At 46.3% G+C, this 72,089-nt stretch overlaps 1 protein-coding gene across 1 annotated transcript; it reads left to right on the plus strand.

The window, feature by feature from the left end:
• The first annotated feature begins 27,323 nt into the window (after positions 1 to 27,323).
• On the plus strand, positions 27,324 to 45,516 carry LOC126995387 (uncharacterized). The gene is made up of 16 exons (XM_050855266.1): positions 27,324 to 27,399; positions 27,769 to 27,963; positions 29,311 to 29,423; positions 30,770 to 30,895; positions 31,787 to 31,945; positions 32,973 to 33,153; positions 34,734 to 34,814; positions 35,776 to 35,861; positions 37,590 to 37,760; positions 38,663 to 38,842; positions 39,070 to 39,277; positions 40,058 to 40,246; positions 41,334 to 41,486; positions 42,912 to 43,079; positions 43,947 to 44,164; positions 44,618 to 45,516. Exons 1-16 carry the CDS (start codon positions 27,324 to 27,326, stop codon positions 45,059 to 45,061), a joined length of 2,748 nt encoding a protein of 915 aa, XP_050711223.1. The 3' UTR covers positions 45,062 to 45,516.
• The last annotated feature ends 26,573 nt before the right edge of the window (positions 45,517 to 72,089 follow it).

Below are 72,089 nucleotides of genomic sequence, written 5' to 3' on the forward strand. Positions count from 1 at the left end.
GCTGCAAATATATAAGGCCGTTCCATTACTGAGATGATAAAATTACAAATAAAGTAAACAAACGTTCTATCAAGACCAGAATGAGAAAAGTCTTGTGAAGAAAACCCACGAAACATACCTTTTCATCAAATTTACCGTCAGCATTACCCGCAGACTCGGCGAACCCACGTTGATCGAATTCCAAGGCGCAAAGAAGTTCTCCAGAGTCAAATATAAACGGCAGAAAACTCGCGAGCATTCTTCGTCCCCCAAGTCGTCCTGACCGTCGGACAATGGAGCGGCGCCCTAATATCGACAGAGGGGCTGACTTATCTCTTCAGGGGAGCCTCAGGAGGGGCGCTGCCAGGCTTAAGGGCTTGGAGTTTGCCACCTTAACACGTTTTGGGGGGTAAAGGGACCAATTTTCACCCTTTTAGAGGCAGCATTCTCTCTCTCCCCGACGCGACACCCCCCTCTCACGACCTCTGTCTCTTGGTTCTCCCTATAATCATGTATGGGGAGAAAACAAAAGCAGTTTTATCCACGCTGAAGGGTATTTTTACTTCTTTTATCTCTTTCCACCCCAATTTAGGTAGCAGCACCCTCTCTCTTCCTCGCCTCCCCTATATCGACTACCTTTTTTTTATTTCACTAACGTTGGGCTTCACTGACATGGTTATAGCGATGGTTTATTGGCGCCTAAGGTTTCTGCGCGGCTGCTGTATCTATCCGTCTCTTTTTCTCTTTTTTTTTCACTTTTCCACCGTTTTCGTTTTTGATCTCTGTCCAAGCCCGTGCTTTATTCGCTGTCATTTTCTTCTTCGGCTCTTCACTCTTCCTTTTCGTTTTCGCTCTGCAAGTTATCACGGTGTTTCTCCTCCACTTCACTTCTACTTTATCTTCTTTTCCTTCTTCTCGCTCTCCTTTCATTCCCTACGATATTTCACTTCCTCCTCCTCCTCCTCCTTCTCCTTTTTCTGTCAGTCCTCCTCCTAAGCCTCGTTTCCTCGGTCCATCGTATTTTACTTCTTTTAAACGAATGATTTTATTTTTCGCCCTGCCCAATATTCGGTTTTATAAATGCTTTTTCCTCGCTCTCGCTCCTCAATGATTTTTTTTACCTCCAGAGCTTAAACGCTTAACTTTCAAATACATGTATCACACACACACACACACACACACACACACACACACACACACACACACACACACACACACGTAATAAATAAGTGAATGGATAAATACATAAACAGATGAACAAATACACGCAGTAAATAAACATATGGATAAATAAATACACACACACACATACACACACACACACACACACACACACACACACACACACACACACACACACACACACACACACACACACACACACACACACACACACACACACACACACACACACACACACACACACACACACACACACACACACACACACACACACACACACACACACACACACACACACACACACACACACACACACACACACACACACACACACACACACACACACACACACACACACACACACACACACACACACACACACACACACACACACACACACACACACACACACACACACACACACACACACACACACACACACACACACACACACACACAGTAGCGACCACCGTACATCACTGTCACTCTGAATGCAGACCGGATAGATAACTTTATTTCCAAACGAACGTGAGAGTAACAATTCACCTTTACACCTATTGCATCTCTCTCTCTCTCTCTCTCTCTCTCTCTCTCTCTCTCTCTCTCTCTCTCTCTCTCTTTTTCTTTCCTTCCTTCCTTCCTTTCTTCCTTCTTTCATTCTTTCTACCTTTTTTGTATTTCATTCCTTCTTTCCTTATTTCTTTCTCTTTCTTTGCTTCTTTCCTTCTCTTTCTTTCTTCTTCTCTCTCTCTCTCTCTCTCTCTCTCTCTCTCTCTCTCTCTCTCTCTCTCTCTCTCTCTCTCTCTCTCTCTCTCGCTGCCAAATCCCTCTTACCATGCAATCGTTTCCTTCCGCAATGAATACACTTTCGCTGCCTATCTGTCTGCCTATCTAACTGCTAACTGTGTGGGCGTGGCTCTCCCCCTCCCCCTCTCCCTCTCCCTCTCCCTCTCCCTCTCCCTCTCGCGCTCTCTCTCTGTTTCCGGCTCTCCTTCCTTCCTGCGGCCGAGGTATAGCGCCAGACAGGGAGGTTCTTGGCTGTCTCTGCTTCCTTGTCCCTCAGGAGCTCCTCCCAGCGCCGTGCCTGCTACAGAGGGCGCCAGGATAAGAGGACACAGCCGAAGAAAATGTGGGGATACTGTAACTTTTTATCTTTTTTCTCTTCCTGTCTGTCTATTTGTCCGTGTCTCTGTCTCTGTCTCTCTCTCTCTCTCTCTCTCTCTCTCTCTCTCTCTCTCTCTCTCTCTCTCGTGACCGGAGCAAAAACCGCCACTTTCGGCTTCTTGTTCTGTAGTCATTTTTATTTGTTTTGTTTTTTTCTCTGACCTTTTTGTTTCACCGGTGTATTTTTTTTTTTGCATTTTTTTCTCTGTTTTTTCAGTCCACCACATCGCTTTGCTCTTTTCTTTTTTATGCCCGTCTGTCTGTCTGTCTGTCTGTGTCTCTCTCTCTCTCTCTCTCTCTCTCTCTCTCTCTCTCTCTCTCTCTCTCTCTCTCTCTCTCTCTCTGATACATACACACACAAAATGAATAAATAAATGCTTAAATAAGTAAACAGACGAGCACACACACACACACACATACACACGGAAAATGGGACGAAAAACAAGTTAAATTCACCTACGTAGAATTACGGGACACACGGACCATTTCGTTGATTAAAGGTGATCCCCACACTGAATTTACCTGAGCTGACGGTACTGATTTAGCTTTTGTTGGACGTGTGCTCGGGACAGGTACGATCAAGATTGTTTTCAGGTGAGTTAATTGTATTGCATCACAGAGCCGGGCCATAGCCAGCTACGCGTGCCCCGCTCTCCTACAATACGGTGAGTCTAAATTAATTAGTCACATTGGCTGCCATTGTGCGAGTCGCTCACTCATTCCGCCAATAAATGCCGTATTTTCAATGTTACCTGATACACTTTTAAATAACTTGACACATGCGTCGCAAATACTTCGTTGTTTGGAATGTATGCTTGTAGAGAGAATTATTCGTTTTATTTGGTGTGTCGCTGCCAAACGCGACGCAAAGGTTTTATTTTCAATTGTGGTGTTTAAATAAGGGCGGTGAGGACAAAGATGCGCCATGATGTGTGGAGGTGATTCATGGAACTTCAGCAGTTAAATTTTATCACATTCGCTTCGCAGCTAACCAATGATTTAGGTATGCTAAACTTTTACCAGGTTTCTCTGACCGTCTGACCCCAGTGGCGAGGGAATCATCTTCACTGCTGCAACAATCAGTTCCTCATCACAGAGCCAGGAGCTAAATAATAATGAAAGTCATAGATATTGCTATATTGATGGTATCCTACCACAGGCCAGTAAAAGACAAACAATAAACCATGAATCTTAAACTCCAATGTTCGGAAGGATTTTGTGAAAGAGTGGAAAGCAAAAAAGTAAAGTATAAAACCACGGAAAAATAGTTGCGTCGAGCGCTGAAGCTCAACGCAAGGGGCTTTGAGTACTAAGAGCGCACCCTTCGTATGGAGCCCCAGCCTCGTCTACGACTCCCCCTCGCGGCCTCAGCGGGTAAGGTATTAAGGGGACGGAAGTCTCAGGTGACCGGGGTCCAGCGAGTCTGATAACGACCACTTCCCGAGAGGAGCGGCGGGTGAGCCATAAAGGTAATTGACAAAAAACGCTTACACCAGTTTTCGATATGAGTCGGGTTTTTTTCTCTCCGATGAAACGCGTTCAAAAATTTATTGCGGTTCTGGGAAGAAGTGAAATAGTTTAATCACTCTAAAGAAAATTAAAAAGAAGAGTTGACGTCGTTATCGTTTTAATCCACGGTTTGTCATTATATCAAAGGTTCTTCGGATAATTCTCATAATGCATCCAATTATGGCGATTAGAAGTTTGAAGACCCCGAAGGACAGGTTAATTGGTCTGTGCTTACGTCCGCGGATCACGTCGTCGCTTCCCTCGCACACGGGAGTGAGGCAGAGGCCCTCAGAGTGACCCTTCCACCCCCAGAGTGACTCCCTTATAGATGCTTGCTAATGCACGCGCTGTTTCCCCTTTAAAATCTTTAGCAATTCCGAGAGAGAGAGAGAGAGAGAGAGAGAGAGAGAGAGAGAGAGAGAGAGAGAGAGAGAGAGAGAGAGAGAGAGAGAGAGAGCAGTGACCAGTGACCAGTTCCAGAAGGTCCAGGGAAAGGCTAGGGACATAAGAAAAAAATATATAACGACTTCCAGTAGAGTGTGTGCGATTGGAGGTCAGAGGAGGTGACTTGTGGGAGAGAGAGGCGGGCGGGGAAGGTAGAAGGAGAGAGCACGAGGAGGAGGAGAAGAAGAAAGGGTAAAGAAAGGAAAAGGAAGGAGAAATGATGGAAGAAGGAAAGGAAGAATGAAGAGAGCCCAGTTGAGGTCAAGGAGTAGGAGAAGGACTGAAGGAGGAGGAGGAGGAGGAGGAGGAGGAGGAGGAGAAATGGGACGTTAAGGAAAAAGAAGGAGAAATGATGAAAGAATAAAAGGAAGAAGGGAAGGTGGTCAGTTGAGTCTGCTGGTAGGCGGGGAGAGAAGACCAGGAGAGGAAAAGGACAAGGAGGAAAAGGGGAAGGAAAAGAAAAGGAAAGATAAATGAGTAGAACAAGAAAAAGAAGGAAGGGAATGAAGGGAGGCCAGTTGAGTCTGCTGGTAGGTGATGGAAGGAAAACGGAAGAGGAGGAGGGCAAAGAGGCGTAGGAGAAGAAAAGTAGAATGAGGAAGAGAAGAGGGGAAAGGAAAAGGAAGGAGAAGTGATTAAATACAGAAAGGAAGAATGGAGGCCAGTTAAGTCTGCTGGTAGGGGAGGCGAGTAAAGCAGAAGAGGAGGAGGACAAGGAGGAGAAGAACAAGATTTGGAATGGAGGAGGAGGAGGAGGAGGAGGAGGAGGGAAAGGAGGAGGAGGAGGAAGAAAATGAGAAGAGGAGCCAAGAGTCCTTCATTACGAGCATTGATGACGGGAAGTCGGTCTGAGGGAAGGGAGAGATTCAATTCTCTCGAAAAATGTGAGGCTGTAGAGCGATAGGGGAGGGAGAGGAGGAGGGGAGAGGAGAGAGTGGGGAGAGAGAGGGGAGAGGGGGAGTCTTCTTTATGGGCAGGGAGGGAGGAGGGAGCTGGGAAAGAAGAAGGTGAGGGTGATCCTATCAGCTTGGGGAGAAAGGGGGAGGAAAAGTGATCATTTCGGGGGGAGGGAGGAGGAAGGGGAGAGAGACAGAGAGGAGGGAGGAGGGGGAGATGGCTGATGGCGAGAGGATACTATCTTTATGAGGGGAAAGAGGCAGTGGAGGGAATGAGCGTGGCTGCGAAGTGAGAGATTATGGAATGAGGGAGGAAGAGAGACAGGGAATGAGAGGATGGATGCTGAGCGTTAAAGAAAACAACTCGAATGACGCAGATACGAAAATATAAACAGATAAACAAAAAGACAGACGGACAAAAGAACTAAGGCGATACTAAAAAAAAAAACGAATGACAACTATATACAAACAGAAAACCAGACCGAAAAAGTGCAAGAGACAGACACGACACAAACACAAAATACGTCCTCAAAAAGAGACAAAACTGAAAGGTCACAAGGAAAAAGAGGATGACCACCGAGCCAATAAACTACAGGAAACTAAAAGAGCTGTAAGACAAGGCGCTGAGAGGCGAGGAAAGGGGGAGAGAGTAATAGAGAGAGGGAAAGTGAGGGAGAGAAGAAGGGAAAGAGAGAGGGAACTGAAAAAGGGGGCAAAGTAATGGGGACACAGGAGAGAGAGGGAGAAGGGTGAAGGGAGAGAATATGTAAAGGAAACGAATGGAAGAAAATGAGGAGGGAGAGTGAGTTATAGAAGAGGGTGGAGAAGGGAGATGGAAGCATTAGAGAGTTGGAAAAGGGAGAATTAAGAGAATGAGAACAATGGGAAGAGAAAACAAGAGGGAGAGTAAGGAAGGGAGGGAAGGAGAGAGGAGAAGAGGGCCAGACGAGCAAAGAAGGCAGGGCGGGCAGCAAGGGATCAGCGAACACTGCCTTGGAAATGAAACTCTCCTCGAAGGCGTATCTCTCGTATCTTTGGGCTCGCAACAAATCACCGGGGACTCGCCAGACCAGCTGAGCCCAAAGGAGAAGCGGATAGAGTACAAGAACATCACATTTAGAGCAACTTGTTACGTACTCTTTTTTTTTTTTTTTGCAAGGTCCACAATCATCAGTTACTGTCTGACATACTATAGAGGTAAAGGAAAGCGCAATGACCATTTATTTTCCTTTTTGGACACATGGAATTAAAAAAAAAAAGGATGAAAAAGCATAAATGATAAAACACCAGCGTAATTAATACAAAAGGATTAAAAGCGACGTGACAATCAAAGCTATCACGCAATATTTGAATTACATCACCACACTGTCGCTAGCATGCATTCTCCTGTCGCTTCTATGTAATTCTTTGCTAATAAAAAAATAGAGAAGCTTATTTCCAATGTGACGTCACACTTCGTAGGGGCTGTAAGACCTCACCACGTAGCCTCAAAATGTCAAATCACAAGAACCTCGATAAAACAAGAAACCCTGCATGTTCTGTGGCCAGGCGAGGTGGAAGGCAACATGAACGAGTGGCTGTTCTCTAAGTAGGCACAGCGGAGGAACAAGACAGACACGGCACCGACACGACAGGAAAAGAGGGGACGCAAAAGAGGCTCGGAGGCGCAAACGACGGACAACACGACAGGGAAAAAGAGGGAAACAGAGCGAGAGAGGAAGGGTGCGGGACATGCCTCAACGCCGGGGGGGATATGAAAGTGGGAAAGATAAAAGAAAATGGTATATCTAAACTGAATATGAAACACAGACCCAATATACGCACGGAAAAGCAGAGCACACAGGGGCGAGTGGGGTGAGAGAAAAAGGGAAAAGGAAGGAAAGGGGAAGCAGCTGAAAAAGAGGCAAGAAAGGAAAGGCGATAGAGGTTGGCGGAAAAAGGGAGATAGCAAATAAAACGTGACAAGAGAAGTAGAAAAACTGGAAGAGGGAAGGGAAAAGGAAGAAAAGGGAAAGCAGGTGGAGAAAAGACAGAGAAGGTAGGAAAGTAAATACCATACATACAGGTTGGCACGAGGAAATGCAATCAAAAAAAGAGAGATAGCAAATAAAACGTGACAAGCGAGGTAGAAAAACTGGAAGAGGGAAGGGAAAAGGAGGAAAAGGGAAAGCAGGTGGAGAAAAGACAGAGAAGGTAGGAAAGTAAATACCATACATACAGGTTGGAACGAGGAAATGCAATCAAAAAAAGAGAGATAGCAAATAAAACGTGACAAGCGAGGTAGAAAAATTGGAAGAGGGAAGGAAAAACTAGGAAGGAAAGGGAAAGCAGGTGGATAAGAGGCAGAGAAGGTAAGAAAGTATATACCATACATACAGGTTGGCGCGATGAAACACAATCGGAAAAATAGAAATAGCAAGGAAAATGTGACAAGCGAGGTAGAAAAATTGGAAGAGGGAATGAAAAAATAGGAAGGAAAGGGGAAGTAGTTGGAAAATAGGCAGAGAAGGTAAGAAAGACCATGAATACAAGTTGGCGCGAGGAAAAACAATTCGAAAAAGAGAGACAGCAAGGAAAACGTGACAAGTGAGGTCGGAAAAATTGGAAGAGGGGAAGAAAAATATAGGAAGGCTAAATGTGACAAGGAAGGAAAAAGATTATGGACAAGAACAGGAGAAACAAAAACAAAACCAATCCAAATAATGTTAAAAAAAAGAACACTTGACGAGAATAAGAGAAAGAAAAGACTAAAGACGAACTTAACACAAAAGAAGAGAGCAAAAAGAAAAAGTTAACGGAGGGGCAGAAGAAGGAAGGAGCAGGAGCGGGAGGAGCAGGAGCGGGAGGAGCAGGAGGAGGAGGAGGAGGAGATGGATTAAGAGGAAAGATGAAGTGAAGAGGAGGAAATTCAAGCATCGCCTAATCCTCTACCAAGCTTCGGTTTTAAGAAAAGATTTGTAATTAGGTAACTGCCACAACCAGATATTGAAAATTTGCCTCTCAGTTATGAGCTACTTTAAGCCTATGCAGGACAGACTACGCTAAAAATTGCAAGTTCCAAGAAAAACTCCTGATCCTTCTCCTCCCGCCCCACTCCTCCTCCTCCTCCTCCTCCTCTTCCTCCTTTTCTTCATTTGCAGCTAAGATACATGTTTTAAACGAAGGATATTTTAAATTCCTATGACAAGCAAAAGATGAACTCATTTTAGTGGTCAGGCTCAAACATGTTCATAATCTCTCTCTCTCTCTCTCTCTCGTGTGTGTGTGTGTGTGTGTGTGTGTGTGTGTTTTCCCTCCCTCTCCTCTCTTATCCTCCTCCTCCCTTCCTCTAACACTTATTCCTTGTTCCTTTTCTCCTTCCTTTCCTCCGATATTTTTTTCTCTACCTTCCCAACTTTATTCTCTGATCTTTCGTCCTCCCTCTCGTCCTTTTTCTCCTTCTTTCCTTCCTTTCCTTCCTCTTCTCACGTCCCAGTCTTTACCCGCTATAAGATCAAACTACGTAGAGAAGAAAAGAATAAGAAGAGAAGAGAAAAAGAGATGAAAAAGTTGGTCCTCTGGAGGGAAGAGCAGGTTGGTGTTCTCCTCCCTAGCCAATTCTCTCTTTTCCCTCTTACTGCCCCCATCTTCTTCCTAATTTCTTTTTAGAATCGAGTTTGGTGATATTGCCGCAGTTGAACACCTCCAATTCCGTCCCACATCTATTCCCTTTCGTTACGTGTTTGTTTTTTTCTTCTTTTCTTTCATGCTGCGGAAAACCAAAATAACTATTGCCCAGACAACGCAACGGGGCGACTGTTGGCGGCTATTATTTTAGGAGGTAAAAACAGAATATGGCAACACACACGGTATAAATCCATCACTGCAAATTCCAACTTAGGCCTCGCTCACATGCTTTGTTTGCAGCTGCTATGTAAGTCTTATTCCGCAGTTCTATAAAAATCATTCTCATATCTAACCAAGAAATTACCTTCCCCCTATCAGGTTAGCGGTAATGAATGCGACGCAATACCGTTTTTCCCTTGAAAGATTTATAGAACCTGACCTTACTTTCCATTTTTATTTCTTTTATTCCTTTGTTTTCTGTATACTGAAGCCTTATGTTTGTGAAAATGTTTGCGAAATGCGTCAGAAAGCATGACACACGTTTGCACCATTTTTCAATTTCCAGACGCTTAAATGTCCAACTGGAAAACTTTTGGTCCGGCGTCAAAATATCTGGGTCAACAACACTCGAATGGAACGTGAGATGTGCAGATCATTTCGCAGACCGATCTTTCCACCGCTGACATCAGGATAAACTCAATACTCTGCTTATAGAAAATAGAAAGATGATGATGATGATTATGATGATGATGATGATGTGTGTGTGTGTGTGTGTGTGTGTGTGTGTGTGTGTGTGTGTGTGTGTGTGTGTGTGTGTGTGTGTGTGTGTGTGTGTGTGTGTGTGTGTGTGTGTGTGTGTGTGTGTGTGTGTGTGTGTGTGTGTGTATTTGAAATAAACACCTGGTTTCATCAGCACACATTTTGATATAGCAGAAATAATGGTTTTAATTAATTAATTATTCTTATATATTCTGCGTTGCCGATTTTTCGATTCGTTTGGCGTCAAATACGTGCCGCGTTGATGACACCTCATTACGTGCACCTATTACCTCCGTGTTAATAGAATCCAGGCTACCAGCACTCCGGGAGGTGATATTTTGAATGTTAATGCTTTGTGTAATCAGTGGGGTGCAAAGCTGAATCCTATTAAAACGCATGGCTTTATAATTAGTAGAGCATGACACCTCTTCCTCTTAACTGATACCACTGTTGATAATAATTAGTCGACATATGGTTTCATTAATCAGAAATTGTTTGATAGATTTTTTTTTTTCAATTATAGGTCCCATGACACCTTCCGGCACATTAGGTAGGGCGTGTGGAGTGTTTTATTACTTTTTTTTTTTTTTTAGTTTCGGATTTTGACTATCACCTTACTGTAACAAAACAAAAGAATAAATACGAACAAAAGGAAATAAATAGAAAGTTAATGTTACAACTGTGTGTGTGTGTGTGTGTGTGTGTGTGTGTGTGTGTGTGTGTGTGTGTGTGTGTGTGTGTGTGTGTGTGTGTGTGTGTGTGTGTGTGTGTATGTGTGTGTTCACGATTTGCTATAGACCGACATCATGACCTTCTTCGCCACACTGTCAATACTTTTCATCATAACTCACAACGGAGGTTAGAACGTCTCAGCGTCCTTGATCTCCTCAGGCAACACTTTCACCAGATGACCCGCCACCGCATGGGATCGTTCTGACGTAACGGCGTATTCTCAAAACTCAAAAAAGCAAAGGAAATCCAACACGTTTTTCTCTCCTTGACGCAGCCTTTTTCAGAGCTTTTAAGGCGTTGTATTCACTCCAGGACGATGTTGCGCGATACTCACCATAACGACGCCGTGGAAGCGGAAAATGCCCAGGTTAACTGTTTCTTGTTTCCTTGACATGTTTTTTTTTTTTTTCTTGCGTGGCTATGATGTGCCCTCCGCCGCGACCCTTATCTCGGGCTATACGGCTCGAGGCTGCACCGGGGAAAGCCTCTTGGTCTTATGGAGGAGAAAGGGATACGAGAAAGGCGAGGAAAGAAGTGGAGATGGGAGGAAATAAGAGTAGGAGTGGAGAGGAGTCGAGAGGCGTATAAAAAAAAGAGAGAAGTAAAGAAGAGCAAAGGATAAGAGAAAGGCGAGGAGAGAAGAGGAGCCGAGAGGAAGGAAGAAAGGAGAGAAGGAGAGGAGAGAGATAAAAAAAGAGGACCTTACGACGTATAAAAATTAGAAAAATACAGAAGAGAAAGGGATAAAAGAAAGGAGAGGGGAGAAGAGGAGCCGAGAGGAAGAAAAGGAGAAGTAAGGATAGAAGAAAGGACCGGAAAGGGAGGCGTGAAAATAGGATTGGCTGGGAAAGGAAAACTGGAGAAACATGCGAGAAAGAGGAAGAAGAGGATTAACAGAACAAAGAAGACAGAAAAGAAAGGAGAAAAAGAGAAAAATCGAGAAGAGAAGAGGAGGGATAGGAGAGGACATAGGAAAGGAGATATCGGAGAAGAATGCAGAGGAAGAGGAGGAAGAGGAACAGAGAGAAATCACGAGGGAGAAAAGGCGAGAGAGGACGAAGAAAGACGAAACGAACATTAAAAGAAAAAGTAGGAAATTAAAAAAAGCAGACATTGAGAAAACGAGAGAAAGGACAGTAAAAAAGCGAGCAAGAAAAACGAGACAAAGGAAAAAAAAAAGATAAAAAAATAATAAAAAAGAAGAGGAAGCAAATAGAGAAAACTGGAGAAGAGAAACTACAAAAAAAAATCAAGAAAAAGAAGACAAAAAAATAAAGCTACGTAAAATGAGAAAGCAAATAAAAAAAGAACCAAAAAAAGAAAAAAAAAGTTATTGAGAGCAAAGTGAACTAGAAGAATAAAAAATTAAAAAATCCTGACCAAGTTAAAAGGACGAAATAAAAATCATAAAACGATCAAAGACTAAAAGATAAAACGGGAAAATAAAAAAAAGAAGAGACGGAGAGACAGACAGACAGCGAAAGAGACAGAGAGAGAAAGAGAAAGAGATCTGGGTATTTGTAGACGTTTCAAACTCTCACGTCAACTATTCCAAAGGCCGAAAAAGGAGCTCAATCGCGTTCTAATATGCGTTTATGTGGGTTCATGGTACAAAAGAAGGGTCAAACTACCAACAGGGCCATAAAACTACCTCCGGAAATGCCCCAAGCTCCTACGAAATGCTTGTCAAATGTGTGTGCTGTGAGACCAAAATGTTTAACAATATGGACAGTGTAGCGCGAAGAGAAAGGAGAGGAGAGAAGAGAAGAAAGGAAAGAAGAGGAGAGAAGAGGAGAAGTAAAGAAAGAAGAGAGGACCGTATGGCGTATAAAAACGATAAGAGTAGAGAAAAGGATAAGAGAAAGGAGAGTGGAGAAGAGGAGACGAGAGGAGACGAGAGGAGAGGAGACATATACGAAGGGGACAGACAGACAGGCGGGGATTATGACGGAAATGCTCAGAGAAGTGGAAGGTAGGAGAGTGCGGAGAGGCGAGCTTGAGGAAGGTTTTGCCTGAGGGGGAGATAATAATGTTACTTCGCCCCTGTGTTTATGTGTGTCCCCTTTCCCTTGTCCTTCCCATTCTCTCCTTCTTCCTCTCCGTCCCCTCCGTGTCCTTTCTCTGCACAATCACGGAGGGAAATCAATTTTTCTCTCGTTATTCTTCCATAACCCCTCCTTGCCTCCCCTCGTCCAGCCCAGCCAGCAGTCTTTCTTCCCTCCCTCCCTCTTTCTCTCTCTCTCCAGTTTTCCTTTTTCTCCCTCCAGCTCTCTCTCTCTCTCTCTCCACTAACATGTTTCTCAGTCCTTTGTCTCCCCTCTTACGAGTTCTCCCCATTAACTTTACGTCTTATGACTTTTACCGTATTCTTCCCTTCTCGCTCCCTCTCTCTTCCTCTCTCCTCCGACCCTTCCTCCCTTCATCCATCCGCACTTCCCCTCACTTACCCTCCTGTGGCTCCCCTCTCAACCCCTCTATTCAATTTGTTTGGACTCCTTCCCCCTCTGTCTATTGTTTCCATCCATCTCGATTCCATTATTCATTGTTTACATAAAGTTCCCGGCCAAAACTTTTTGTTATCTACTCCCTGGAGGAGATTGTTCCTTCCCGGTCACCGCCTTGCATTGGACCCTCGCCCTCACTTCCAGCCCCGGTCTTCGTTGCTGTCATCGTTCTCTTCCTCAGCCTTGTCCTCACTCTCGTCGCTTCCTTTCGCTTTCGCCTCTGTTCGTGAATTCACTTCTGCCATTTGTCCTCTTTCTGTTCCCCACCGCCGTCCTTGCTCTCAGTGTTGTCTTTACTCTCTTCATTCCTTTCCTTTCTCTTTTGCTTCGTTATTATCTTTACCAGGCGTTCTCCTTTCCATCTTCTTTGTCATCGTCGTCCTTAAACCCTCACCCTCGTAATCTCTTTTTTCCACCCTCGTTATCTTTCCTGTTTTCATTCCCTCTCTTTTGCCTTCGTGTTTATCCTTCACACTTCCATGGTTTTCGTCTGCTTTCTCTGCACCAGCATCGTCCTCAAACCTTCATCTTTGTGCTCATGCCTTTTCCACACCTCGTCCTCGCCATGTACTTTGTCTTCGTTCTTTGCCACATATCCGCGTTCTCGCTCTCATTCCAGGTTGAAGCTTGGTGTTCCTACCGGTTTCCGTCCTAATATTTCAGGCGCGGACGCGATTGGTCGTTTCGCTTGAATTTCGTGACTGAAAAGCGTTTTACTGAGTTCTGAAAGCCGCGCGAGGCACCGAATCAGTCCCTCGGGATCTCCACACACACACACAGAGCGCAGTCAGATATTTTCGCCGGTAAGAAGCAAATCAATAAGCATTAGTTATTGTCGAGGTGATTAGGCCTGAGCTAATCAGCCTCCATTCATTCTGTCGGATAATACGCCGGGCGACAGATTACAGGCGTATTTCTCCCAAATTATATGACTTTTTCTTTCTTTCGCTTTCCTTTGACGCGAAGGCTTAAAGGTGGATTTCGTGTCCTCACCTTCCACCGCTGGCGAGGCGTAACGGAACACTTCCCTCCCTCGTCCTCGCATCGCCGCCCTCCTCGCATTGTGAAGCGGTACTCTGCTAACTAACTCCCTACACAGCATCGCCCCTCAGCACTACTCTCAAGGGCGTCCTCCACGGCCCAGGTACCGGCCCGTCGCATTCCCCTCTCCATAAGTAGGTCTGTCCCTCTGTTTCTCTCTCCCTGCACACATCCTCTCCTCGCCCCTCCTGCTCCTCTCCGTCTCCTCTTTCTCCAACTATTGTATCATCACACAACAGGATATTACGAGCGGACAATGTATCCCCCCTTGCCTAAGCCTCCTCCCTCGAGCGGTGTATCATTATCCCGGGGCGTCGCGTGGAGGACCTGACCAAACGCGGCACAATAGAGGGTGAACATGACACGTCCCCGCCCGGCTCGGCTCACACCCACGGCGCAGGCTGCGTGAGGAGACGGCAAGAAGGGCGCGACCCGAACGGGGGAGAGGAAGGAAGAAGAAAAAGGAAGAAAAGAAGAGAAAGGAAACACAAGACTAAAAGGTATCAGGAAGTAAAGGATGGCTCTGTGAGAGAAAAATGAGACGAGAACAGAAGGAAATCAAAGACAAAAAGAACGGTAAACGAAAACAAAAATACGATTACAGAGAATGAAAGAAGTCGATGGTCACTGGTAACAGGCCTCTCAAAAACGAATATACTTAAAATAATACCACTCATTAAGAATAAAATGAATATTAGACTCCATGTGATGATTAAAAAAAAAAAAGCGTTCGGAGACTGCAGACCTCCATAATAACAAGAGCCCCACAGTGCCATTTCTGCTTACCAAAAAACACTCTCCCGGCCGCTTCGGGTACTCATTAAAAACTCTTACGCTCTGGACCTCACCAATTCCCAACCATTTCAGTTACCCACACGAAGTACTCATTGTCGGCTCCCCAGACACAGGCGGGTTGTTCCACACGGCTCCCTGAGTTATTGAATCATTCATGGAATCATTCAATTTCCAATCATCCATTCACCATCATTGTCAGTTTTCATCGAATGATTCCAAAATGTTATTGAATATTTTCTTGGGCGATGCTATATCTTTCCACCAAATTTCATGAATTGACCAGGTAGTTATCTGCGTAATCCTGCTAATAGACAAATAAACAAAGAAACAGCACCGAAATCGGAACCTCCTTGGTGAAGAAAATAATAGAAATACAGAACGTGATGACTGAATGTCGGACGAAAACGAAAAACATAAGAATAGAAGCCGGGCAGGTCGATATTCAGGTCCTCGCAAAGATCTAATTTGCAGATGCTAATAATATGGTGATCCATTTCCATTGTTGAATTTCTGAGTGGCTCACCCTCCCCTAGGAACCTTGCCAAACACACAAAGCAACACCTCGCACCACAACACTTCCAGCACAACACTTGGAACACTTATCACCCATACAACATGCGCGTGCACACTCATATTCATACATACACCCACACACACACACACACACACACACACACACACACACACACACACACACACACACACACACACACACACGAGCCAAACAAACGTACAAAGCCCATACACAGCAGTACATGATAAAACGTAATTCTCTATACACTTTACCGCAACCCGACACATGCGCAACACCACAATGTTTGCACACAATACATCATTTTTAACAACACAAACACGCAACATTTACCCACCATCAGTGAACCAACACCATGAAATATTCCTCACCGAACTACTTACATCACATCACCACCAATAAATTACCATCACAAATCAAAACACAACACAAAGTAATACACATCACCCAAAGTCACATCAATTTCAAAACGAACCCACAACACATTCTCACATCAGGCCACCACAAAACCACCACCGCAAAGGCCCATTTTAAATATCAACAAATACACGGCCGCACTGCAACACAATAGTCTGCTCACTTAACACCGTAATACACCAACAGATCCGAACGCCAGGCCTCGTCAAAACAAAAGGACTGCAATACACCGGTAAACAAGTTGGCCAAAACACAACACAACACAAAGCAACACAACACGGCACCAGAGACAGATTGAGCCAAACAGTAAGACATTATTTTCCCTCTCGCGGTTATCAGAACAAAGGTGACCAGGTGTTTCCCGGATATGATTTGTGGTACCGGCGGGCAGGACGCATTTTCGCCGATAATTTCCATGTACTCGAAAAGGACAACAACCTAAGCGACAGGTCCTCGGCGGAAAACCCGAGAGGAAACACAAGAAAACCCTAGCGGGAGTGTTTGACAAGGGATTTTTGAGCCACGCGGGGAAAACGTTATATAGAGGTAAAGGGAGACCACAGCAAAAAACAACACCATAACCAACAGAGATAATCGAGGTACGCACGAACACACAGCAAATCGGCCGAGAATATTTTAGGACAAGGACATTTTGATGCACACAGAAGAAACGTTATATAGATGTAAAGGAAGGCCGTAGCAAAAAACATCACCAACATAACCAACAGCTGCCCAACAGAGAAAACCGGAGAACCCACGAAGACAGAAAATCGGACGAGAATAATTTAATACCCTGACCGAGAAAATGCTACAAAGGACGTTAAACAAAGACCAAAGAGAAAAAAAAGAACAACCTAACCAGCAGCTGCCAGACAGAAAACCCGAAGAAAACACGAATACAAAGAAACCCGGACGAGAACGTTTTAACATCCTGACCGAGAATAGCTACAAAATAAATTAACCTGAGACCAAAGAGAGAAAAAGACCAACCTAACCAGCAGCTACCAGACAGAAAATCGAAAACGGAGAGGACCCGACAGAGAGCCCATAACTAAGATATTATGAGACTTTGACAGCGAAAGCGTTACAAAGGGAATCGAGCAAAGACCGTAGCAAAGACACACGCCAACGAGTCACAGGAGAGGGCGGGGTGTCGAAGGAGAGAGGGGGAGAGAGAGAAAGCCTGACAGGTTGGACACTTTCCTCTTGAACCTCTTGGCGCATCAGCCCGTGAGAGGAGCGACAGGAGGCGTTAACCGTGGTGCATAAAGTGCTTTGTATTATTAATGGAAATAAAGTTTGGTGCAAGACTAACTTGGAGGGAAATAAACGCTTGGAAGTGTCAATCCGATTTCAAAAGATTGTGCGAAGAAAGCCTGCAAGTGGAGGAGGAGAAGGAGGAGGAGGAGGAGGAGGAAGAAGAGGGAAATGAGAAAGAAAAGGATGAAGAAGAACAAGAAGCTGGAGAACAAGAAGAGAAGGAGGAAGAAGGACAAAAAGAACAAGAACTAGAACAAGAAGAGGAAGCTGATGAAGAAAATTATGAGGATGAAGATGATGGGGGACAGTGAAAACGTGGGGTAGAGATAAGAAGGGGAGTGAGTGAAAGATAAATATATAATAATGATAATGTAGGTTAGAGGGGGAGGAATGGGAGTAACAGGAAGGATGGCGGCAATGTTAGCGATACTTCTATACGTAGGCGACACAATGCATATCAAGCGCGTTAGTTGACAGGGGTAACTTCGCGGATAATTAACCAGCCCCGGTGTGCTTGGAATACATTGCCCGAAAAAGATCAACAGGGTCAGATGCGCCAGAACAAACAGTACAACCTCGAACATCACAACGCCAAGCATCACAACCCCAAACAGCCATACCAAGCAGCAACACCAACCTATATAATAAATGGAATTGATCTGGAGGAGGACGTGACATAAAAGTACAATCCGAGACTATAGAGAAAGATTAACAATGTACCAGAATAAACACCACAACGTCATACACCACCCCACACAGCCATACCAAGCAAGTACATCAATCTAAATAATATATGTAATTGATCTGGTCTGACATTTAAGTACAATCCAAGGGTATAAGGAATGATGAACGGGGAGAGATATACCAGAGTAAACGCCACAACCTCAAATACCACAATCTCTAACGCCATCTCAGTCATACCAAGGAAATACAACAAGTTAAATAATGTTGGTAATTGATCGTGCCTGACAATTGAGTACAATCCAAGACAGTAAAGAAAATCAAAACACCACACGTCACTACAACCAAATCAGTAAAAGGAGAAAACTGAGTCTGAAGCATCGCCACGTTAGAGTTTTCCACATAAAAAGGTATAAAAACTGTAATGAAGGAAGTAACATTATCGCATTAGTGGAAGCCGCATCAGCACCACATTACTAAATAGAAAAATAATAACAGATAAGACCCCACCATCTGCTAAGCCCATCCCCACATGCACCCTTGCACCCAACCCCTTACCTACCCACTGGAGGATCAGAGGATGGAGGACCAGAGAAAAAACGTAATAGATAAAACTTGATCATTCACCCACCTCGTCACCCACTCCCCCGCCCACCCAGCCTCTTACCTACCCACTACCCCACCCCACCTACCCACTTACCTTACTTCCCACTACCCCATCTCACCTACCTCACCCACCGGCACCACCTACCCACTTGTCCACCCACCAGAGGATCAAGACACTTTCAAAAGGCGACAGAAACTTTATGGCGCCTGAAAATGTCCTTGATTGACTCGGGACCTTCGCTTTGACGACTTAATGGAAGCTGCGGGTATTGGTGTTTGCCATAATCCTCGACTTTTTATTTTGATTTTTTGGCAATTTAAGAGCGAGTCAAGGTCTTCCTCTCTCCGGGTAAGGAAAATTGAGCGGCGTACTTATCACATATCACCGAGGGAACGAGGAAGATAAGTTTTCTCTCTTCGGACCGACGTTGTGCCGCGCCTCGGACAGCACAGACTCCTTTGTCATGGCATGTACCCGTGGAGACGACGTGTGCGAGAGAGAGAGAGAGAGAGAGAGAGAGAGAGAGAGACCTCTCTCTCTCTCTCTCTCTCTCTCTCTCTCTTTCTCTCTCTCTCTCACGCGTCCAAATCTACATGCCTTTAATATATGGGGGGTTTTCACCAATACTCTGACAACACAAGCTGGCGGGAAGGTTGAGTTCGGGGACTTCGCGGCAAAGGACCTTCAGGAGACGACACTCGAGACTCGCTCCCCGCAACACTTGGAGCCCCACAGCCTTCACCACAGCGTTACCAGACCATCGAACTCAGGACACAGTATTTTCCGGCTTCTCTCTGAAAAATACATCAATAATTAACGATTTTAACGATAACTCTAAATGCATACCGTTATCTGTGTGAGTGAAACAGTTTTTGGTCGGAAATCGGCAAATACAATAGGCTGAGTGCGAGAGTCTTATAACGTGGCCTCACCAGCGTGTTTCCGGCCAGCAATGGTTGTCGCCGGGGAGTAGTTGTAATCTTGCCCATTCCCCCTTGTTCCTCCCCCTCTTCCCTCTCCCTACCCTGCTCCACGACCCTCACTCCTCACTCAAAGAATCAATAACACTAATTTCACGGTAGTGTTGCCAAATCCAGGTCCCTTGCCCCGTGTTTTCAACCGTTCGATGGCGGGGGAAGGCGCTGAGTGAGGCATCTGAGGCTAAGGCCGCGGCTCTGCCTAATAACGGTCAGCAAAGAGACAAGGACGAGAGTGCGGCCGATGCGCTGAGTCCTGATGCTGACCACGGGAGGGAGACAGCGAGAGAAAGCCATAAAAGAAAATAACGAGAAGACAAAGGCATAAAAACGAAGAAGAGAAGGAACAATCAGCCGACAGACTGAGCGTGAAAAATTACCACATTGCGGCCAACTCCCACTCAGGGGATGAAAGAGGAAGGAGAGAGGAAGGAGGGAGGGAAGATGGAGGAGGGAGGAGGGGAGAGCTTTTTAACAATATGATTGGTGAGAGATGGCCAAAAGAAAGAACCTCAAAAATCGTCATCAGACAAAGAAAGGAAAAGGACAAAAGGAAAGATAGAGGGGAGAGGAGGCAGAGGTCAGGAAGACAAGAGAAGGAGAGGAAGGAAGGGATGAAGAGCGAGACAGGGATGATGAGGGAGCAAAGGAGAGGAAGGCAGGAGAGCGGAAAGAAGGGAGGAGCAAGATAAGGAGCAGGGAAGAGCAGGGAAGGGAGGAAGGGAAGGAGGGAGAGGTGAACAAGAGAGTGTGATGCTAAACAGACCATTTTCTCAATCATTCCGCGTTGCCTGGACGAGAATATTTTTTCCCCAAGACAAGGGACGCCAGATGAATAAAAACGTCAGACAAGTAAAAATACAACACAACACAACACGCACAAAACAAAGCCCCACAAAACAAAAAACAGTCCCATCACAACACAACACAGCGTCCATCACCACCACCAACCCGCTCCCCACAAAACAAGAGAAAAAACTGCAAATAAAAAATAAGCAAGAAGGAAAAGACTCAAACGGAGGCAAGACGAAAATGAGTTTCTCTTCTGCTCAGCGTCTGCCAGTCTCATTTCAACGATTCTACGCGCAAATATTCAGAGCCGAGCATCCTAGTCTTCCTCCTCCATCTCCTCTTTCCCCGCTCCTCCTGCTCCGCCGCCTCGCTCGCCAGGCCGGGGCAGGGTAACGAGTGAGGTCAAGACTTACTCATCACCTCATTCAGAGTCGAGCGAAGGAGGCGCCCGGCTCACTCATCTCAAGGGGGACATGACACCGGTTTCTGTTCCTCCTTGCTGACTGCGCTGCGTGTATTCTGACCCGTTATCTAATTATTTCATGTTTTTTGTGTTTTAGTTATTTACCTCTTAACATATCAAATGGCGTCTCTAGCTCTTGATATATGTACAAACTTACTCCTATCAAGGTTTAAAGTGTGTATCCTTAAGTATCTGTGTTATTTATCTGTAAACATATCGAATAGCGTCTCTAGCTGTTGATATACGTAATAGCTTATCCCAATCAAGGTTTCAGGTATATATATAAAGACGATTGCATAGGATGGTTCTGGCAAATGAAGTTAAGAAGGTTCGACAGATGACAAGTACATCATGAGGTTGTTTTTAAGGCTCGACAGACGACAAGTACATCATGAGGTTGTTTTTAAGGCTCGACAGATGACAAGTACATCATGAGGTTGTTTTTAAGGCTCGACAGACGACAAGTACATCATGAGGTTGTTTTTAAGGCTCGACAGACGACAAGTACATCATGAGGTTGTTGTTTTTCCTAACGAGTTCATTCATTTATTCTTTTTAATAGTATACACTCTGCAACAGCCTCTTTCCTATGTTCCTTCTTTCTATGGCATAAATTCTTTCAAGAGGATACCAGCAAAAACATACCATTAGATCTAATTTTATCGCTGTTTTATGGCTTTTATCTCTGCTTCTTTTTAATGGCGTGGCGTGTTGCAGATTGTTTTTGGTTCTTTGTTTTCCAAGGTCTACATTTTATACTAAACCAGAGACGCAGCGCACCCCCATCTGTCATAGTAAGAGTAATCAAGTAAACAAAAAAAGAAGAGATTAAGAATTACATATCTAAATTTATTTCCCTTTTTTCACTATCTTATTTTATTCCCATTTTCGCCAACGTCAACAAATTAATTTCCTTTTCTCTCTCTTCTTTCTTCGTCCCGCGGTTTTCTTCCCGTCCTCTCATCTCCTTTTCATCGCTCCCCCCCCCCCCCCCCCCCCCTCCCGTCCTTTGCCTCTCTTGACCGTCCCTCTCATTTCCTCATCGTCATTTTTTTGCCTGTCTCCCCCTCATTTTTTTACGCTTCCTCTCAGATCTGGCAGCCCCCTGAATAGCTCCTCCTTCGTCTCCGGCTCTCTGCTCCCCGCCCCTGTTGTCGTGTCATTCCCCTCACTTTTACGCATTCTTATATTTTCTATTTTCAACTTCCCTCTCTTCCTTCTTCACGTTTCTTGTACTCCTTCGCCTCTTTCTCCAGCTCTTCCTTCTCCTCCTTCCTCTTTCTCCTCCTCCTCCTCCTCACGCTATTTATTTACCCGTTCTCTTCCTCTTCCGCTCCCGCTTCGCATATTCCTCTGCTTCCGTATTTTCACCGAGTCGCAACAGAATTATATCTTTTATTTGCTATAGCGCCATAAATATCTGATGAAACTGAGTTACATTTTGCCTTCCTACGGTCTTCGTATTCTTGGTGCCTTGAACATTTTACTTTTTTTTTATTATATAGGTCGTGCTCGATGGGAGAAAATATTTGTCGCATTCCATTATAAAAAAAAAAAGATTATTTGATTATTACCGTAAACTATTTTGGTTAAGTTTGATGAGATTATACAGTGAAAAAATTATCTCTTACGCATCTGGTATTCCATTCACCTCGTACAGTATTCAAGACAGACGCTGTGTTGAGTATATACAATGGTAGAGCAACACGGCTTCCATTCACACGGCCGTAAAACTCTCACACACTCACACTCACACACACACACACACACACACACACACACACACACACACGTACACGCTGAGAAGGCGTTGTTGAGCTTCCTGAGCAAGAGGAGACAAATAGGTTCCGAGCTGATTTTTTTTCGGGGTGCAAAGGCGTAATGCTCTTAAGAGATTACCAAGTGGCTGGGAGAGGGGGAGGAGTCTTCTGGGGGACGGGGGAAGATGGGGAGCCTGCACTATGGAAGGTGGGGGAGTAACAGGGGGTGAGGGGTGAGAGTAAGGGGTGGCATAAGGGAGAGTAACGGAGTGACGAGAGGCCTGGTGGGTGAGGGTGAGTGGCAGGTTAGGGGCGAAGAATGAGCTGAAGAAGGGAAGAGGTGGGACAGAGAGATCTAGAGAGGATGAGATGAGTCTGAGATGAAGAGAGGCACCTGGATAGAAGAGTTGGGTACAGGGGATAAAGAAGAGGGAAAAACGACTGTAAGTATAGTTTTGGTGTAGAGTTAAAATAGCCCTAAATTTCCTGGACTTACACTAATATAACAGGCCTAAACTTCCTTGTATTACAGAGTGAGGGCAGCGAGAGTGAAGGCTGATGTGTGCCAAACGAGGATAGAGGTATCAAGAAATCAAGGTGAGGTGGATGATCATTTGGATTTGCTGGATTGATAAAGAGCAAAGGTGTTAGGAGTGGGGGGCTGAGGTGTATTAGGGGAGAATTGCGAGGTCTTGTAGTTGGCAATGATTATGGTGCTGCGGATGAGGAAACTACGTAATGGATTTGTGGTTAGAAAGGGTCTGGGGGTCTAGTTGGCTGGTATGAAGATCAGGAGAGCGGAGGGTGAAGAAAGGAAGGGAGGATAGACGTAAAAGAAAGTGAGACGAAGAGAGAATAACAAATTTAATCGTTTGGGAAGTTAGAGACTTTAAAAGAAAGGAAAAAAGTAACTCCCTTGAATTACAGTATATTTAGGAAAATTTTCAATACGCAGTTCATTTCACAGCCAATGCTTCGACCACTTGACATGACTTGCCTTGCCTTGACTGTGCATTCTTCGAGCGCTGGAAGCACACACAAAGAAAGCCAGACGCAAACTCTCCTCGGAATCGAAAACTCGTCCCGTTCCGTCTGTCAACAATAAAGTTTCCAGCGAACGAGAAATTCAATACAAGCACGAGACCGTCCTGACCCTGTACTCGGCGACCCAAAAGTCTTAGGAAACTGCTCTTCCGATTCTACATCAAGGCGGTGAGGGAGGTTAGAGCTTGATGTGATTTACTGATTTACTGATCTATTGTCTTTTATTTGGCCTTACTTCTTGAAACCTTATTTAGTCGAAAGTAACGCATGCAAATCCTGCTCAACTAATCGTTTGCTACTATAGTCCAATAAACTAAATAGTCAGCATTTTAAATTCCATAATCAAAACTGGGAGGCTACGGTCTGAAAAAAAAATGCAGTTTATCGGAACACCATCATCTTGACATTACGGGTCGTATTAAGAGACATTTCGCCGCCCAAGAACACATATTTGACAAGGCTTTCGTAGGAGTTGTGGGCATTTCCAGGGGTAGTTTTATGACCCTGGTGGTAGTCTGACCCTTCTTCTGTACCATGAACCTAAAGAAACACTCATTAGAACCCGATTGATCCCCTCTTTGACCTTTAGAAATAGCTGATGTAATGTGGCAAAGCGTCTTGTAATACCAGACTACTTTTCCCATTTTCTGTAGACTACAATTTATTTATTTTAGATCTCACAACCTTTAGTTACAGAACGTTACTTGCTTTGCTAGCGAACAATATGTATTTCGCCTGGGAAGTAAACAGCACCATAAGTGTAATCAAAATATATTTCTTTGCAAGATAAAATTATTTCATCGGTGAGTTGATAATTGAAGATAAGTCTGCTGCCGCGGAAAGCATTGTTATTGTTATGAAAATATGATGCTCGTGGTGACAATACTAAGGCTGCTGTAAATACATGTATGTTTAAAGTTTACCGTTCAACATGCTAACGTCAATACAACACGCGCTGAATGTTTATAACACGAAAATATAGTGAGGGCAGCGCCGTGCCTCGCAAAGGACAGAACAGTTCACTCTACAATAGGGGTTCACAACCATTTCTTTGCCTCATTTTTTTTTTATTAATGTTCACACCCCATACGAAAGCAATATTACGGTTGTAGATGGAGAACCCTTATTTCTATTGTCAACCACAAATTGAACCACATACAATAATGAATGAATATATTGAACAAAAAAAGACTTTCACTTGGAAATAAAATGCATAAAGAAACTGACCAATGAAACTAATTCTTTTAGGAAAAAGCATTAAAATCAATCCACACAAGCCATGTCCTTGTCGCACCCCCTGATACTCCACCTCACACCCCTGGGGGCGCAGCCACCCCCGGGCGGGCATCCAGCCTGGGAACCCCCGCGCTATACAAACCCAAACACGCTGCTCTGGGAAGCCTTTTGTGGCGCGCGGCAAAAGTGTGTCGGGTGAATATTTTGCTATTTTGTAGCCGGGGTGAATATTTTATGTATAACACACATAACACACACACACACACACACACACACACACACACACACACACACTCACACACACCGCGCACACACAGAAATTTATACCTACCCTCTATATTGCTTTTAACGCAATACGCGAGGTGGAAAGCTCGGAAAAATGTCAAAGAGAAAACAATCAGGTATATTTTTTAAAAGAATCGCCGATCTGAAAGTTCATCAAATATTCGTCCGATGGCAAGACATTGTACAGACCTACACAAGGACCCCCCCTTGGGCCCCTTCGCCACACCAGTCCCGCCTCCCCCCTATTCGACAGGTTCCATATTTGCCTCAGGCCAGCGACGTCAGGTACAGAGACAAACGTGACCTTTTTGAGCTCGACACCGGCAGAGTTGGCTTGGCGAGGCTGCTACAGGGACGGTGACTCCTGGCTTAGGACGCTCGAGTGCTCCAGCTTCAGAAGGAGCAACATTTAATGGTCTGACATGATATAGGAAGACTTGTCAGATACCACTTTTTAGTCTGACGCGCCGTTACCCCTGACGTGTAACAGTGAGCATGGTCACCCTCCAGGGATACGTGGAGTGTCAAGAATGGTGCGTCCAGGGTTTTTTGGTGCAATAAGCAGTTCAGTGTCACCCAAGCTCACCCCTGCTTCGCTGCGGCACCTCTAATCATTGCAACATGTAACAGTGATATTTTATTACCAGCTTGATGACGACGTACTATTCTCGGTGTCTCAAGCTCCTTTAAACTTAGCTGTGCACACCTGACACTGTTTCTTATATCGTTAGCGTCTGACTGTTTACACACACACACACACACACACACACACACACACACACACACACACACACACACACACACACACGCACACGCACACGCACGCACACGCACACGCACACACACACACACACACACACACACAAACACACACACACACATTTGCATAGACAGGTAGATAGATAGGGATAGATAAATAAATAGATACAGATACGCAGATATAGATACATACATACATACATACATACATACACAGATATAATAATTTATCTATTTACTTATACATACATTCATTTGTATATCTACTTCTCCATTATTTTTCCTGCATCTGCTCTTAATGAGTCAATACTGTTTTGCTTTTAATATTATATGTAAATGTAGTGTATTGCTTATGCTAATTTAATCTATTGTTTAGTTATTTTAATTTTATGAGACGGGAGAGCGTGGATTTGGGTAAATATAGATTCCGAGTAAACAAGCAATTAAGGGTCAGACAGTCACAACGTTTTGATCCAGCAAAACGGCATTCAGCACTGCAAACACCATACATTTGACGAATGGAACCCGTGGAGGCGCTGTGGTGAGGGCTGGAGGAAGGTAAGGAAGCCGCTGAGGTGAATATAAAATGGAAAGAGGATTACATAATTATGGAGACGCCGGTGAGAGGGTCACAACGGAGAGCAAGAGAAAAAGGCAGCGCACCGAACTCCCGAAATCATAAATGAGAGAGGCTGGAGGGGGAGGGGTCTGTGTGCCGAGGTCGCGGGCGGCAGCGGGGCGAGCGCCGCTTTAGCTGCGAGGTGACGTGCAGCCAGGCCCGGCGAGCCCCATTGAACATTCCCTCGCCGCTCCTCGCTGTGTTGACGAGTAAACATTAACCTTCGGGATATGGCAAATTTTTATCCGTGCCGGTAATTACTGCTGCGCTGGCGGTGCATGTTTAATTAGCTCGAGTTTGGGTGCGCATTAAACTAGTGGAGCCTTGAAGCAGGAGTTGCCTCTGAATAATGCTCCAGCCGGCGGGAGGCGTGACCCAGTGCCCCGGCAGGCCGCAGCGAGGAGGCGCCACGCTTCTCCACCTCCACCTCACCACCGCCACTACCCCCACCACCAGCCCCCGACCCCTCCCCACCACCACGGCCGGCAATACCATCAAGCACCACCGCCACCACCACCACACATCACAGGCGAGGCCAAACCCCTCCCACCAACTCGCCTTTAGCCGTTCTTGCCCTCGATAGCTATCCCCCCCACTTTACCCCTCCGCCGCCCTGCCCCCCGGCCCCCCCCTCCTCGAGCACCAGGTGTTCAGCACGACCGTCAGACGCTACAAGTTCACGCTGAGCCACGCCAGGGGGAAAATTAGCTTCGGGGAACATGATTACAACATTAAGCACCTGTGCGGGTTCTTTTCTTAATTCCCGCACGTCCAGGCTGTCATTTATGCTCCTAAACACTGATTGCCTTAGAACGTTACGCCAGAATTAAAGATCGCAAAATGAACCTACGGCGAATACTTTCCACACTTCAGCGAAATTCAAGTTCCTGGGAAAGGTTCGATTTTCACTTTTTATCAAAATATGTTGCGAGGAGCAGAACCAAGAATCATAAAATCTGCACGCGACGGGAGCGGCGGAGAGCAGCGGCCCGCGGCCTCGAGCCTCGGCATTCGCACAAATGTCAAAATTATGTATTCCCAATGGAGCGAAAGAACAAAGTAACTCTGATTAATGATTGGGTGAGGGATGAGGCGGAGGAAAGGTGAGACATGAGGAGTGTGGATAGAGATGCTTGTCTGGGCCTCACTGGGCCTTGAGGCGCCGGAACAGAACCACGCAGCCACCTAACAGGAAGCATTACACACTGCGCCAACCAAGACCTTCTGTGCTGGCCCGGAGGCGAAGTGAGTGGCGGCGACTGTTCCTTCCCGGCGGCGACATGCGGTGCGGTTCACGACTCTTCCTCACCTCCCTGGCGCTGGCTCTCCTTGGTCACGCCACGTATTCCCAGAAAGGTGTGTTGACTCGACTTCATAACGAATCCGAAAACCTCATCCAACACAGCCTTCACTCAGCAATTCTATCTGTAACCTTCAACTCGTTTCCCTAGAGTTTCAAGATCTTGTTTTTACATATCTACAAGGCCCAAGGCGTTTAGCAGCGACGGTTTTGCGTATTTTAAAGCAGAAAGATGTGCGGGACGCGTGATGTTTTTGAATGATGAATGTGAGCAACGGAACACTCATTTTAGCTTTTATAGATTTCAATAGAGGTTTATAATGACGGTTTTACACTTATTTTACTATTACTTTTACTCTTTTCCAATACTTATACTTTTTTACAGGTTTCTAAGAGGTTTACGGTGACTGTTTTACATATTTAAGGGTCGGAGGATGTGCAGGTGAGGGTGATAACGCTGAACGGTGACGGGGAGCAGCGCGGCAACACCTGGGCGGAGTACGACGCGACGGTGGCGGTGACTGGGGACTACACGCTCTGCCTCCGCTTCAACATCATCGTCTTCCGCTTGCTGACGGCCGTGATCTACATCCTCGACCAGAAGGAGTATGACCTGTACCGTAAGTCTTCTTCCTCCCGCTCCGTTCCCTCGACTTCGTTTAATATTTCTTCTCTTTTCTTTTTTTTTCATTACTTTTTTTCTTCCTTCCCTCCCTCGGTGTTCCCATATCTGTCCCATTCTTTTTTTATTTTATTTCTCCGTGCATTTTTTTTCTTTTCCTTGCTCCCTCTCTCCCCTTACTTACTTTCTTTCCTCGTCTATATTTCTGTGGCTTTATCCTTTCTCTCAGTTAGCTCTTTTTACGTTCTTTCTTTCCATAATTCCGTGTTCAACTTTTCCTCCTCCTCCTCCTCCTCCTCCTCCTCCTCCTCCTCCTCCTCCTCCTACACCACCTTTCCACCCTCGCCAATTATCCTCTCTCCCTCTTTTATCTCACATTTACTTGCCTTTATTCTTTCTCCTTCATTTTCATCGCCCACGTTCTTCTCTGTTCTTAATTTTACGCTCCTGCCTTTCCTCCCTCCTCACCCCTCTTCCACCTCCATCTCCTCCTCCTCCTCCTCCTCCTCCTCCTCCTCCTCCTCCTCCATCAAGGTTCTATGGAGGAGAAAAGAAACTAGAGACTCTCTCTCTCTCTCTCTCTCTCTCTCTCTCTCTCTCTCTCTCTCTCTCTCTCTCTCTCTCTCTCTCTCTCTCTCTCTCTCTCTCGTACTCTGCTCCTCCCCCAACGCTCAGCAGCAAAACGTTATGATAAAGCACAATGGAGAGGAAAATATACGTGCTTGCGTGTCTGGCTCGTTTAATCCCTCTGTTTATTCCCGGTTGTTTGGTTTCATTGTTCCCCCCACGACGGCGCGTAATTCTTCCCTTCCCCACGACTCTTTCGCCCTCGTCATAAAGAGGCGGAGGAGGGATGGAGGCGACGGTGAGCGATGGTGATGAGGAGGGTGAGCAGGAAAGGGATAATGATGGGATGACGTAGGCTTAATACACCGATTTTGACCTCATGTATACCCTCCCTTTCTCTCTCCCTTTCTCTCGTTCTATTTTCCTGTCCACCTCCCTTTCTCTCTCCCTGTTTCTATTTACCTTTGTGGACTTCCATACATTGACCTCTTTACTTCATGTCTATCCGTCTATCTCTCTTCTGCCTTTCCCTCTCCCTCTCTAGCTTTTTATCTCTCTCCCCTTCCTCCTCACTTTCCTCTCTTTTTTACACTCTGTTACTGATTTTTTTTCCTCTCGTGCTTTCCCTCCTTTCCCCTCTTTTCTTTGCCCCTCTCCCTCCCATGCCTTTCTCTCTTTTCTTCCTCCTTTATCCCTTCTCCTGGCTCTTCCTTCTTCCCCCTCACATCCATACTTCCACGCATTCACACCTACTCTTTTCACGTTCTCTCCCCCACAGCGATCTCTCTGGATGTTTACTTCGAGAAGATCAGACCGAAGTACGGAGGCTACGGGAGGTTCTATGCGCTACCCAGCAACCTCGCCACTAACAAATGGTACTACTACTGCCAGGTAAGATCATCAAGTGCCTTTTAAATGTTGGTATAGAGCGTTGCAACAATTATTTTACATGTTCATCGTTTCCGCGTATGAACAATTTTTTTTTCTTGGAATTAAAAAAACGAGAATTTCCTGCTACCACACAACGCTGCTAAATTTATTCTTCGCTGTTTTCACTTAAGTTTCTTCCTGTGCTCTCGCCGCTTCCTTTCCTTCCTTTCCTGTTCCCGCTTTTCCCAGCTCTCCCTCCTACCTGTCTCTCCTCCTCTGCTTGCGTTCCTTTCTGCACTCCCTTTCCCTCGCCTAAAATTCCTTTTACTTGCTCCACACTTTCATGTGCTTCCATATTTTTTTTCCATTCTTGTTCCTTCCTTTATTCGGCCACCTTTCTCTGCCTTTATCTTAATGTCTCCATTTCTTCCGTCACTTCCTTCCACGTTTTCCCCCTCTTGTTTCCTCTGAGCTTTCATTCCTTCCCTCCCAGCCTCCTTCCACCCACCCAACTTTCATTCTTATTATTTTCCTTCCATATTCACTTACTCCTTCCTTCGCTCACGGGTTTTTCATATTATTTTCTTATTGCTATTCTCTCTCGTTTTCTTATTCGTTTATATTTGTTTTCTTATCATGTTCTCCTTGCCTCGTTCCCTTCCGCTCTTTCCGTCACACCCTTACTGATTCTTCCGCTTCCCTCCTCCCCTTCCTCTCTTTCCTTCACTCGCTAACTGATTTTTTTCTCTTCCCTCCTCACTAACCTTTACTCCCTTCCTGACTTTCCTCCCTTCCCTCCTCACTTTCCTCTCCTTCTTTTACTCTGTTACTGATCTTTTTTTTTCGTGCTATCCCTCCTTTCCTTCTGTCGTCCCTCTCCCGCCCCTGCGTTTTTCTCTCTTCTCCCTCTTTATCCCCTCTCCCGCTCCTACCTTCTCGCCTTTCTTTACGTTATCCCTCCTTTCCTTTCCTTCTCTCGCCCCTCTTTCACTCCTGCGTTTCTCCCTTTCCTTCCTTCTTTATCCCCTTTCCCATCCCTTATCTTCTCCCCTTTCCTTCTATTGTTCCTCCGTTCCTCTCCTTCCTTCGCCCCTCTTTCACCCTTTCCCCCTTTACCCCTTCTCCTACCTCTACCTTCTCCCCTCTCCTTTCGTTAACTCTTTCTCACTCTTACTCCCATCTCCCTTCACTTTCCTCTCCCTTTTCAGTCATCTTTCTTTCGTCCTATTCCTCCTCCTTCCTTCGCCCTTCTCCCACCCTTGAACTTCTCTCTTTCCTCTCTCCTTTATCCATTCTCCTATCTCTCCCTTCTCCCCTTTCCTTCCTTAACCCATTCTCACCTTACCCCATCACTTCCCATTCCAAAGGTACGTAACAGCACAGGTGGGGAAGGTCTCGTCTACCTGAATGGGGAGTTGATAGTACACGAGACCGTCACCTTCGAGACTGACGAGGCCGTGCGAGACACCATCATGGGTCAGGACGAGTTCATGGTAGGTGAGGAAGGAAAGGGAGAGAAGGAAACTAGAGGGGGGGGGGGACGGCTGAGGGAAAGGGAAGATAGAGATACGGGAGAAAGACGGACACAGAAGGGAGGTGAATAGGGAGCGGAGAGACAGAAGGGAAAGGGAAAAGATACAAACGTGAGAGAAAGTGAAAGGAAAGGAAGTGAAAGGGGAGAGGATAGATAGAAGCGGAAGGAAATAAATGTTCACGGGAGGGAAAATATGAAAACGGGAAGATACGAATGGTACTGAAAGAGGAAGGAAGAGAGGGAGAAACGATAAGGTAAGTTAAAGGGAGGAGAAAGGGAAGGGAAGGAGGGAAATAGAAAAGGGAAGAGGTGGCAACAGGAGAACAGAGAAGAAAGAGAGAGTGGCAAAAGAGAAGAGAAGAGAAGAGAAGAGAGAGAGAGGAGAGAGAGAGAGAGAGAGAGAGAGAGAGAGAGAGAGAGAGAGAGAGAGAGAGAGAGAGAGAGAGAGAGAGAGAGAGAGAGAGAGAGAGAGAGAGAGAGCAGTGAAAAAGAAAAGACTGAATCGGAAGGGAAGAGACAGAACCGGGAGTGTGAAAGGGAAAGAAAGAGAGGAGAAAGGGAAGTGAACGAACAGAAACAGGAGAGAGAGAGAGAGAGAGAGAGAGAGAGAGAGAGAGAGAGAGAGAGAGAGAGAGAGAGAGAGAGAGAGAGAGAGAGAGAGAGAGAGAGAGAGAGAGAGAGAGAGAGAGAGAGAGAGAGAGAGAGAACGAACACGGAAGGACACCGCAGGGATTATCCGCGTCAGCGTCACATAGGGAGCGAGAGGAAAAAAATGAAAGGGAAAAATGCTGCAAAACCTTCACTATATAGAATTCCTTCCCCGCCTGAGCCGAGACCTCATAACCCGCAGCCGCCCTACTCGATGAGCGGCCAGCTGAGTCAAGTCAACATGTGGCGCCGAATCCTGAGCCCCGAGGAGATCCTTTCGCTCTCCAGGTGTGAGATGGACCTGGAGGGGGACATCATCAGCTGGTCGGGGCCGTGGAAGCAGTTGAACGTCGAGGAAACGGTACTGCACTTTTTTTTTCTTCTACCATTATTATTAGTGCTGGTTGGGCTTTTCCTCTTGACCTACTTCACCTTTTTGTTCATATATTTTTTCCTCTTTCTTGTTCTTGTTCTTCTTCACTTTGTATTATTTTCCATCGTACACGGTCGCTAGTCTTCACAACCAAGCGCCATCCTCTTCCGTTAGTTACCTCCATTCCTCGCAAAGTTACAGTCTCGTGGCACTCCGCCAGGGAATATACAGAGATCTTATCAGCGGCGAGGAAAGGCACCTCTTCTTTTAAAACTTAACATCCCGGTGTAAGGCACAAATCCCGTACTGGCCAAGAGTGCTGAATTAACAACGGCACACCCTAAGGAGCTCCATACATCGCCTATACTTTGAGTTGCATGGGACAAACTGCAAAGCCCATGAGAGCGAGAGATTGAAACATGCACCCCTGACGCACGTGCAAGAAAGGCTGAGGACGTGGACAAGTCCCTTTCAGCACATGATGAGTGGCTAGAGATCAAACCTTTTCTTTCACAATAACGTAGACAGGTCAAAAGTTTAACAAAAATATATATAAAAATAGTGCCAACAACACAGTTCTCAAAAAACACACAAGGGGTCACTAAGAAATTAAAAATAATCAAACTAACTGTGATTGCATTTAACTCGCCACACATGACGCAGGTGAGAAAAGAAAACTTAAGTCTGATCGATAAAAAAAAAAAAAATAACTAAAGCAACTAGTGGAAAAATGTTAGCCAGCGAGCCAATGGTGACGCAGTTCCCGACATTCTCCACTTCAGTAACGGCACCACACGCACACGCACACACACACACACACACACACACACACACACATACACACACGTACACCCGCACTCACACAAACTACCCTCCTCCCCCCCTCAACACTCACACCGTATTTTAAGCACGCACCCTAAACCTTCACAAGCGCCCCCGATCACTCCAGGGTTCAATCGGTATACTTCCACCCCTTCGCCCGGCCTGAGTGAGTATGTTCTCGTCTTGCCCTCAGTACGTGCCGCTGAAGGAGCTCTGCGGATCGATGTCTCGGGGCCGCCAGACGGTGCTGCTGCCGCTACTCCGCTACCGCGACGCCGTTCAGCTGTGTAAGGGCTTGGGTGGCTACATCGACGCCCCCACAACCATGGAGGAGGTGATGCAGACTCTCGCTTACTTCCAGAACATGGTGGAAGGTGCGACGCTGGAGTATAGGAGTGAGAGGCAAAGGAAAGTCAAAGGTCGTGGAGGGAGGAGTGCGAGAGAGAGGAAAAGTTAAGGAGGGAGTGGGAAAGAGTGAGAGGAAGAGGAAAGCTGGAGGACGTAGAGGGTAAAGGAATACGAGAGGGATGGAAAGTAAAGGAGGGAGTGAGAGGGAGTGAGAGGAAAAGGAAAGCCAGAGGACGTAGAAGAACTAGCACGAGAGGAAGAGAGTGGGGGAAAGCAAAGGCAGTGGACGTGGTAAAAGAAGTACGAGAGTTTTAAAAAAGAAAAGGAGATGCTGGTGAAAGAAATGGTTGAGGATACAGAGGAAGAAGGAGTATGAGAAGGAATGTAGAGGCAATGGACATGGCAAAAGAAGAAGTACGGGGGTGTAATGAAAAGGAAATGCTGGTGAAAGAAAGAAAAGGGGCTGTAGTGAAATTGGAGACTGCAGGTGTAATGAGGATAGAGGGGAGTATAGAGTGAATGGAGGGGCCGAGGATGAGAAAAGAGAAGGAAATAGTATAGGGAGAATAGACGAAGTAGTCCAGAAGGGAAAAATTGGACGCGGAAGTAAGTGGAGACAAAATGGAGGGAAAGAAAGAGAAATAAAAAAGAGGTTATAAAGAAGAGGTACTGAGAACAAGGGAACAGAAAAAAGAGTACCGAAAGAGGGCAGTAAAGAAAAAGGGTGAGGGAAAGAGGGTGAAGGAGAAGGGTGTGTGTGTGTGTGGGGGGGGGGGGGGGGGGGGTAAGTAAGAAGGCAAAAGAAGTACAAGAAAAACACGAACGGTAAGGAGAGAAAAATGAGAAAATGAAAAACGAGACAAATAAGCGAAAATAAGAAATAAGAGGGGAAAGGGCTCGCGAGGGGAATGCGGAATGAACGCGCTGAGGAGAGGAAACAAAAAGACTGAAGGTGTGGATATGTTAGGTGGATGATGAGGCGTGTGGGTGACAGGTGGCAGGTGCGTGAAAAGATGAGGGCGAGTGGTGGACATATTAGGTGCATGAGGCTGCGGAAGGGACGTATGAGGGAATGAGGACGGCGTGAAGCGGGGACACAAGAGAAAGGGAATTTAACCTGGTACCAGCGACGGGCCAAATTTGTGGCTTTACCGTGTACCAGCGACGGGCCAAATTTTTGCCATGATATAAACCCCCCAAAACAGATGATGCATAAGCTGATCACAAATGCGTTGATATATATATAATTAAATGGTTTGCGTGAGTGATGATTTTTTCTCATTATTCTCGCTTAGAGGGGCCTTTAAGAAACATGATCCCCGCAGGTACCGGGTTAATGGCGGCTGTAAGGGAGGGGAACTCATTGTAGGTGACATGCACATTGAGGAAGAGTGTTTGTGGGGATTGAAAGGGAAATGGAAAGAAGGCAGACACGAACGAGAAAAAAAAGAGATGGAGAAATAATATCGACGTTCCACAGGTAGTTTTGTGACGGACTGTAGAAAAATGTGATATAATGAGGTTGTTTGAAGGGTTAAGAGAATTTATGATAGAGATTAAAGTGATATATGGGACTGATCTACCTGCATGCTGTGTATATTGACAGATAACAGGTGGACGGAGCCTGGTCAAGAGGGCGGCAACACAACGTCTGCCCCCGCCAAGGAAATCCTGCCCCTCTTCCAAGGTACACCCACCCCCTAACCTATTGCTCTTGCTCCCATTACCACAACGCCAGCAGGTAAATGTTTCCTCTACCACCAAGCACCGTCTCCTCTTCTACCTGCATTTCCGCCATTGTCCATCATTCCTGCCCCTCCCCAACCAGCTACTGCAACGCACAGCCAAGTATTTTTGCCTCCCCCCCAAAAAAATAAGGTACTCCCTTCCACCAACTTCCAAGTATTCCCTTCCCTCACAACCAGGTACTTCCACCTCCCACATACAATATGAATTCCAACACTCCATGATTAGGTCCTCCAACCCTCACTACCAGGCATTTCCTTCTCCCACAACCAGGGACTGCGAGCCCGCCCCCCACACAAAAACGTATTTCTACCCTCACACCCATCAACTCCACCCCGCCATCTGCTACTCCCGCCGCGTTCCCCCTCCCTCCCATTAACAAGACACAAAGCGTCATTTACCTGGTCTACTTTTGCAGTTCGGGACACATGTTCGCTCTACTTACCAATCTGAAAAAAAAGAAAAAAGTATTAGTACCTCTCCTGTCAAACTTGTCCTGTCAAAACAAGTTTATATTGACTGTCTTTGCACGTTAGGGGGGGGGGGTGGAGAGAGAGAGAGAGAGAGAGAGAGAGAGAGAGAGAGAGAGAGAGAGAAAAAAAAAATAGGCATAGAGTTATAAGAAATGGTGAGACATGAAGTAACCCTCATGGATTAGGCAACAGACATAAGTTAAGTATATTAAATGACGATTTAGAAAAAGAAATGGACCGGAGCAGCTACTTTCATGTGTAGAAGTAGTAACAGATGGACAATTAAAGCAAGAGAGGGCGAGCTCAAATATTATGGAAGTCAGGGCAGCCAGAGAAGAAGATGGAGAGATGAAATTGAAGCATAAAGTGGAGGTGGAGGACGATGGGAGAGGTCTTCGTCTTGCAGTGCACTCTTATACTGTGTTGCAGGGTGCGAGAGGCAGTGGGGCGGCGCGGACGACGAGGCAGTGGAGGACGTGTGGCACAACCCCTTCACGGACGTCAGCGTGGCCCCGGTAAGTGTCCTCGGCCGTGCCCTTCGCCGCCCGGCTAATGAGACGCGCACGGCGACTCGCTAATGTGTCACAATAGCCGAACTTTCCCCGGTTAATGTGTCACTACCTGGGACACAGTTAGGCACACCATTATACCTCTTCTTCTCTCCTTTTTTTAAGTAATGTTATGATAAAAAAAAGATGTTAAGAAGTTTAGGTACACTGCTCATATTCACTGTTTCAGAATTTCCTTCTTGAATGATGAAAAAGCTGTGAAAAATGAATGCACACTGCTGTTTAATCTATTTCAGTTCTTGTTCCAGTTTTCTGTGACAAAAACGCTGTTAAGATATTTATACACACTGCTCATATCTTCTCTTTCAGCCTTTTTACCTCTCTGGGATATAAATAATGTTATGAAATCGCACTGAAACATTTTTTTTTTCGTATGTAAATATTCTTTGTTACATTATCGTTCTTTTCTTCATGGTCAGCGTCTCTGAACTACCAATGTCCGTCTTCAAAGTTATATATTTGCATTTAAGTCATTTAATTTCGTTTCGTTTTCTTTAGTTTTGATTTTAGAATATACGTTCACTCGGCTGACGCTAAATCCATCCTTTAAGCTAACCTTCTACGTTCGTATATATATATTTTTTTCTCTTCACCCCTTTACACACTCCCGCTCGGTCTCTCATTTCCTCTCTTTTATCCTATTTCCATTTATCTCCCTCACTACCTCTTTCCTTTCCTCGCTCTCTTACGTTCTAACTGCCGGCTTGTATTTCCCCCGCCCTCTTTCCCTTCCTTCCTCCTTCCTCCTCTTCTCCACCCCTTTTAACCTTTCTCTCTCCTCCACTCCATTCACCTTCCTCTCTCTCTCTCTCTCTCTCTCTCTCTCTCTCTCTCTCTCTCTCTCTCTCTCTCTCTCTCTCTCTCTCTCTCTCTCTCTCTCTCTCTCTCTCTCTCTCTCTCTCTCTCTCTCTCTCTCTCTCTCTCTCTCTCATATTCATGCTCGGTATTTCTTTTTCCAGGAATATTTTTCTTACTCCTCAACTGCTTCTGCGTGGCATTTCTCCTTCTGACCCAACCTTTCCTCTCTCTTTCCTCCACTACTCCTTACTCTCCCTTCTCCCTCCTTTGATTCACCCATCACTGATCTATCTTTATATCCTACTTTTCCTCCTTACGTCGCATCCTTCCCTACGACCTTATTTTTCCCCCAGTCTCTTCCTCTCTCATTAGCTCATCAACGCTCTTCATTTCCACAGCTCTTCTTTCCCCTCTTTAACCCACATATTTCAAGGGGTTCCGCGTATACTCCTATTCATCTTGTAAGTCCCGTTTCTTACCTTATTATCTCTACCAGCTTCTCTCTCTCTCATTCAGAAGCACTTATTTCCGCCTCTCCGTGAATCCCTCTTCCCTCCTTTGATGTCAGTTGATGCCCCTTACTCTTTTCCTGTTCCTTTTTAGCCATTCGTTCCTTCTACGCCTGACCAACTTCTCTTTCTTCCTCTCCTTCCTCTTTCTTCAAATTTCTCCCATGACCATCTTCATATCTCCATCACCATCTTCCTTTCCTCTTACGCCTGACCAACTTCGCTTTCCTCCTCTCCTCTTTCTTCAACCTCTCTTGCTTAAAATCCCTCCCATGCATGGCCATCTGCATATCACTAACTTGCGGTTCCTCTCTGACTCTCCATCCCTCATTTGCCTGACCTCCTGTTCCCTTCGTCGACCCCCCAGAGTGGGCTAGCCTTCAGGAAGCACAACCCCGACGGTGATAAGTACCAGAACTGCCTCCTGCTCCGCGAAAAGGGCCTGTTAGATACCGACTGCAAGAAACACAGCTGCTCGGCCTGTCATACCACCGCTGGAGGCACGTGGACGCTGAGAGGCACGTGCGAGGAGGAGGAGGTAAGTATGTCCTTTGATGCTCCAGTAATGTTTGATGTGCAGTGAAAGACGAGAATGTTATTTTGGAATGTGAGATGGTGAGACGGAACGGAGGAAATAGAAAACCAAGAAAATGAGCGTTAGGATTCAAAATGTGGCTATACAAGGAGGAGTATTTACGCAACATGAGTACGGCGAAGGATATAAAAAGTGGCAGAGAAAATTGGGAGAATAAGTAAGGAAAGATGGGATGGGAGAGATGGTGCTCGGAAAGGGGAAATGATTGACGTGATAGGGATGGAGAGTTAAAATTCAACAATATAAAAATAAAAGGAGAAGACTAAGATTAATAATAAAAGCAACGAGATGAGAGAGAGGGAAGGTGAAGGGTATGCCAAGGCTGTGCAGCGGAGGACGGAGGAGCCCAATGACCGTTGCCAAGGATAGTTTATCGCTGCATTAGCATATCAAAACAGGTCTCTCCGTCTGGACAAGGGGAGTGGAAAAATGCTGAATCATTTATCTGTTTAATGCTGTTATGTTGCATCAGCAAAAGTTTGTTTCGACCTCAAAGCCTATTATTGAATACCGAGAAATACTAGTTTAATTATTTTCGTCACAGCCGCAGTTCGCTTCTTTTATCATATTAAAAACAAAACTTTTAACTTGATTATGAATAAAAAGCACTGAGTAAAAAAAAAAAATTCATGCTCTTTTAAAATTTGCATCATAAAAAAATATAAACTTTACGAAAACCTGGTTCTTGATTACGCAATAAAAGGTGAAATAATCTTTCTGAGAAGCAAATGTAGTGCGCCCAAAATTTGATTTAGAATTAATTATAAGCTTCAACTTTTTTTTATATATTCTACGTCGAAATATAAAACTGTTAATGAAAATTTATTTAATTTTTCCTCGACAAGCGCATGTACTACTTCGACTTGGTGGCGCTGCCCTTGTCGTTCCGCGGCTACGGGGAATACCGCGTGGAGAAGGTGAAAGCGACGTGGGCGTGGCTCAACGCGATGACCAACACCACCGTGGCCACGCTGCCGCCGCTCACACTAAACTACCCCGTCGGGAGGCTCCACTGGGATCTCAAGGCAAGTGAAAAGGACACACGAACACGCAAACGGCGCACGCGCGCATACGCACATACACGCACACACACACACGCGCACACACACACACACACACACACACACACGAGTAGAGAGCATCCATGAACTATCCTGGCTCCTGTGGGCCATCCCTTGTACCTTATCCTTTTTAACCTCTTCCGCCTCCCCGTGTGCAAGTAAGAGTGTAATGCAGCCCTGCACTGCCCCAGGAGCCCGTGTGTGGACAGGAGGGGGGCCAGCGCATGCTAACCCTCTCTGCCTGCGTCCCCGGGGAGTTCACGTGCGACGACGGCTCCTGCATCCCCTTCTCGAAGCGCTGCGACCTCAAGTTCGACTGCACCGACAAGACGGACGAGAGTTTCTGCGACATCGTCAACTTCCCCGATGACTACAGGTCCCGGCTACCGCCCCGCCCCGGTGAGTGCATGGCGAGGGGAAGCACCGCCAGGAATTCATGATTCTTATACAATCATTATTATACACTGATATACTTTTTTTCGACTTTAGGGTATGATTGGGGGTGCCGGACATCGAACCCGGGACCTTTCACATGCAAAGCGAATGGTCTCCCACTGATCTACGCATAATTAGTTTACACATAATCTAATTTATAAAACTGATACAAAAGTAAAATAATAATGGCGATGATTACAATTGCTGCCAATAATCATAACACTCCACGGTATCAACACAGCAACAACACAGACAGCAAAAGCAACACCTCTCCTCCCGAAATTGACCTCTCTTTTGGCCTCTCATTATTTTTGTCTTTGTGATAACTGCGATTAGCGGGCGTTTTTTTACACCTTTTTTTTGTTGTCCTTGAGCTGTTTTTCTAGCTGTAAAAAAAAAAGAGTACATGCTTTTCAACCTCCCTTCCCCCCCTGCCCTCCTACATCTCCGCCTTATCCATCGCTTCCTCTCTCCTACAGTATCACAACAGCACAACAACAACATTACACAGCCACGATAAATAACCATTCCGACACCCAACACATACACAAAAACATGCACCTCTCAGTCCCCTTCTCCATTTTCGTCCCACCACTTAGACTTCCTCCTACACTTCCTCGCTCCCTTTACTGCCTCCTAACAACAACACACCTACCATAAGAACCACAATAAACAACAGTACAATCACCCCATACGCATCCCCACCTATTCCCCCTATCCCCACTCCTTAATCTTCTCGACCAGCTAGCTACTTCTTTCCTCCCTTTGCAGCATCGGACGAGTCGCTGCCCATATCCGCCGCCGTCTCAATGGACACCCTCAACATCGACACCACCACCATGCTGCTCTCCGTCAGCTACAACCTCCGCATGACCTGGCTCGACAACAGGCTCACCTACAACAACCTCAAGCCGCTCACCCGCCTCAACACAGGTGCTCGCCTCACGTAAACACCTTCAATACGTGCATACACCTTCGGATACACTCAAACATACGACGACACACACCTTCATCTACATACATACATACATACATACATACATACATACATAAATCAATATATACATACATACAAGCATATTCATATTGATACGCGTATACATAAAAATACACATATGCAAAAGGATTTATATGTATATTCATACGTATCGTAGGTAAGAATCGATCGGTGGGTTTAAGTAATCGTGTGTGTGTGTGTGTGTGTGTGTGTGTGTGTGTGTGTGTGTGCGCGCGCGCGCCAGTGAGAGAGAGAGAGAGAGAGAGAGAGAGAGAGAGAGAGAGAGTGAACGTTATGTGTGTATGCAGATCTGGCTTCCATGTGCACGTGATGTTTATGTACGTGAGTAGCGTGCACAACATCCCTTAAATGGTGCACTGGGCGGTGGGCGTATCCGTGTCACCAGAGTGCATGTTGAGAATATGACTCACGCGCGTGCACATGTATTGCAGGAGTAAATGGAGCAGCGTGTATGTGTCCGTGTTCGTGCTGACAAGGCTATGTTCTAAGTGTGTCCCAGTTTTTTTTTTTTTCCTTTTTCTAAGTGTTATTTTGGTGTAGCTTAGTTCAACCATTATTTTTTCCCTTTACTTTTCCTCCACTTTCCTTTTCTTTTTCCATTTCCTCCTCCTTATTATCTTCTCCTGTCTTGTTTTTTTCTTTCCTATTTTTTTTTTGGGGGGGGGCTCATTTTGGGGTAGCTTAGTTGAAGTTTTATGTCGTTCACTTTCGCTAATCCTGTTGATCCTCTTTTTCTGCGTCTTTTTTTTTTGTCTATGGATCATTTGGGGTAGCTTAGTTCACCCGTTATTTCGTTCACTTTCCCTATTCCCCTTCATCCTCCTCTCCAGTGTCCTGTTGTTGTTTTTTCTATGTGTAGCTTAGTTGAACCAGTACTACAGTCGCTTTCTCTAATCCTCTGCAGTCTCCTCTCCAGTTTTCTTTATTTTCTGTATTTTTACCCCTTTTTTTAAGTGCCCGGATTTTTTTTTTTTTATGTCCGTGAATCCTACGTCCGTGCAGTGTCACAGGAGCAGGTGGAGCAGCTGTGGCGCCCCCAGGTGGGTTTCATCAACACCGACGACATCCAGCAAACGCATGTGGACGAGGACGCCGTGACCACCGTGTACAGGAAGGATACGCAATACACTCCCGACCTCGCCAGTCCGTATGAGGGTACGTGTACTCACTCACTCACTCATTCTCTTTCAACTTGTCACTCGTTCCTTGTTCACTCACTTTTCTGTTTTTTTCTCTTTTTGCTCCTACAGCCCGTTAGATACTAGCTTACTTATTTTCTTCCCTAGCTCCTTTAATTTACTCACTCGCTCACCCACTCTCTCGTTTTCACTCTGATTCATTCACTTGTTTATTTCCCTCCTCGTTCATTCATTCTTTCCTTCGCTAACTCTTTCACTCATCCGTTGTCCTCATCCATAACCCACTTCTTTTTCCTCTCATTCACTCACTTATTTCCTTTCTCCCCCCTTTCATTCTCTCCTTCACTCGCTCACTACTCCTCCATTCGTTCGTTTTCCCTTTCATTCATTCAGAAAATCATTTGTTTCCTCGCCTTTTCGTTTTATTTTTTCAAGAACTCAGATGTTCTTTATTCATGTATTCCAAGGCGCTGAGTCTGAGTCCTTGTTAATCACTCACGTACTCGCTCCATCTCTTATTCACTCACTCGGTCACTCATTGTATTTATTTGATGATTACTTTTTTTATCTCGCTTCTTCAATCATTCACTCACTCAATCACACCCGCACTCAATCACTCATTAATTCATCCATCCATTTACTTATTTAATCTCGTACATGCTTATTTACTTGCCTAATTAATATACTGCTCATTATCCATTAATTTACTCCTACTTGTGTCGTAATTATTGAGTGTCTAAACGTGAGTCAGGCAGTGCACAACTCTATCTGTCAATCTGTCTATGTGTCTGTTTGTTAGTCTGCGTCTGTATATTTGTGAGTGTGTGGGAGTATTAATATTTGTCTGCCTGAATCAATCTCTCTCTCTCTCTCTCTCTCAGCTAAAACACTCCCAACAGGGGTACCTCTGCATGACATCAAGGGAAGGAGTGAAAATATGCGAGACACGAAACTGCTTTTGCCTCACCGAAAAATAAGACTCAAAAAAGACTCTATGAACACGTGCACGAAAGGAGCAGAGAGACCCGCCATTCTTCTGCGTGTGCGTGTGTGTGTGTGTGTGTGTGTGTGTGCGTCCATTTCTGTCGGCGTCTATATCTGTCCGTTTGTCTATGTGCATCTCTGTTCGCCCCCTGTCATGGTGTCGAGCGAATGGAGAGACGGAAAATTAAGCATCATTATTTTTCTCTATGGCATTTCTCTTATCCGGTGTATCTTTAAGTGTCTGCATTGGACGGAGAGAGGGTGTGTGTGTGTGGGGGGGCGGGGGATGGGGTGGTGGGAGGGGAGCGCTAATGTGTGTGTGCGAGTTTGTATGTGTGTCAACCCGTTCTTCTTCCTCCTCGTCACTGTCCCCTCAATAACAAAGAAAAGCCATCAGGCGTCCCTTCAAACTCAATCAAAAACGCTCCGTCGCGCTCTTCTCTCTCCTTCCCAACAGTGGAAATCTACCGCGGCGACACTAACCCCCTGTCCACCTCGCGCAAGTACTTCACCATCTACACCTGCAACTTTGATCTCGTCCTCTACCCCTTCGACATCCAGGAGTGTTATCTACGCCTCCAGATCATCTCCGCTTCCTCTGAATACCTGATCTTCAACGTCACAGGTAAGCTACGTAACACCTGAACAGTCAACGCTTTAACTGATAGACGTCTGGAGGAAACTTTTATTATTGTTTTCAAAGAACGTATATACTCCCAGAGAGGAAATACGCTGCGTAAATGTGACGTAAGATAGTGTCAACGTAATGCATCACTCACGCGTTCTGTTATATGCCTTGTTTCCGGAGTTCGAGTGTTGTGCAAGATAAACCCTTTATTACCTTGCTTTATAGTGCACGGAACCTCGAGATTGTGATGCTGATAGAAGGAAAAAATATACCAGGATGCGGCGGGATACAAAGAAAGGGCTGGGAGAGGATAACAATGACAGCTATTACCCCCCTTATCTCCTTATCTTGTCGAGTGGAGATTTTTCTTTTTTTATTTATACTTTCTACGTTATTTTTCCTTATTGATATACTAGTTCATTATTCCCTTAATCTGTCCGTATTTTCTGCTATATATCGTTTTCCTTCTTACTCACGCTCTCTCTGCCTCCCTTTCACTCCATCACCCTTGCATCTTTCACTCAATTACTCTCTCATTTTCTCCCTCCGTCTCCCTCTCTTTCTCTCCACCACATTTACTCTCCCTCTCTCTCTCTCCCTCCTTCCCTGCTTCCCCCTCACTAACTTTTCCTCCCTTCCCTTGATTCATCTACCCCTTATTTACCTTCCTCCCTTTATTATTCTCTTACCTCCCTCTCTCTCACTCATTTACTCTCCCTTCCCCTCACTTCATACCTCCGTTCCCTTACTCCCTTACACCCCATTCACCCCACTCCCTCAATCACTGTAACCCCCTCGTAATCCTTCCCCCCTTCACTTCCCATCCCATTAGCTCGACCACTCAATCTCTCCCCTCCGCTGCAGACTCGACCGTGGAGTACCTGGGAGAGAAGTTCTTGGTCGAGTACGGCATAGGGCGGATCGACTTGCGGAACGGGGAGGGCGGGCAGTACAGCGAGATACATGTGCGAGTGGAGTTAATCCGCCGCTACGGGTTCGCCATGCTCAACATCTACATCCCCTCCCTCACACTCCTGACCATCAGCTACGTCACCCTCTACTTCAGGCCCTCCATCTTTGAGGTCTGTGTCTGTTTGGGCGTTAGGGGTAGGAGGTAGGGACGGTTGTGTGTGTGTGTCAGGAGGGGGTAACGAAAAATTGTGTTAGAGATAGCAGGAGAAAGAAAAGGATGGGTGAATGTGTAGGGAAAAGAGAAAGAAAAGTGTGTGTGATGGGGGTCGGATAAGAGAGAGAGAGAGAGAGAGAGAGAGAGAGAGAGAGAGAGAGAGAGAGAGAGAGAGAGAGAGAGAGAGAGAGAGAGAGAGAGAGAGAATCATGTGTGTGTGTGTGTGTGTGTGTGTGTGTGTGTGTGTGTGTGTGTGTGTGTGTGTGTGTGTGTGTGTGTTAAAACCCGCAGCTTCACCATAGTTACCAAGCAATTACGCACTGCACTAAAGCGCGTCATGGCTACTTTTGTTGGTTATTGGCGAGTGGGCACCATTGTGAGGCTGCCAACACCTGTGCTTCCCCGGCAGGTGCGCGTAATGACGGCCCTCACCGCCCTGCTGGTGCTGGCCACGCTCTTCACGCAGGTCTCCTCATCGCTGCCCAAGACCTCCTACTTCAAGATGGTCGACATTTGGCTTCTCTTCTGCATCATCCTCATCTTCTTCATCATCATTTTCCACACCGTCATTGATCTCCACGTGGACTACGACAGCGGCTTCTTTTCACACTCCCCGTGGACCAAGGATTCCTCCGGGCCAAAGGGAGTCACGCGTGTGAGTCCTATCGCTTCAGGAGACGGCGGCAATGCAAAGGACTTCAAAGGACTCTACTCTAAGTTCGTCACCTTTAAGCCGGATCTTAAATTTTACATCAAGGCATCGCGGTACACGATTTTTAGCATTTTCCTGCTGTTCAACACCATTTACTGGGGCACGCTGGCCAGGAACTCGGGCTTGGTCTACTACTACTGACGAGAGAGAACCCGCGAGCCCCAGCAGCAGCCTTGTCTTTGGGTCGGAGGTTCATCGCTCGTCGTGTGGCGGCGCATAATTGAACAGACTCGCGCGCCTTCCAGCACTCTGCCTCGTATGTTAATTTGAAGCCACAAAGCAAGACTCTCCCGCAGAATTACGGCTCTCCATCTTCGAGCGCACCCATGCACACACACACACACACACACACACACACACACACACACACACACACACACACACACACACATTATTTTCTTGATTATCGACAGAAAACGAGAAAATATATAATAATCTTGCAAGGTATAAGGTGCCGTGCGATATGCAACACTCGTGCACCACCACCACCACCACCACTAACATCACCATCACCACCACCATCGCCGCCATCACCCTTCTCCACGCCATTACTATCACCACACGACCCACACGACACCAAACGCTCCACCACCACCACACCGCCACAAACACATTTCCACCTCATGAACATCGACCCTCTAGACAAGCGCCGAACTCCACTTCCAATCTATCATCTTTTTTTTTTCCTTAATTTACCTATGATGACATGAACCGATTAATTAATGAACGGGGCGAGAGGTTCATATTTTCAAGCCACAGAAAAGTACACCTGAGCTCCGCCACGCAGCGCACGTAAAGAGGATTGGCACGGACACTCGCCCACGCATTGTTGAAATAAAGTGTTTTGTGTCAAAGTTCTTTTTATCATCTGTCCTGTTTTACCTGACCTTGCCCATCCCACAGTTTGAGGACACGGCGCTGTCACGTGCACACGGGTGGCAAAATGTTACTTCCTTGAGTGCATCTAATTTGTTTTTTCTTCTCGTGTGAAACATTTAACTTTTTTCTTTCACCTCAAAAGTTGACTTACTATTAGTCTGTCACACTGTCTGCTAGTTCTGGTAAGTCTCTCTCTCTAATGAGGAACGAGAGGTCGGTATTCTCAAACGCTTTCGCCCATCACATCAACTATTTCAAAGGTCAATAAGGAGATTACTCGGGTTGTCATGAGTGTTTTTTTAGGTTAATGGTAGAGATGAAGGGTCAGACTACCTCTAGTGTCATCAAAGTATCCATGGAAATGCCCAAAAATCCTTCGAAAATCTTGCCAATTTTGTGTACCTGAGAGACGAAATGTTTAGGAATATGTCCCTAAATGTTTTGCCGTTTGAAGACACCCTCGTTTGCGCCACCTTCTCTACTTCTTTTGCACCCTTCCCCTCACACCGGACTGCGGACGTAATGAGTCTGAGGGCAGCGGCTCCCTATTAGCCCAAGTCATTACCTCGAAGAAGACTTGACGACTGCCCGCATGGCCCCCTTGCGTCCCATGAGGAAGAACAATTTAGACACGATTATATATCCGGTAATTATGCTCCATTTTCCCCTCAGCTGCGTAATTTCCCCCGCTGCGTCAAACTGCCTCGTTGGGGATAATTTGCACCTAACAATTGACGGCACTTTAGGGCGACAGAAGGTGATCCCATCAAGGCGCAGGTCTTAAGAAGTTCACGCCCACCTTCACTCTCGTTTACGTGATCCTTTTCTTTCCTTTTTTTTTTGTCTTTTCTTTTTTTCTTCCAATGTGGATCGTCGTCGTCGTTAGCGTCCCACTTTTCGTTCCCTGTTTCTTTTCTGTCTTCTTTCTTCAAATTCTCTTGCGGTTTTTTTTTTCTTTTTTCGTTTCCTATCACCAGAATCACATCCTTCTTCTTCTCCTTCTTCATTTTCTCCTTTTTCACATCCTTCTCATAGATCTCATTCTTCACCTTATTTTTCTCCTCATGTTCTCATTCTTCTCTTCATTCTTCTCCTCATTATTCTTCTCATTCTTCTTCTCCTCCTCCATCTCCATCTCCTTCTTCTCCTTCTCCTTCTGCTTCTGCTGCTGCTTCTGTTTCTGCTCCTCCTCCTCTTCCTTCATTTTTTCTCACGCATTATCGCAGTTAATTAATCACAAATTGATGAGACGCAGACCAAAACCCAATCTTCCCTTTGCACATACAAGGCACTAAACTAAGACAACGAAAAGAGGGCAACTTTATGCAAGGGCCACTTCCATCGACGATATTTATGACCGCTTACAACGCGAATACCTTATGCAAGACTCCGAATGCTCTGAGGTTGGGCTGCAGCAGGAAAATAAACCATGCCGTTGATCCGAGCTTATAAATCCACTTTGAGTTCAAATCCTATATGTAGACGGTAACTAACCCCGTGTCCATTGGCTTTTTTAACGGTAAGGGAGGCAACTCAAGGACAAAAAACAACAAAAACAACAACATTAAAAACCACTAGAAGCTGCTTCGACAAAAGAAAAAAGAACGAAAGGCCGAGGAGAGTCAATGTATGGTGGAGAGGTGTCTTGATACTCTTCTCTGCACTACTCTACTCTACTCTCTTCAGCTGGAGGATGGAAGGAAAGGCAGACAGGCGACTAGAGAAGAGGAAAATGCGGCAAAATCATATATTCCTCCTGTCTATTGTCCCCAGGTAAGGCAATTGATAAAATCTGTCGAAAAAGTAAATATATAAAAGGAAACGCATGACAGAGTTGCGGCCACAGTCACCTAGTGTGCATGCTCTTAAGTCTTTCGCCTTCCTCTTTTACCCTAAATTTTACAGTATGAGGAAAATGGAAATGGAGTGCTCGTTTTGAGGGAGAGAAAAGGCTCCTCTAAAACCTTTCCTCTGACATTGACTAAACAATTTCCACTCTGTCCCTTCTATGCTGCCCTTAATGCCATCCCCGTAGCTCCTATTTCCCGAACCCTCCACTTTAGGGTACTTTGAAAACATTGGAGAGGTGATTCTGTGATAGTAAAAAGGCGCCTCTTCCAAAACTATTACAAGCGACTAAACTATTTCTCAACTTTCCCTCCCTACCTCCCTCCCTCCCGGTCCTTATATAGCTTTAACAACACTTTCATTTATTCCTCTCATACTATTTCGCCGCCTCCAACATCATAACACTTGACAACAGTGGAAAAGATACCCCCGTGAGATGAACCGTCACATTGTACAGCATCCTTGTCCTCCGAATACAACGTCACATATCCTGATCTATTGCTTTCCACTAGCCCATCACCTGCCGTTTCCCATTTCTTCTCATTCTACGTCATTCCAAACCCCATCCCTGTCCCTCACTCCGTCCTATTTCCCCTCTTCTTTACATGATACAGCATCCTCGTCCTCCAAATACAGCGCCACATCTATTACTTTCCATTATTCCATCATCTGCCCTGACCGTTTCCCATTTCGTCTCTTCCTACGTCATTCCAGACCCCATCCCTATCCCTCACTCCTTCCCATTTTCCCTATTCTTTACATGATACAGCATCCTCGTCCTCCCAATACAGCGCCACATCTATTACTTTCCATTATTCCATCATCTGCCCTGCCCGTTTCCCATTTCGTCTCTTCCTACGTCGTTTCAGACCCCATCCCTGTTCAGCACTCCGTCCTATTTCCCCTCTTCCTGCTTTCCTCACAATTCCCAACTCCCAGGCCATTCTATTTTCCCCTCGCACAACCTCGCAACACCTGCCCACGCCATTTCCATCACCCTACGCAACGTAATAACACGGGAATGGAAAACACAGTAATCTTCCTTTTCAGTCCCCCGCTTTCAGATTCGTCATTCGGCATGCACGGCAGATCTCTCCCTCCCGTGGCGCCAAAAAATAATGAGAGCGCGGGAACAAATAGTATCATTTGCTTTTCATTACGATTCTTTCCCATAAACTTAAAGCACAGTCTCCCGCAGTTTATCTTCCTGCCTGTTGACCTCAAAAGTGAGTGGAGGCAGGAGCGGCACTGCGGCAGACTCTCTCTCACCCTCTCTGCTTCGTATCTCCTCTCCTTTCACCCTTTCAGGAGTAAACTATTTTCCTTTTCATTCAAATATTTAGGATACTTTCTTTGTGGGGAGGAGCGAGGGGCAAATAGTAAGACTTCAAGACCTCACAAGAAAAGGCATCCATTAAGGTGAGATTAATATTAGATGCGGTAAATAGGACTCGCGAGGTGCAGGAGGGGTTGGAGGTAATCGAGAATCCTTTGAGCAATCATTTATCCATTTATGAACGGCAGGACGGAGAGCCATCCAGTCACCGGGGGCCTGACGAGGTGCTCTACTCTTTTCTCACTCGCTCACTCGTTTTGCTCGCCGCTCAGTCCACCCGACACACAACAGGGAAAAGGGAAGGAATTTTGCGAGTTACATTTCTCCCTTCCTTTCTAGCATAGAGCAGTTTCCCATATGTTTGACTGATGGCAGACGCAAAGTTTTACCTTACTCCGTTTTCTACCTCTCACTCCCTTGTCGCCCTCTCCCAACACCCTCTTCCCCTTTATTTATTCAATTTTCATTCCTACCCTCGTCCCCTGCAGCTCTCCTCTTCCGTCATTATCCTTACCCCTTGTAATACTTCTGTTTTACCTCTCTCTCTCTCTCTCTCTCTCTCTCTCTCAGCTCACACGCCGCCTGATGGGGGAATTAACGCATTGTTTAAGCATTTCGCGCACAATTAATCACATTTCCTTGTCATTACCGGCCACGAGAGAGCCAAGGGTCAGGAGACCTTGCAGGAGAGCGTCACCGGTCTCAGTATCACAAGGACACAAGCATACAAGGTGACTACAAGGTTAGACGGCCCACACATAGCAGCTCCAGAGAATGAATTATTTACTAACTCCTCTTGGCATTCATCTATTAACCTTTATCTAAAAATTTCAATCGTTGGTAATGAGACTGGAAGGGGGGGTTGGAAGGGTGGACTGGTGAACGATAGAGGGTCGGTAAGGGAATTGGTGGAGAGAAGGAGGTTGGTAATGGGATGGTGGGAGGAAGGCTTAGTATGGCTGGTGGATAGGGACTGGTGGGACTGGTGGATACACCAACCTTCTCCTATCCACCAGTCCCATTCCAAATCCTGCCCCTAGCCACCAGTCCCATTACAATCCCTTCCCCTATCCACCAGTCCCTCTACCAATCCTTCCCCTATCCACCAGTCCCAGTACCAACCCTTCCCCTATCCACCAGGCCCATTACCAAGCCTTCCCCTATCCACCAGTCCCATTACCAAACCTTCCCTATCCACCAGTCCCATTACCAATCTTTCCCCTATCCACCAGTCCCATCACCAACCCTTCCCCTATCCACCAGTCTAATTACCAACCCTTCCCCTATCCACCAGTCCCACTACCAATCCTTTCCCTATCCACCAGTCCCACTACCAATCCTTCCCCTATCCATCAGTCCCATTACCAACCCTTCCCCTATCCACCAGTCCCATTACCAATCCTTCCCCTATCCACCAGTCCCACTACCAATCCTTCCCCTATCCACCAGTCCCATTACCAACCCTTCCCCTATCCACCAGTCCCATTAACAATCCTTCCCCTATCCACCAGTACCATTACCAACCCTTCCCCTATCCACCAATCCCATTAACAATCTCTTCCCTATCCACCAGTCCCATTATCAGCCCTTCCACTCTCCACCAGTCCCATTACCAACCCTTCCCCTATCCACCAGTCCCATTACTAATCCTTCCCCTATCCACCAGTCCCATTACCAACCCTTCCCCTATCCACCAGTCCCATTACCAACCCTTCCCCTATCCACCAGTCCCATTACCAACCCTTCCCCTATCCACCAGTCCCATTACCAATCTTTCCCCTATCCACCAGTCCCATTACCAACCCTCCCCCTATCCACCAGTCCCATTACCAACCCTCCCTCTATCCACCAGTCCCATTACCAACCCTTCCCCTATCCACCAGTCCCATTACCAACCCTTCCCCTATCCACCAGTCCAATTACCAACCCTTCCCCTATCCACCAGTCCCATTACCAACCCTTCCCCTATCCACCAGTCTCATTACCAACCCTTCCCCTATCAACCAGTCCTATTACCAATCCTTCCCCTTTCCACCAGTCCCAATACTAATCCTTCCCCTATCCATCAAAACCGTTTCCAACCCTTCCGCTATCCACCAGTCCCATTACCAACCCTTCCCCTATCCACCAGTCCCATAACCAACCCTTCACCTATCCACCAGTCCCATTACCAACCCTTCCCCTATCCACCAGTCCCGTTATCAATCCTTCCCCTATTCACCAGTCCCATTACCAACCCCTCCCCTATTTACCAGTCCCATTACCAATCCTTCCCCTATCCACCAGTCCCTTTACCAAATCTTCCCCTATCCACCAGTCCCATTACCAACCCTTCCCCTATCCACCAGTCCCATTACCAACCCTTCCCCTATCCACCAGTCCCATTACCAACCCTTCCTCTATATACCAGTCCCATTACCAACCCTTCCCCTATCCACCAGTAATATTACCAACCCTTCCCCTATCCACCAGTCCCATTACCAACCCTTCCCCTATCCACCAGTCTCATTACCAATCATTCCCCTATCCACCAGTCCCATTACCAAACCTTCCTCTATCCACCAGTCCCATTACCAATCCTTCCCCTATCCACCAGTTCCATTACCAACCCTTCCCCTATCCACCAGTCCCATTACCAATCCATCCCCTATCCACCAGTCCCATTACCAATCCTTCACCTATTAACCAGTCCCATTACCAACCCTTCCCCTATCCACCAGTCCCATTACCAATCCTTCCCCTATCCACCAGTCCCATTACCAACCCTTCCCCTATCCACCAGTCCCATTACCAATCCTTTCCCTATCCACCAGTCCCATTACCAACCCTTCCCCTATCCACCAGTCCCATTACCAATCCTTCCCCTATCCATAAGTTCATAATCATTTTCTTAATTTGTTTCACTCATCCACTAATCTAACCAGAAGGCAGTTTTTACCCGTTTCTCTCATGAACCTGAATTTATCTACTCATAATTATTATCCTTATATCTTTTCAGTATTTTTTCTTATATGAATCGCCATTATTAATCAAAACTCATTTAAAAAGAAGGCACCCGGCAGTCTAGGTGTTTCTAAATTATGTAAGTTAAGCATACACATACACGCACACGCACACGCACACACACACACACACACACACACACACACGCACGCAAGCATTTCAAGGAAATTCATATCCGCTAGACTCGTCCACATCTTTCTTCGCAAAGCTCTCTAGTTAAGGCATTCCAGGCAGTATTACGACAGAATACAAATATCATCTCTAGATGATGGATGCAAATGAAAGTAGTGGTCGCATAAACAGTAGTAAAAGCAACAATAACAGCAAAGCATAAACGACAGTCATATTTAAATTCTGTTCAAGGGCACTCCTCTGCCCATCATCCCCATCCCTTCTCCAAACTCCTCCTCCTCTTCCTCCTCCTTCTCCTCGCTTTCCTTCAAGTCACTCGCCCCTCAAGACAAGTTTAGAGTTTTCCGAGCAACTCTGCTTTCAAGCCCGACTCTGACACCACTTGTCTCCTCGCCGCCTCGCTGCCTGCCCGTCCACGCCTAGCCCGCCCATCCTCCCTTACGCAACGCTCCCCACCTGTCACTCCGCCTCACGGCCCTCGTCCCCCGGAGTGAGCTTGCACTGACATTCCCAAGGCCAAGACACATGTATCCTTCCCTTCGAAACAAATATGATACGTAGGGGTAAGAAAACTATATAATTTCTCAAAAGTATTTTCTCCCCCTTAAACTATGCTGAGTACGTTTTCTACAGCAAGGGAGGCAGCTCAAGTGAAAAACATTAAAACTGCAACAAAGAAAGAGTCCGCCAGACGCTGCTCCGACAAAAGAAAAAGAGCGAGAGGGCAAACGAGAGGTTAATTTTAGGTCTTAATAATCTCCTCTTGAAAGAAAGAGTTCAAGTCGTAGGCAGGAGGAAATACTGCACGGAACAAAAGGACGTAGTATCGAAATAGTGAAAGTCGCGGTCAATGATTAAAATGATACTTCAGACCCAGCTGGCAGCATCATATATTGCAAAGAAGACATGCAGCGAAGAGAAAATGACCCGATTCTGTAGACCAATAATGGACACGCGGGTAAAGGAAATGAAAAAGAAAAAAATAATATCCACCTCCGCACCAGCAGGAGGAACTAATGGAGGGAGGGAGGGAAGGAGGAAACTCTAACTCTCCCCTTTGCAGGATTTCCCATGCACGTACGGCACAGCACTCAAGGTAACTTAATACATGCAGAGAGTCTGACTTCTATGAAGACACACAGCAAGCCTCTCTCGAAGCTGCCTTTTCTCATTGAGGGGAAAGAAGGGTGAGGACGACTCCGATTCGATTCTGCTAATCGCCTGGAAATTCTGAGATGCCGCAAAGGGCTTATGTGTAAGTCTGTTCCCCTTTAGTGGAAAACAACAAGACCGCCATGACGGAGGAAGGAAGGGACGGAGAGGGAGAAAGCCGCGGTCGGGAGAGGAAGGGGATGAAAGAGGTTGTTACAAGGGGAGAGGGGACAACACAAGGCTGGGAGACTAGCGGGAGGAAAAGGGTAAAGGAAGGTAGAAGAGGGGAACGAAAAGGGAGAGGAGAAGAAGAGGAAGGAAGAGGGTAAAGGAAGGTAGAGAAGGGGAACGAAAAGGGAGACGAGAAGAGGATAGGAGAGGAAAAAGCAAGGTAGAGGACGGGAAAGAGTAGGGAGGCGAGGAGAGAGAGAAGTGAGGAATAGAGAGAGAGAGAGAGAGAGAGATAATGCCGGTAGCTGTGATCGCTGGCCGGAGAGTAACTATCAAAGGAATAATGTATGTGTAACCCACAAATCTGATTACGTTTTAATGTCAATAGCGGGGATTATTGGACTGAAGCATTTTCCGGCCTCCTGCGCGCAAAACGACCGACGCCTCGCCCACAGTCGCGCGGACCCGGCCAATCTGTGCTGTTTTGTTTCATTTGTGTTCTCTAAATAAAGCTCTTGCCATTAGATTAGCACAATACAATTAAATTTACACCGCCGATTGCGCCCGTCCAAGCTTCGCCTTCATGGATTTCCCACACCGCCGGGCACAGTTATCACGATACTGTGATGGACAATTAAACAGGCGCTGGAGGTCGGTGGGCGAAGGGAACAAACAATACGTGAGCCGATCCAACCCCGTAAATACAGACGCACGCAAACACACACACGCACGCCTCGATACACCGATGATGGATGCGTGTGTGAGTGAAATGTTTCATGTAACTTTGCCGCCGCCCTCGCGCAAGAGCCTGATCCTTAAAAATATCATGACCCCCTCCGATCCTTGTTTGTGGAGACACCAATGGGTTTGTTTACCAGCAAGTGGTGATGGATGCTGAGGGATGTGGCGGGTGTGTGTGTGAGTGCTTGCGTGTGTGTGTGTGTGTGTGTGTGTGTGTGTGTGTGTGTGTGTGTGTGTGTGTGTGTGTGTGTGTGTGTGTGTGTGTGTCGGACAGAATAAAAGAAACAGACACACACAAATAAAGAAACAAACAAACAAAGAGACAAAGGAAGTGTGATGCAATTGAAAGGAAGAATAAGGGACACACAGACACACACACACACACACACACACACACCAAAGCTTCCACTAATTGCCTGTTAGAGCACCGCAAACACTAATGCTGATGAAGTCACAGTATATTTTCTTGTAAATTAAAACTGCACGTGCGTGTGTGTGTGTGTGTGTGTGTGTGTGTGTGTGTGTGTGTGTGTGTGTGTGTGTGTGTGTGTGTGTGTGTGTGTGTGTGTGTGTGTGTGTGTGTGTGTGCGTGCGTGCGTGCGTGTGTGCGTGTGTGTGTGTGTGTGTGTGTGTGTGTGTTGATGGAGGGCAGATTGTTTGATGGGGCGTCCATGTATCACCTTTGAAATATGGGTTCACCTGCAGTCACTGTTTTTGCCATCAGGTGAAGGTGAATCTATGAGCGCTGTTGTGAAAGTTATTGTTGTTGGAGGTGATGGTGGTGGTGGTAGTGATGGTGGTAGTGGTGATGGTGGTAGTGGTGATGGTGGTAGTGGTGATGGTGGTAGTGGTGATGGTGGTAGTGGTGGTGGTGGTAGTGGTGGTGGTGGTTTCATAGGCGTCTCTGTCGTTGACAAAATAAAAGATGGAGACAAGAAGTCATCTCTTGTCATATTCAAAGCAAGCACGCACACGATCTCTCTCTCTCTCTCTCTCTCTCTCTCTCTCTCTCTCTCTCCAATAATTCAATTTTCTCCGCTAGTTTTTCCTCCATTATTTTTTTTCACAGACCCGGGCAATAAAATTGGTTAGGCTTGAAATAAAATTATTGTTTCTTTGCTTTCCACCTCTAACAAAATTATTTTCCACAACAAATGTCTAACCTACAGCACACAAATCTATTCCATCATTTCCCAGGTTTAAGCGTTAATACCTGATAAATCAACACATCGTTCTAATATTTTTTCCCTCGGCCCCTAGCTATAACACCTGTCTGGATGGGAAGGTTACCTGCCTCGATTATTCTTTCTTTCACTCCCCTTCCTTCCCCTCTCCGATTTTCCTTAATAACTGTGCTCACTCCGACTCATCACCGGTCCCCCTTCTTTCCAGTCCTCAGCCCTCCTCTTCACCTTCCTTGTCTTCCTTATGCTTCTCCTCGTCCTCCTCTTCTTCGTCGTCCTCCTCGTCGTCCCTCTCCTTCTCCTCCTCCTTGTCGTCTTCCTCCTAATCCTCCAAAGCAGTTTTAATAAGGATCATCAGGATTAACAGAAGTCAGTGAATCTATTTCTGTCACAGTCACGACAAGGAAAATACCGAAGAAATGAGGTTGATTTCTTTGCACGAGGTGATTGTTTAAAATAATGCAAATACTAAACCTGACAGCAAAAAAAAAAAAGTGAGTGATTGATCTGGCCTATGAAGAGAAGTTTTGAAGAGGAGGAAAGAGGTGAGGAGGCTATAACGAGTCAATGGCGTCAGTGCAGATATTTACTCTTATAATCCCATTCATCACTAGTCGCCTTTCATGAACTAAAGGATTTAAAATGTAAAGCAAAGATAACGTCACTTATTTTCCCCCTTTCAAGCCTTAATCATCGGATAGACACATACAATTGTCACCTAAAAACATTAGAAATATCACCTACGGCACTCTAAAGAGACTGTCACCCATATTGCCAACTCATCCGTCACCGCCTCACTGCCACCACCAACGTCACGACCACCATCAACAACCCACAACAACGCAAATAACAATAAAGACAGTCCATTCTCATCGCCACAGTCCTCCAGTGCAACAATCCCTCACCAACACCGCCAAACCATTACAATAACCACTCCAACCCACACTCATAGTCACCTCCTGTACCTCCACCTCCACCACCACCACTACCACCACCCACGACAACAACAACTGCACCAACAACAAGCATCGGGACATTACAGAGGCATTGCAGCACCAGCGTGAGGCATGACGAGATAACTGTCAGCCCTCTACAGGTGTGTGTGTGTGTGTGTGTGTGTGGGTGGGTGGGGGTGGGTGCGTGCGTGTGTGTGTGTGTGTGTGTGTGTGTGTGTGTGTGTGTGTGTGTGTGTGCGTGCGTGCGTGCGTGTAAATAAGAAGGGAGGACGAGAAAGAATAGGAACAAAAAAGCACCCTTGTTTTTTTATGGATATCGATTGGGCATTTCTTTTCTTCCCATACCATCTCTCTCTCACTCTCACTCTCTCTCTCTCTCTCTCTCTCTCTCTCTCTCTCTCTCTCTCTCACACACACTCTCCATTACAAAACTTCAAAATATAAAAGCAACACAACTTCACAAACTTCCCCAAAGACCTTCCCCGCCGCCACCGATCGTTTTCATAATCGTCGCCGTCGTAATGCAGTGTTTAGCGTCCATAAAGGCGTATCTGTTCAACTTTACGCCCTCCTCCGAGCACATAAACTTCCCGCCGTGGAGCATCTTATCATCGGGGTTTAGGGTCCTCCTCCCATTCGACGCGACGCAGGGAACGACCTCGTAAAGCCTCCGACCACCACCAATCGCAGGGAGGCAAGGTAAAAATAACGTCTTCTTAAGAGTTATTATAAAAGAGTAGCCGAGTAATGTTGTCGTTTAGTTTATGCTTAATGCGGAAGAGTAGTAGAGAAAGTAGAGAAAGAGGACGCAGAGGAAGAGAAGCATGGAGAGGAGGTGGAGGAAAAGGAGAAGGGAGATGCAGTGGAAGAGGGCACGGAGGAAAAGAACGATAGAGAGGAGTGGAGGAAAAGGAGGAAAGAGATGTAGTGGAAGAGGAGTCACAGAAGGAAGAAAAAAACGGAGAGAGGAGGTGGAGGAATAAAATGGAGCACGCAGACGATGATGGAAGTTTTTAGAAGATGGATGTAATGTCTTTAAGTTTAGTTTCAATGTGGAGGAATACCGGGAGGAGGTGGAGGAAAACGTGGAGGACAAGGACACAGAAGAGGAGAAGAAGGAGAAGGAGGAGGAGGAGGAAAAAATGAGGAAACCGAAGACAGGGACAAGGACTTGAAGGAGGGATATAATTACACACACAAAAAAAAAGAGGAATAAGAGGAGGGAAGCGAGAGGGGAAACGGCAGGAGGAAAACAGGGCGAGGGGAAGAAAGAAAACAAGAAAAGAAAACTACAAGGGATTAAAAAGTGAGAGAATAACAGGAGGAGGAGGAGGAGGCGCACCCGGAAGCATTTGGATGTACATAACAAAACACAACGAGAGAATGAATTAACGCGTTGCATAATCCGACGGTAAAAAGTTTATACATTATGCAGCCGCTCAGACGCCATCACAAGACCGTCATGAGGAGAAGTGTTGCGTCGTGGGAACTGCAACACAACCAACAACAGCACTGCGCGGGAGACACCACACAGTCAGCCCTTAAGAAGCAGAGCCATGGTAACTCTAACGGCATTATATAGCACACTAACGCAACGCAACACCCTCTTAGGCAACACAACTAATAACAACACAGCTCGGGAGGCAACACACGAGCAGCCCTTAAGATGCAGCCGGGGTAACAGTAACGGCATTATATAGCACACTAACGCAACGCAACACCCTCTTAGGCAACACAACAAACATTGCACCTTTTGAAGCAACACACGAGGAGTCCTTTCAAGAAACACTGACAACTCAACAACACTAACAGAATTATACAACACAGACCTTCGCAATATCCCGTCTGGCAACACACTTCTCATACAACACAACCTTCAAGACACTTCATGACGCAATACACAGAAACACACAGCGCCACACTAACACTAACACACACCACACCAACACGATGCAACATCCCATCAGGCAACACAGCGCTACAACACACCACACCAACACATAACAACATAACTAACTTCGTACGTACCTCCAAGGCCTCAATTTGTGTTGCGTGAGCCTTACCCTCTCATTACTCGTCTGTATATTTTTCAACTGATTCTTCCGTTCAACCAGAAACATTTACGTCGTTGAGTTATGAGGGGCTCCACACACACACACACACACACACACACACACACGATCGACTAAGCACCGAAAACGTAATCAATTCAATAGCAGCCGCATAAGAGGATCTGTCTGATGATTGTTTTCTTCTTCTTCCTCGTTGCCATCCCCTGCACACGCCTGTTTTTCCCTCTACCCTTGTTTATTCTCCGTTTCCCCTCTTCCTCACTCTTCTGCTTCCTCCCTTCCCCGCTCTCCTCCTCCTTTACACTTCATTTTCCCTCGTTTTTCTTCTCCACATTCCCCGGCCTGCTGCTTCCCCCTCCCTTTTCCTTTTTCACTTTTATTTACTTAACTCCTTTGGTCTTTTTACTCCCCATTCAGCTTTTTTGCCATCTATCCCTCTCGGCTATCAACTCTCCTTTCTTATGCCTCTTCTTTTCTTATACTCCCTCCTCCTCCTCCACGCCCTCGCTCTCCCCTCGACACACAGCCGTAGGGAAGGTCATCAACGCTGTAATAAGTCCATCACTTTTTTCAGAATACGAGAGAAAATGGGAAGCGAGGGGGAGACCTTAATGTTGTTAGTACTGACGAGACGCCGAGGCACCAGCCAACACCAGTTTACTTACTCCCTCCCCCCGCCCCTGACCCATCCTCCCCCTCCACCCTCCTCCCCCTGCCGGCACTCCCCTTACCTTAAAAAACAAACTGAAAAAAAAGCTAAAAATAAAATATCTACCTCTACATTCCCACAAAACGCTTCCTCATACACCTCCTCACCCTCCACTTTCCGCTCTATTATTTTCGTGTTCGTAATTTTTTTTTTTTTCAGAACAAAGCGGACACGAAAAAAAAAAGATAAAAAGGAAAAAAAAAAGCACCGAGGTCGTAACTGAAACATATTGGAACACACTCGAGAGGATTTTGTAGCGGCGTATGCACAGGAGGTAATACTTGTTATGTATATTCGCCCCTTGAATAATTCCAACGCCGGGCTTTAACAGTTTCTCTTTTATTTAATATTTAGCGTTCTAGCATGTGGGAGCAGGCGTCGGGGTGAGGTGAGGTGGTTAGCGGTGGTGCTAGAAGCGGTGGAGAATGTGGTGGAGTGGAATGGGCGAAAAAGATGATGGTGGACAGGTAAGTGGTGCTGAGGAGATAAAGTGGAGTGGGGATGGAAAGGTGGGTGATGGATGGTTAAGTGGTGAGTGGTGGGTGCAGTGGTAGGATGTTTGGTGATGGGTAGTGGGTGATGAACTGTTGAGTGGTGAACGGATAGGTAGTGATGAAAGGTGGATGGATTTGATGGATGGGTGGTGACAGGGTGATGCATGGTGGTGAGATGGTGAAGCTCAGGAGTAGTGTGTGGAAACCTTGGGAAGAGGTGGGATAAGGGACGGGTGGGGGGGGGGTGAGAAAGTGGAGATAGGAGTTAGTAGGTGGAAGCACGGAGAGCTAGATGAAGGTACTGGGTGGAGCAAAAGGTAGAAGTGGAGTGCAGTAGACAGATGGATCAAAGTAGTGGGGAGAGTTCTTTCGGCGGTGGTGGAGGCGGACAGTATTTTTTTTTTTTTTTACAGCAGAGGAGACAGCTCAAGGGCAAAAGAAAAGAGAAAACAATAATGAAAAAAAAAAAGCCCGCTACTCGCTGCTCCCAAAATAGTAATAGTGGAGAAGTGGGTGGAGGTGATTCTTTAGTGGTAGTGGAGTTAGGGGAGCAGTGTGTGGAAGAGAAGAGAGAGGTGGGTGGAAGTTGGGGTACTGGGTGAGAGTAGAAGGTGGAGGGGGAAGAGGAGGAGCAGATGGATGGGGGAACCGGATCATGTGTTTCCCGGTACTATAGTGGCATCAGGGATTACCTCTAACGATATGCTGAATGGAATCGTTCTGCTCTTCATCCCCTTATGTCAGTGAGCCGGCTGGGGAGAGAGGACTGGAGGGAAGGAACGAAGGAGGGAGGAGGAAGGAGAGAGAGGGGACAGGCAAGAAGAGGGGGGTGGGAATTGAGTGAAAGGAAATGGACGTTGAGGATAAGTACGGGAAAGAAAGTGATGAGGAATGAAAATGGAGGGGAGGGAAGGGAACGAAAGGAGAAGAGCAAGAAAGAAAAGTGATAGTTAAGGAGAGGAAACGGAAGGAAGGTACAGGGAAATAGAGGGAAAGCAATGAAATACAAGGGACTGAAAAGAAAGGAGAGAGGAGCAGGGAGGAAAGGAAAGGGAAATGATGGGAAGGTAATGGCGGAGAAGGAGAGTGGAAACGTGTAAGAAGCAGAGAAAGGGAAGGGAATAGAAGAGGGAAGGCTGGAGAGAGTAAAGGAGGAGGAGGAGTATAATCTTGCAATGGCGGATTTGATTAGTTCTTTAAGTTTTGTGCTAATGACGATTTGTACGTTTTTTTCATTTTTCGTTTCATCATGATCCCTCACGTGTACTGATGAAGTCTATAGTAGTGTCTGAGGGTGCTTAGTTTCTCCTTTATGATGTATTCTATTGTCCTTCTCTCAGTGCTGTATCCTACTTCACAATCTCTCATCCTCCTTCTCAGTTGTTACTCTTCAGCAATCACATTATTCCTTTTATCTCCTCCCTCTACGTCTTAATCAACTTTGCTTTTTTTCTCCTCCTCCTCCTTTTCCTCTTCCCCTTCCTCTTCCTCTTCCTCCTTCTGTCACTCATTTCCATCACCCTGAACATCTAACGCGGACTCTTTCATCTCAACACCAGCATCCTTAAGTCCTTTAGGCTCAATTAAGTTCAAGACGATCTACCACACCCACCCACACACACTCACTCACACCCACCCACACACCTTCACCCACATCCACCACTCACTCAAGTCACACCCACACTTTTTCTCTCTCTCTTTCTTACCCCTTGAGTCCCTCCAGATGTCGTCCTTCTAACTTGTTTATTTACTTTTCCTTCTACTAACGTGACGTGGCGTGCTAAGCGTTCACTCCCTTCCACTCCCTCTCACTCCCTTGCCTTCCACTACGTGTGTATTTGCCTGTGCCTTTGTTTCCCATCCGTTCTCTTGTTGTTTTCTTTTTCTCCACACTCGCCGGGCAGAAAGTTAAGTGTCCACTCCCGTGCACTTCCTCTCACTCCCTTGCTCTCGACGTGTGTATTCGACGTCGCCTTTGTTTTTGGCCAGTTCTCTTGCTTGTTTTCTTTTTGATGTATTCGCTGGGCGGAATATTAGGCATCCACGCCCTCACTTCCATTCCCTGCACTCCACCTCACTTCCTTGTTCTCCACCGCGAGCTCATCTCTGCCTTTGCCTTTCGAGAGCTGGAATGATTTATCGTACTTCCTGCCCTTACCTTGATACGCACACCTGTGGATACCTGTTGGGTTTTGCATACCTGTACTGCAGACCTAAGATATGTATTTACTATGGTATACTTTGATGGCGTACTTCTAGCAAATGTTCGACTTCTTTTAGAGCTAACGAGAAGAATGTAGAATGTGGCACGCGTGACTGCCCATTATCCATCTTCCCGTCCGTGTTATCATTCATCTCCAATTTGTTCCACTCAAAGAATTCGCAGTCGTTCTCGTTTTCATTTTTTTCTCCCCCATTTTTTTTTTTATGAACAAAGACCTCTTCCATCTCGCTATTAAGGCGGTACCCACTCTACCTTCCTCCTCTTTCTTCTCTTCTCTTCTTTCCTCTTAGTCATCCTCCAGTTTCGCGCTCTCCTCCTCCGCCTACCCCTCCTCCTCCTCCTCCTTCCCATCCTCCTGCTCCTCCTTTCCGCTGCTTCACCAAAGGCCCTTCCTTCCTCCCGCTCCTCCTGCCCACTCTTCCACGACTGAGTAAGACCAATCGACTTTTCAGCCAATTATGTCGCTTCATCGAGAGGGAAAATGGTGGGCTCGCGGCTGCTCCCCTGCCACCAATCGCTTCAGATAATTATCTTTCTTTTGATGTGCGGCTGCAGCCTCCACTGATCACTCACCACTATGGCCGCGGACGGAGGAATCAAAGGACTAACGGGTTATAAATGCATCCGCGTGCCTATGTAGCCGGGAGTTTTTTTTTTTTTTTACTTTCTCTCTCGCTCTCAATCTATCAATCTTATTTATCTATCTCCCTATTACTCGTATATCTATCTATCTATCTATCTACCTACTTTTTCATGTTTTCCATCTTTCCAGGTTAGGTTTCCAATTACTTCTGGAAACCGGCTCTTCGTATGAAGCTCGCAGTTGCCGGTGATATCTCTATTTTTTTCATCGTTCTATTCCCATTCCATCCTTTTCTTTTCGGGTTGTATCTGCATGTCCTCGCTTTGCCTCCCGCCCAACCAAAAGCAAGATTATTTTCATATCTTGTTCATCAGAAAGTGGACGAGATTTTGCTTTGATATCCCGAGCGCCACAAAAGTAAAAAAGAAAAATAATACTTGCATTCATTAACTTAGCCATTGATCAGCGTAGTATATATCTCTCAGCCACATTCTTCAATACATTTAAAAAAAATTTCCCGTATCTCTCGTTACCAATTCCTCCTCGTTCATGCACTTTCCCTCCTCCTTATCCAATTCTCCCTGCATCTCTCCGTATTATTTCCACGATGCTTGTTCCTCCTCGACTTTCCCTACTTCCCATTCTCCTCCTCCTCCTCCTCCGTGCTGCTCCTTCCTCGAAGTGTTCTTCGCCTCTCCCTGCTTCCCATCCTCTTATTCCTCCCCGTGGTGTTCCTTCCTCGAGGCATTCCTGCTCACCCAAAGCATCAGCATTAATCACAAGGGTCATTACGCTCTCATTATGCGGGCTTTATCTCACGCTCCGTACACTTCTCCGTCTCCAGTGACTCACGCGAAAATGTAAAGGCAATCACCGGTCCATCGTCCATCATGGTGTGTTACTCTCCCTCTCCCTCTCCCTCAATCTCCTTCCCCATCTCGTTCCCTTTCTCTCTCTGGCAGCAAAATGAATGTCCCCTAAAACACGCCAATAAAAGCTTCAAAAAGTAAAAAGTCACGAGTATTAAGGGACGCGCCGAATCAGTATTCCATGAAATCTGTCGCCACTCTCAGATTCACGTCCTGATAGCGTTGTTGCGCCTCGTTCCGTCCCCTGCACGCGCTCATCCCTTCACCTGCCTTCATTCTCTCTCCCCGCCCCAGAGCCACTCAGCGCCCCTCGCTCCCCTCCATTCCTTCATTCCCGCCTCGATTCTCATTCACTCTCCACACATCATGTCCGCCCTCGTCCATCATCCCTCGCTGGGCCCATCTCTTCCCGCCCTCCTCTCCCCCTAACCACTTCTACCTTTCGCTTTCTCCTTGCACTTCATCCCTTGCTAGTCCTCCTCCAATATCCATATCCTAAGACATGCTCCTTCATTCCCCCTACCCTTACTTCGCTTTCTCCTTGCACTTCATCTCTTGCTCATCCTTATCCAATATCCATATCCTAAGACACGTTCCTTCATCCTCCGCCATGTCCCTCGCCCTTCTCTTCCGTGCCCTATACCACTAATTCCTCTCTCCTTCGTCGTAATACATAAAATACTCGTCCTTAATCAATTCCTGTCTTTGTCTTTCCCTAACAATGCTGATTCCCCCTCCTGTCCCACATCCCCTGCCCATCCCTTGCACCATTCCCTTATCTTCCCTTCCTTCCCTTTATTGCTAATGCCTCACATCTTCCCCGTGATACATTAAACAATCGTCCTTCATCAATTCCTGTCCCTTATCAACTTTGTCTATTCCCTTTTCCGTTCCACACCCCCTTCCCTTCCCTTGCTCCCTTCCCTTCCTTATTACCTATTCCCCCTCTCGTCCCACACCCCTCTCCCATTCCTTCCTCCCTTCCCTTCCTAGTTCCGTAGTCATTATTACCCCTTCCCTTCCACATCCCCTTCCTATTCCTTGCTCGGTTCCCTTCCCGCGTTTCTCCCCGTCCCGCCGCCAGCATCAGAGGCGTGTAATGTCACCTCTGCGTCCGTTCCACCAGCGAGGAGCAGCCCGAGGAGCCGTGTGACCAAGCGTTCATCCATCAAAATAACAATTATTGTTTGTCGACACATGGAACATCACCAGGAGGCAAGCAGAGATATGTGAGGCGCCGGATGTTCTCAGGAAGCTCGGCAGTTCGGATTTATCCTTTCGAGCCACACAAACTAATAATGAACGCGACGCAGCTACGTTCTGTTACAGCGACTCGCTACATCCCTGTCCCCGAGGCAGCAAGGCGGCACCTGGGATGAATTAATACCTTTGTGTCATCATGTGTAATACATATAAGTTAAGCGGGATATCACTGTGATCGGATATTATATTACTTGACTGGACGAGAGAAACGCTTCCACTGACAAGGAACGAAGTATATATAGTTACAGCACACACACACGCACACGCGCACGCACACACACACACACACACAGACACACACACACAGACACACACACACATAGGTAAGGAGAGAGAGAGAGAGAGAGAGAGAGAGAGAGAGAGAGAGAGAGAGAGACAGAAAGGTAGATGGAGAGAGCAACAAGGTGGGGAGGCAGGCAAGAGTCATGTTACCACTGCAAAAACAAGTGAGGTGTCAAGTTGGACAGGGAATGAATAATACAGGGCGGCAACACGCAGCCATCTCCATAACCTACACAGGCCTTCCACCCGCCTCGCTGCGACCTTCACTGCCGCCGCCAATACAGATCTTGACTCTCCTAAATAAACACAGGCTCCGAGACACTAAACTTGGAAATTCTGAAAGGAATGTACCGCGAGAAAAAGGCGACCGGAATCATCAAACAGGCAGCCACTCACCACTCAGTCACTCACCTACATATCAGCCACTAACCCACCTACCTAGCCACTCGCCCACCTGGCCAACTATTAAAGGAATACCAAAGGGAAGACGCTGATATATATGCATGGACCAATCTCCTCACGATTAGCTGCCCTCAAGGCCGAAAGAGCAGGAGGAGGAGGAGGAGGAGGAGGAGGACGAGGAGGAAGAAGAAGAGGAAGAGAACGACGAGGAGGACGAGGAGGAGGACGACTAAGACCAGGAGGGCGACGACGACACGACAATATGGAATAGGAAAGGGAGGAGAAAAACAGGGAAGTAAAAATGGAGGAGGAGGAGGAGGAGGAGGAGAAGAAAGAGGAGGAGGAGGAGAAGAAAGAGGAGGAGGAGGAGAAGCAAGAGAAGCAGGAGGAGAAAGAAAAGGAGAAGGAGGAGTTTACATTATAAAGGAAGGAATAACACTGGGTGGGAGCTGAGCTGAAGCTTGGTTTGGGTTTCCTCACACCTTGCCCAAGGACGCCATCGGTTTACCTGGTAATGCACACGTGAAGGAGAAAGAGGAGGAGAAGGAGGAGGATGAGAAGGAGTAGGAGGAGAAGGAGGAGGAGGAAGAAGAGAAGAAGGCATCAGGAGGCGTCAGAAGGAAGAGGAGGGCGGAATGGTGTTACGCAAGAGGTTCCAAAACAGAGGATGTATTGATAATGCAGATTCATGCTTACCTGAGGCTTCGGGTGATGCCTTAGTAATTGAAATAGACCGCCACACGCACCAGTGTTTACCCCTCGCTCTGCCTAGCTCTTGCCCTTGCTCGCTCTTGCTCTCTCGCTCGCTCTGCCTCTCTTGCTTTCTGGCTTGCTCTTGTTCGCTCTGGCTCTTGCGTTCTCTCTCGTTCGCTATTGTTTTTTCTCTCTCTCTCTCTCTCTCTCTCTCTCTCTCTCTCTCTCTCTCTCTCTCTCTCTCTCTCTCTCTCTCTCTCTCTCTCTCTCTCTCTCTCAGGTGTACGAGGGCGGGGATGGCGATAAATTGAGGGATATAATTTCAGGTGTACGAGGGCGGGGATGGCGATAAATTGAGGGATATAATCATTACCAGGCAAGTAGTTCAGGATGAGATAGATAAGCTTAAGAAGAACAAGTCGCCAGGTCCTGACGGGATATTTCCGAGGGTATTAAAGGAGCTAGGTGATATAATCAGTGACCCACTAACCGACATCTTTAAGATGTCGGTTAATACTGGCTATGTGCCGAGCCTATGGAAAGTAGCTAATGTGACGCCGATTTTTAAAAAGGGGGACAGGTCAGTTGCTTCAAACTATCGCCCAATTAGCTTAACATCGGTTATAGGGAAGATGCTGGAGTCCATAATAGCCAGGAACATTAGGGAGCATTTAGAGAAACATAGCTTAATTCACGACTCGCAGCATGGGTTCACAAAAGGTAGGTCATGCCTCACCAATCTCTTGTCCTTCTACAATAAAGTATTTGAGGCGGTTGACAGAGATGAAAATTATGATGTAATCTATCTTGATTTTAGTAAAGCGTTTGACAAAGTTCCTCACCAACGACTGTTGCTTAAATTACAGGCTCACGGAGTAGAGGTAAAGTTTGAACTGGGTCAAGGCGTGGCTTAGCAATAGGAAGCAAAGAGTGCAAATCAATGGTAAAAGATCTGACTGGGGATGTGTTACGAGTGGGGTCCCACAAGGTTCGGTATTAGGTCCACTTTTGTTTATTATTTATATCAATGACTTAGACACAGGAATTAGTAGTGATGTTAGTAAATTTGCAGATGATACCAAGATCGGTAGAGTAATTGAGTCGGATCAGGACGCTAGTATTCTCCAAGGTGAACTCAACAGATTGTATGACTGGGCGGATAAATGGCAGATGGAGTTCTATGTAGGGAAGTGCAGTATTCTCAGTGTAGGTAGGAACAACCCCTCTCATAACTATTGCTTAAATGACACCTGGGTGCGAGAGGGATTTAGGGGTCTTAGTGAGCTCTGATCTCCGTCCAAGGGCACAATGCATTCAAGCTAGAAATCGAGCTAATAGGGTACTGGGATTTATTTCGAGGAGCGGAAGCAACAGAAGCCCCGAAGTCTTCCTCAAATTATATTTAGCATTGGTTAGACCTCGTCTTGACTATGCGGTTCAGTTCTAGTCACCCTACTATAGAATGGATATCAAAATGTTAGAATCGGTGCAGAGGAGGATGACTAAGATGATTCAGGGGTTGAGGAACTTGCCATACGAGGAAAGACTCTCAGTTAAACTTGCATTCTCTAGAAAGGCGAAGGGTGCGTGGAGACATGATCGAGGTTTATAAATGGATGAAGGGCTTTAATAAGGAGACATTCATAAGGTTTTGTTGGTAAAGAACCGGGTAGGACACGAAGTAACGGGTTTAAACTGGATAAATTCAGATTCAACAGGGACATAGGCAAAAATTGGTTTACTAATAGGGTGGTGGATGAGTGGAATAGGCTTAGCAGTCATGTGGTGAGTGCCAATACAATTGTCACATTCAAAAATAGACTAGATAAATTCATGGACAGCGATATTAGGTGGGGTTAGATACACGGGAGCTTAGGGTCAAAGGAGCTGCCTCGTACAGGCCTACCGGCCTCTTGCAGACTCCTGCGTTCTTATGTTCTCTCTCTCTCTCTCTCTCTCTCTCTCTCTCTCTCTCTCTCTCTCTCTCTCTCTCTCTCTCTCTCTCTCTCTCTCTCTCTCTCTCTCTCTCTCTCTCTCTCTCTCTCTCTCTCTCTCTCTCTCTCTCTCTCTCTCTCTCTCTCTCTCAAATATGCAACACAGGCAACACCTACATCCATACATGAAAACACAGACACCCATGCAGCGGAACTCGATACATCCCAATAAAATAATAAATGTATCTGTGTCACTTTGGAAAATACTGGAAAATGTTACCATATATATAAGGAACAAAATCCAAATCCCCTTTCACATATAAACTTTAAAAATCTGGTACGTCTTTCGAGCAGGCACATAACACGTCTTTGAGAAGCGACAAAAGGGCGACATGGCATTCGGCTAGACCCGCCTCACCCAAATTATTCAAACCACTTTCGATGCGTTTTCTCTCTCCTTATATCTATCTATCTATCTATCCAGCCATATATATCTATTATCTAACTCAAACACACACACACGCACACACACCCAAACGCAAGCTAGGTCACCTCCAGATCTAAACAGAGAGAAATTAGCATATTGACTCACCCCTCACCCCCTCACCCAGCATGCCTCAAATTCATTCCTTCACCTGCAAAATCATCACACTATAGGAATCAACGTCTACCCTTTATCCTTTGCAGCTACCCCTTCGATCACCTCAATCCGTCACTCTTTGCAACCTCACAACACGCTCACGACGGTCACTTCACCCCTTCAGCCGCCCTTCCTTCCATCCAACCACTAAGTCAAACCGCCGTAGCAATCAACGTTCCCTTTATCCCTCTCAGCTGGCCTTTCCGATCATCTCAATCCCTCGCCCTTCGCAACCTCGCCCCTCATCCCCTTCCAGTTGACGCGTGTCGCCCTGTTTGCAGTGGAGAAGCAAATTACTCCAAACAATGTGTTCACGAGGCCGGAAAATTGACGCCCAGAGACTCGTGTTATTTTAGCTCCTCCTCGGCTCATCATTTTCCCCGCCGCGCCGACAGTCTGATTTGCGTGCCAGTTCGGGTTGTTGGATTTGGCCGATGTCACTGTTATTCTTCTCTCTTCTCTCTTCTCTCTTCTCTCTCTCTCTCTCTCTCTCTCTCTCTCTCTCTCTCTCTACGCCCCGAGCTTTCTCAACAGAATTCCAACTAACACAAACTTAGTAACTCACCCCTATGGAAATAATAAACAGCTAGATAAATACGTAAGCACATAGATAAATATTTTTCTCTGGAACTATTAATGACAAACAAACAAAAACAAACTCACCACATAAACAAACAAGATGCGGAAATAAATAAAAAAAAATCATCAGAGGAGCGGAGGAATGATGGGGAGTGAAGGAGAAGGGAAATAGAAGGAGGAGGAGGAGAAGGAGGAGGAGGTATGAACCGTCGGCAGCCCCAGAGACATTTCCGTGACGTGTAAGGCGTTCCCGAGGGTGATTTGCTGCTTATCAAATCATTCCGGCCGCGTCCTTTCCCCCCCTCCTGCCTGTGTGTGTCCCGTGGCGTTGGTTTTGTTGCTGTGAAATGGAGCGATGGGAACACTGGAAAGCACTTGGTTGTGGTTATATGGCGAAACTCTCTCTGCATCCCCTCCTCCTCCTCCTCCTCCTCCTCCTCCCTCTCCTTCTCCTCCTCCTCCTCTACTTCCGTCTCTCCTTCCTTCTTGGCATGGATGGCCGAAGGATGAAGGGATGTTGAAAGGCAAGGAAATAGGGAGGAAGAGCCGAGGGGAGAGTGTGGACTGGCAAAGAAGGGAGGACGAGAGAGAGAGAGAGAGAGAGAGAGAGAGAGAGAGAGAGAGAGAGAGAGAGAGAGAGAGAGAGAGAGAGAGAGAGAGAGAGAGTCAAACGAAGAGAAAATAACACACACACACACACACACACACACACACACACACACACACACGCGAGGATAAAGGTTAACCATGCAGAGATACGAAACAGACGAGCCAGCAAGAGAATTCATCAGTATCCGCCTTGAAGCACAGCGGCAAGGAAACAGTATTACACAGTTCTTTCCCGTCTCTCCCTCCGCCCTGTGCACATATTACGCAAAGTCCACAATGGCGCTCCAACTGCCTGAATAAGCGGAGAAACGTTCGCTATTTTGTCGCTATCGCTACCTGCTTATTGATGCGTTGACCTCAGTTTAAGGGGGATGAATTTTCTCGTTGTTCTTGTCGTGTGGTTGCGCAATAATTCAGTTTGGCAAATCCCGTGTCTCGCGAACGATGTGATGTGACGAAGTGACATGACACGAAGACATGTCATTTCTCTCGACGCCCGACTCGACGCATGGCTAAATCGGTGGTCCCCAACCTTTCGAAGCCTTATTATGAAAAAAATCCCCACATACAAACATACTCGCACGTATAACTAATGTGTGTGTGTGTGTGTGTGTGTGTGTGTGTATGTGTGTGTGTGTAAAACTGATGAGAATAACATCTATGACGTTTTCAAGGCATCCCGCGGGCCCCATGATAAGGCTCCCGGGGCGTCATGGCACTCTTGGGGGTTAAAAAGAGGTTGGTGAAGGGTGGTGGAGGTGAGGTGAGGTGAGGATAGGTTAGGTTAGGTAAGGTTTAAGTTCGGTTTGGTTAAGTTTGGTTTGGCTTGATTTGGTTTTTAAGTTTGGTTTGATTTGGTTTGGAAAGCTAGGGACCACTAACCTTACACGACGCTTCGGTCCATACAACGAAGTAGAGTAGTAGACTTTTAATTCGACAAAACCAAATGAGCGTTTTACTTCACTTAAACAAAAACGATGTCATACGGTAAGCCCCACAGAAAAAAAAAAATGCACGACGAAATAATAAAACCTCTCTCTCTCTCTCTCTCTCTCTCTCTCTCTCTCTCTCTCTCTCTCTCTCTCTCTCTCTCTCTCTCTCTCTCTCTCTCTCTCTCTCTCTCTCTCTCTCTCTCTCTCTCTCTCTCTCTCTCTCTCTCTCTCTCTGCTTCCCCATATTTGTTTTCATTACGGTGACCAATGACCTAAAGGGACGACCCACCTTCGGAAACTAGGGCAGGGAGAATGAAAGGAGATAAATCAAATAAATTCTAGTAACGAGTAGACAACGCGGGTGTTACAAGGTAGTGGTGACGCACGACTTGTTACCTATACGTTCTTTTTAACCCGCATGAGCCTAGTGATGTTGTCCCGGCCGCCATTTCCATAGCATGAGGCTGTTATAGTACGTGTGACTACATAGGAATGACTCTGGAGTTAATGAGTATTGAATGAGTCTGGAGTGAGGTACCACCACTTTGATGATTTTAAACACGTCCTTGACCAGACAGTTGCCCGATCCAACGCTACAGACGTACAGTGGTGAAAAGCACAATAACAACAGGTGGAGCGGAGCGAGGATGCAACAGGGTAATCAGATTAGCAGCAGACTGGAAGGGAGCAAAGCAGGTGTCTGGGGCATTAGCAGCGGCGAGTGATGGCCAAACTGAAAGAGAGAGGCTCAGAAACTAAACCAGTGAGTAAGATACAGCTGCAAGGTGGCACTGGGAGCTGATCGGCTGGGAAAACAGACACCCAGGTAATCCTATGGCAAGCGCGGGTACACCAGTCTCTGCTCAGCTTGGTGCGCGTGGCGGGCGGCGCAACTGAGGCCCCATCCCTGGTGCAGAAGTTACTGTTGACACTCACTTCCAAGGTCACTGCATAAAAATGACAGAAATTTGCCCAGACTACCTACGACCCATTACGACAGCTTTGCATGCCTCTCAAAATGCGACACAAACCTGCTTTGCGATTCATTTTCGCATTATCCATTATTTGAAGAAGTCCGCGGTGCCGCAAAACACGACACACAAACGCAATAAAATATTTGCAACACACCAACACTGACGAATTCAAATATGTCTTAGTTGTTCTACAATGTTGGAAATAAATATATTTCCTCAAGAAACGAGTTTAAAATATATATAAGGTTATTCAAGGACGAGCCATTCCGGGCAGACACTGCCATGCACGAAGGGCCGGAGGAAGGGCTGGCTCCACGTCACCTCTGCCGCAACCCTGCCTGACTAACCTCGTTCCCTAAAGATTCATGACGAGCTTTGTTGTAACTTATATTCTAGGCTCACTTCTTACACCGGCCTGTTAGACAGTGTCAATATTTGCCGAGTGTAGCCAATTAAAACTGACGTGTGTGTGGCGGAAGATTTCACCCACGCCGGCTTATTGTATTAC

The sequence above is a fragment of the Eriocheir sinensis genome, chromosome 1, assembly GCF_024679095.1.
Source record: "Eriocheir sinensis breed Jianghai 21 chromosome 1, ASM2467909v1, whole genome shotgun sequence".
Lineage (NCBI taxonomy): Eukaryota > Metazoa > Arthropoda > Malacostraca > Decapoda > Varunidae > Eriocheir > Eriocheir sinensis.

Excerpts from the sequence above, each read along its gene's own strand:
- LOC126995387 (XM_050855266.1), top strand. The coding sequence starts at position 27,324 with ATGCGGTGCGGTTCACGACTCTTCCTCACCTCCCTGGCGCTGGCTCTC. Across the intron at positions 41,487-42,911 it reads CCTCGCCAGTCCGTATGAGG|TGGAAATCTACCGCGGCGAC; the intron begins GTACGTGTACTC and ends CCTTCCCAACAG. Across the intron at positions 44,165-44,617 it reads TCAGGCCCTCCATCTTTGAG|GTGCGCGTAATGACGGCCCT; the intron begins GTCTGTGTCTGT and ends CTTCCCCGGCAG.